Below are 67,020 nucleotides of genomic sequence, written 5' to 3' on the forward strand. Positions count from 1 at the left end.
TACTGTGCTTCTACACATGGCAGCAGGTAAAATTTCTTTCCAAGAAACGCTGACATCCATTCACTTTCCACTGAAATGAATGCAATCAAAACCTTTAACCTGATGAACCCAGCAAATTTCACCATCAGGAAATTTGCCCATGGGGATCAAGCATCTTAAAACCTTTCAAAACTCAATGGGATGATGCTATTTTGCAGCAGTCATCTTGCTGGTGTGTACTGAAGGACTTAGACAAGTATATGCACCTACAGAGAAGAGTCTCTTTTCTTGATATGATTCCCTATTCTATAAACACCACAAGATATGCAGCATAGCTATGCCTCTCATTGGAGTGCATTCAGAGGGTCAGATTTTCATTTCCTCTAAGGTGCTGTGATGGAACCATGTTGTAAATAAGACTTCAGACCATATCTGACTAGAAATTTGTGGTGTATTAGAGAAAAAAAAAAAACAAAAGAGAAAAACAGAAAAAGGTAGAGAAAGCTACAAATGCAGCTCTATGTAGAAATGGGTAGAATGTATTAGGAAAGCAAGAAGAAAGTTTTGTTAGCTGTAGCTGAAGGATAAAGGAGTGCACACAGGTTGAAACCTGGCTAACAGAAGGGGATGATAGAAAAAATAGTTATATCAGACATACTGATGGCAAAAAATCTTTGACAATAATGCACTTTGCCATAAGAAATGATAAGGGATTTCTTATCAACCAAGTCAGGATGAGGAAAATCATAAAGGATTGATTAACCAGAAATGGCAAAAGTCAGAGTCTGGGGGCTTATGTACCTATCATTCTGTTTTTCAGATATGTACTTTCATTTCTCTGAGATAATGGACAATAATGTCAACAGGAAATGATTCATTCTGAAAATGAGGATGGCTTGATACATGTTTCATCAGTGATTTTTATCCAAATTAATCATATATATTAATGATGGCAAATAATTCATCCTGAGGGAATTCTAGTTACTTAGCTATAACCCAAAATTTAAAAGTCATTTCACTTTCGGTAATTTTTTTTCCACTTATCTTATTAATATGTTTTCTATCATTATTCCCTCTGCTTATAACTTTAATTTTTAAGGACATTTCTTTTTCTATTCCACTTTTTATACAAGAAAGGAATATTTCAATATCGGATGCATAAATGTTTGACAAAAAGGCTGTGGCTAACCAAGTTCAAATAAGAGTTTCTTATAAGTGTTCTTGCTTATCAGTTTACCATTCTACTTATCTCCTATAATGTTAATCACCTCTTTTTATCCTTTTTGGTTTTTTATACAAAAACATAAAGGCAGGAAATGTCCTTACTATGTATGTTTCTTAGCAACTTTGTTTCATCAGCTATAAAATCCCTGCTTAAAGAAAATCAATGGGATAAATTCAGTAGCAGCAGGACTCCACTTATGCTACTTTGGTTATACAGTTGTAGAAATTCAAGTATATAAAACCTCCTTCCCCTGTCCAGTACGATCCCTTCCAATATCCTTCAGGGATGCAGGGGAAAGAAAATAATGAGACCTGTGTCTATATTTGAAATACTCTGCTACAGGTCATATCTAAAATACGGTTATATAAATAAAATATAGTTATTACATATTACCGTGGTCTCTAGGTCAATGTTGTGTTTGAATACACATATCAGCTTACCAGTAGCCAAGGCAACCCACTTCCCAGTGCTTCCCAAATAGTCCCTACATGCCTGTTGCCTACTACAGCTGCTGCTCCTGATCTTTACAATGGGTTGCTGGGCATCTTGTTTCATTTCAGTCTGACAGCAGAACCAGTTCCCAGCATCAATTCAGTTAGGTGTTCACCCATTTGCTCTGCTGAAAACAACAACTGAGAGAAAAACCATAGAATGTATAGGATGTATAGAGATGGTTTATAGAGAAAATTAATTCCTGGACCAAAACTGAACCTTGTGGTTCTGCCCTTCTTACCTATAAAGTGAATCAGCAATGCTAAATCCTCTAAATACTTACTGTGGCAAACATGCATAACCTGGTAGCTCTGTGGTTGCAAATAGGGTTCGTTTGGGAAACATCTTTGACAGTCATTATGGAAAGCTAAGCTTAGGCACTGAGTCTGCTATAATTCTTCAATCCCTTAAAAGACAGCATTACTACAGTTTTGACAAGAGAAGGACACAAGAAAAATAGGTGACATTTCCCCTCAATACATCCTGATGGACTCCTAAAATGCAGCCAATTCTGCTTCTTCACACAACTTGGCTTGCTGTTAAACAGCAGAATGACAAGAAAATGATGAATTCCGCTGTTGGTAAATCAGCAAGAGATTAGGGTGGCTCACCTTTAGCCTAGTGACATGACTGCTCCTGGCTCTTAGTGTCGGGTATTAGACATTTTATTGATGAGAGGGACCCAAGCACTGTTTGAAGGTAACAAAAAGTATTAACTTTTCTTGCAATAAACCTCATGTTCTGCTCACCTCCAAGTTTGCACTACATTTGTGTCTCTGCTGCATGGTCTGCTTTTGTTTCTGGACGAAATTTTATTTTTCATTTACCCCAAGGAAATGCATCTGTGTAATTCATAAAAAATGAGCATATTTTTACTCAGCAGCAAAGGAAATGCACAAAATGGATAAATACAGTAAAACTGGTAGGTATAACCTCATGGTAGCTCTAGCTGTGATAGAATTCAGTATTAGTTGGCAAGAGAGGAGTAATATTATCTCTGAGGTGACTAATGAGCCTTGATGCATTGTTGAAAAAGTTCTGTGAGAATCTTTGTGACAAATGGAGCTCAGGTTTAGCCTGCTGGTCTCCTGGACTTAGCTCAGGGGTGCTAATGTTACATGGTTTCCTCAAGAACTGAGCCAAAAGCTCTGTCTTTATCTCTTTCTGTTTCCTGCTCGTGTTCAGAGATGCCATTGCAACACACACCCATGCAAGAAAGGCCACTCTCCCCTGAAGCCAGAAGCTTGATACAATGCATGAAATCTGTCTTAGTTAAGTAGTGAGTATAATTAGATTTCATTGTATCACGTGACAGTAATTTGAACAAGGAGAAAAATATGTACTTCTTTTATCAACACCTCCAGTCTTGTAGTCAGTGGAAAGTATCAATCAATTCCTAAATTGAAGGACATGTTTATTTGAATGTAGAGCTTTAGAAATGATAATGCATGAAATTGATTCTAGGATCATGATTTGCTCTCTCACCCAGAGAGATCATCAGAGAACATTTTTTCCACACTGCTTTGATTTTTCTTCACAGAACAAAGAGTAGCAAAGGAGTGAAGAGACCACGGTTACTTTCATAGCCACTGTTCCGAATTATTTTTTCAGACATTAGCAAAATCTTCACACTCTTTAGGTCAGTCATTTGAACACAACCTAACCTGGAGCCAACTCTTCTTTTTCAGTGAAAACTGTTCTGAGAAAATCACAGGAAGGATATGCTAATTGTGACACTATCAGATTGATTTAAAATTTTGTATGTCAGCAGGTTCAACACTTCCCTAATTTATGATGCTAAGGCTGCTTTGTTATTTTTAACAATAATCCTTTACTGTGAAAATAATTTTTCTCATTTCAATAGCACTTACAACATTATACAGATCTGTGCATTATTCCTGCACAGAGCATTCATAAAGAAAAGAGCAGGGATGCTTGAAGGGAATGACTTCTTTAGGCAAGTGGGGCCAGACACTTCACTTAAGAGATGTGCAATATGATACCTAATGCACTTACCTATGCTCCAGCTCCAAATGAATCAGATACTTCCATTCATTGCAAAGGCTTGATGAGTATGCATCATCCTCCAACTATACCTCACTGATTGGGAAAATTTTCTTGCAAACTGGGTTATTAGTACGCTCTGTCTCTAGTTATCATTAAATATCTTGGTCCAACATCATAATTTTAAAGCTATATCACAAAAAATTAATTTTTCTCTCTTAATATTTCCAGTGATCCCAATGAGTTTTCTGGCCAGTTATAGCTGTCACCATTGCAACACATTTGGTTATGTCTGCACCTCTTCCCAACAACAAAGCAAGTGCCAGTGGCTTGTGAAAGGAGAGAGAGATGAGAGGACAAAACAGGGCTCCTTAGGGCAATGTATAGAGAAGGGGATCTTTCTCTCCCCACTGCTGGATTTCTCTTCTCTGTTCTGCTGCAGTACAGGACTCCTACCTTTAACATGCTGTTCTCACACCCTGCTGGCACATTTGATCATCAGAGGAATGCACTTTGTGAGCCACCCCTCTCTTTACTCTCTTTCTGTGAAAGACGAGAAAGAAGGGAACTGGGCAAGATCATGCTGCTATTGTAGGACAAGAAGAGACACAAGCCTGGCCACAATGCTGGAGGACATCACCAAAGGGATGGTGCTCTTTCTGCTCCTGCTATTGTAAATGGGATGAGAAAGAGGACAACAGCTTTTGGTTTGGGCAAGATTCCACTCCTCCAGGACTAGCCAGTATCTCCTGCTACACTTGAGCATCTCCTTTCATAACAACATATCTCAACAGACTGCACAGAGAGATGGTGAGGATAATGACTGTGCTATAAAAGCCCATCCTCTGTGATCCTTAGCCACCTTTACAAGGAGTGAACCCATCTTTCATATAGTGCACACTTGAGTGTGATATTGTGATACAGAACTGTTGTTCTGCCGGGTTATTTCTCAAGGGCCCCTTTCTTCTTCAGGAAGAAGGATACCTTTCCCATTACTGGAATTTTGAGTCTCAAAACAGGCCAAAATTAGGGAACCTAGTGCCTAGCAGTAGAAGAGCTCTTTTCAAAGAATAAAAGAAATATTTTCTATGTTTCTGCAGCCAGCTTTATTTCTGATACCAGAGAAAGGCTTTGTAAAGAGGCCACATTGCCTGGCAACAAATATATAAATAATACTTTACGAGACACTGTGAAAGTGAATCTTTTGTGGAAGCTGTGCTGAGAGAGTCTTGAAAACAATCAAGGAGGTGAAATGACAAGTAATTAAGGAACAAAGTATGAAAGCCACAATGTCTGCCAAAAAGCAACAAACAAACAAAGAGCTAGAACATTTCTAATCAGTGTTTGGATTAGAGCATAAGATACGGGAATTCATTCAAGGAGAAAGAATGTGACTTTCTCCAGATAAAACAGCTATTGCTGTAGGATGAGCATTTTTTCTTCTTATTTTTTCTTGACCAATTCTTGATAAAACATGAGAAAGGCACAAGAGCTGAATTACAAGAATGTCCCCTTATGTAACATTTTCTCCTTTTCTTTGTCTACTGAGTAGTCAAGGAGTTTGTGTATTATGCATTTTATTTCAAAACCTCCCCACATACAGTCACATAGAATTAGCAGTAATCAATCTAAATCAAGGCACCTCATTATCATCCTCAGGAGGTCACTGTTAAATAGTCTCTTGATTAGAGTCGACAATTCCAAACATAATATTAGGCCTCTGTAAAATATGTGTGCCAATTTGGTCTTCCTCATTTTACCAGAAAACATATGCTACTGGAAGGCTGTACATATCTCAACAACTTCTTTTTTTTTTTTTTTTTGTAAGTAGATATTTTGCTATAAGAGAGGTGATAGGTCAAGCAAACACAGGAAGACTTTCCTGTTCATGCTGACACATCCTATTGTGAGTAACAGGTAGTTCAGGTACACTCAGCCTTGTGCAGTCCATTTGCACATTGTAAACTAGAGAGAGAGAGAGAGAGACTCTTGCAAAGCCTTCTGAGTACTGAGACAAAGTAGAAACAGAAGTAATATTTCTGTGTGCTGCTTTTTTCTCCTTTAAGCACCAGTAAGAATTAACTGTGAACAGATGGGTAGTCATCAGCAGTCTCTGAGAATTTCAACTTGCATACATTGCCTTGCAGAAAGTAATTTGGACCGTTCTCAAGGAGGACACAAGGAATTCTGTATAAATGGCATGAAAAGGAATAGAAAGAATTTGGTCCAGAGGGCACCACCACATTCACCACTGCAGGGTAACAGATGTTGCTGCCACTCTGTGTTGGTATGGAGCCCTATAAAGACATCAGTGTGGATGCTCTCTGATGCCTTATGAGAGATAAGAGTTGGTAGCATGAGGACAGCCAAGCACTAAGGTGACTGAAGGACCTTCATATGCAATCTAGCTTACATCCCACCAATTCAGAGCAGAGACCGAGCTAACACATGACTGTCTGCACCTAACTATTTAAACCAGGGATCTTTTACCCCTAGGAGTGTTATCCATCTTGTGAGCCAGGTAAAACCTGAATTAGCTTTTGCTAAAAGGAGAAAGTGCTTTGTCCGATGATTACAGACCATGCACTGCAACTTGCTAGAAGGGGTTATTTGTGACAGAAAGAGACCTAAGCCAAAGGATAAAGAACCTCCTGGATAGAAACCTGTTTTTCTAGTAGATGAAAATGTAATGTGGCCTGTCATTGATTTGTCATAACAGAAAAAAAATCAATAGAGGAAAAAAGTTTCAAACAGGGAATTTAATTTAGATGGTGAAACAAAAACAACACTGAAAATATTTGTATCCAGCTGGAAATTGGAGGTGGCTTGAAATTGAATCAATGTAATGAAATGTAATTTAGATGGATAACATCCAATAGGTATAGCTTAACTCAACATTGTGCTTCAGATCCTCACTTTGTTATTTTGAATGTCCTGAAAATCTCCCTTCCCACCTGGTGGCTCTGACTCAAACCATTTCTCTCCTGCATACCTATTGTCATGTTCACAACAGGAAAAATTCATCAAATCAGCTTCCAAAGTGTAGCTAACGGACAGGTGGTGGAGGGACTATCAAGCAGTTTTCTGGCTATATGCTGAAAATGTTGGCCAACTGCTGCATGTTAACCCCAGCTGGCAGCTCAGCCACACCCAACACTTGCTCACTTCCCCAGGAGAATGAGAGAGAGATTCAGAAGTGTATTTCTACCTCAGAGTACCTGCTCTCCCAGTTTCTGCACGAAATAAACTTTAACTTTTTAAAAAAGGCACACAGAATGGCACAGTATCTCAGACTTTTTCAGTTTTTTGAATTGAATAAAAATAATGAGTAAGACACAATCCAAACCATACCCTGTTATTGACCCGTTTTTCAATACACAGAGGTTAAGTCTCTTCTCATGCCATTCAGACCAATTTTCCTTTACTGTTTATGTAACACATATTCTCCAAGGCAACTACTTGACAGATCCAAAGTGTATTCACAGTTTCAGAAGTAAACAGACACTGCTGGCAGATATGCCAGAAATAGGATTTATTTTATGTTCTCACAATTAACCACACAAACAACATCAAAGAATTATTCCCAGCCGGATTATTAATACTGCTGCTATTATTATTGTTGTTGATGATTCAGAGAAAGAATCAAAACGTGGATAATAAGTAGCCTGTGTAAGTACAATACTTAAAACCTTTGAGTGTTTTAACGGTCTCATTTACACTTGCATGTGTCCAACACTTCTGAAACCAAATTAAACAGATAATAGGTGCATGCAAGGAAATTTGTAAGGTCATTGTGCTTGTTTACTGCAGTTATCTTTGAAGTAAATTAAATTTGCTGTGTCTGTCTCATAGGTCAAGTTTTCAGGCCAATGCATAGCAGAATTTCAACTGTGTGAATCTGAACTTACAGAGTGTTGTATCAGTCACCATTTTCTTCAAATGGCAGAAGTACAAATGGTTATTTTATTACAAATAACCATACCTGTTGCTCCTTTTATTTACAAGAACCGAGGACTAAGTGCTAACAGGCTGCAAAACTTTGCACACAAAAATTGCAGTGGAATCAATGGCAGTTAAATAGGACCAAGTATCCTAATATTTTGCTATCTTCTGTGTGTGCAAATAGCCCTAAAAAGAGCAAAGATCCTAAACAATTATGGAAGAGAAGAACTAATAAATAAATATAGGGTTACAGGCCAGGCAACAAAAATATATTAGTAAGGAAAACTTCATTAATAAAGGTAAATGAGAAAAGATATTTTATTCTGAAAATATTTGTGAATGAGGGCTTCCTTTCCTTCTTGATCAATGAAGCCTTATTTACTTCTGTAGAGGGATAATTCATTTTCTCTGTAAAAACAATGTCTTAGACAATCAATAGTTCTATCTGCTGCTTGAGTGAGCTAGAACTGAATGGATGGAGAGTCATCTGCTACCTACCAATTTAAATAACTTGAACAGATTAGAGTAAAAATAACCAGATAGTGCATGTTTACTTTGTCCCATAAGAGGTTAAATCATGGTGTTTGTCTTCATTGCACAGGGTGATACCATGCTATTGCTCCAACTCTGCAGCTGGAGAGAGCATAGTGACTTGTGGAATCCTCCATTGAGCCTTCCAAGAAGTTTGCTAACCGGTTTAAATAATATTCTGCACTGATTACATTGATTCCAGACTACTCTTCCACATATAGTGCTCATGAGAAACTACAATGGGAAGTGTCCATATTGCCAAAGTTGCCATCCATAAGGTCCATCACTCTCACAAGGTTAAAGTCAACATACAACATGGGACAATCTTGTCTTGTCAGTTTATCGTTTCAGATATCTTCCATCCCCAATTTTTCCTCATTTGATCTACTTTGTTCTAAACACTGGAAGATCAAAAGGGTCATAAAGTTTTGGCTGCATGCTGACCTACAGCCTCATTTTTGGTTTGGTTTGGTTTTTTTCCATTGGACATTTCCAGGCTACTTCTGTGTTCTCTCATAACCAGTTCACATGAGTGTTCTGAATTAAATATTTAGGCAAGTAATAAAAAGGTTTCCACAGAGAAGCATCCAATATTTAGCAGAAGATCGCTGAACTGCAAGATAGCATTTAGATCACAATTTAATCCTAATGATGTGACTGCAAAGATTCACAGCTGGAGAAATTTTTGAAAAAAATATTCAGCTGCTATTTTAACTGATATTTAGATTGCATCTTCCAGAAAGAGCAAAATATATATGTGAAGGAAAGGTCAAAATTTTCTCTTTCTCTGGGACTTTAGTATTCTATTTTTCTACTGAAATTATAAAACCCAATACACATGTCAACAACGTCAAGAAAAGCTTAAAATATTTGTAATTTTCTGTCTAATTCCTGTTGACTAGATAGAATTTAAAGCTTCAAAAGATGAGGTTGGTTTGTGTGCAAAAGTTTAAGCCATGTAAGGTTCAATGTATGGAAAGCAAGGGAAATAGATATGAGCAAGAAATAGATATGAGTAAGGCAGATGGGAATTTTTTCTACAATACAGGCACATATCCCCATTCTTTTTGTCTTGAGTTTGATCAATATGTAAACATCTATTAAACAAAAATATGGTCACTGTATTTCTTTTCAAGGGGAGCATTCTGGTTTATTATTACACTCAAGACCTTCCTTTCCTGTCTTGCACCTTCCCCTACAGTGTTTCAATGTTTGCAAAACTTTGGACACATTCTCAAGGCAGAATAAATGAAGGTATGAAGGGGGGAGCTTACAAAGGCATCAAGCCCCTCTCTCTCCAGGCATCAACTATGTTCTCTGATGTCACTCTTGCTCCATCTCTTGGTCCCATAAACCAGATATGGGCACCCAGAAAGAGACTGACTCCTTTTTGCTGTTCATCTTGTCCAACATTTCGAGGTTTTCTTGGTACAGCTCCTCAGATAATCACACTGATCACTTTAGTTTTCTTTCTCATTATTTATCATTCTATCATACCACCCATGTTCATTCCAGCAGCTTGGGAGTTTCCTTAACCTTGATTTGGTCTACATTGCAAGCTGAAATCTTGTTGATTCTTGATGAAGTTGAAATCATCTTAATTTCAAACATATCTTTTCCCCTTCAGACTGAAAGGGTCAGTCTCACTATCTTCTACCTCTATTGTAATATCCATATTTACATCCACACCTAAGCCCATTTCAATAGTCTATTTGTTGCAAAACATAGTTATAAAATTAAGTTTCTGTATATATATATAACTCCTTTCTTTCTCTTCCCCATTCATTGTCTATCTGCCTCTCCATAACAAAGGTTATTGAGGAATTAACTAGGTATATTGGCTTGGGTATGTCTGCAAACTGAAAAGCCTGGATGCCTATTTTGGATTGTTTTTCAGAATATATGAAAATATGTGATGTTCCTGAAGGAATCCTGTACTCAGAAAATAAGACCAACCTGGTTCCATTCTGTACCCTGAGAAATACTAATAGACACCAAGAATGGCATTTTATAAGGATATTAAAGCCTGCTTTCAACCAGAATGCTGTTTTGATAATTCTGTGGTGTTGAAAATGTCAAAATTATTTGAAGAGTAAATGAAGGAAAAAAAGTGGAATGAAAGAGACAAAAATCAGTGTAATCACTGCAGTTTGCTCAAAAGAGAAATCCGGATCCATTGCAAGGAAAGACCAGATATTATTTATATATATATATATATGTCCACACTTTGTCATTAAACACTGGCATCATGCACTATAGCAAGGAACATGTGGATCTATGAGTTCCATAAATATTTAAAACATGTAAGCATGATAATCCATGAATAAAATATATTTTCTAAGAGTTTGAGTTCACTGCAAAGTGTCGTTAAAAGAGACTCCTGAAGGATATTTGCTAATCTTTCAGTGGACCAGCCTGTAGCATATGGCTATATAATCTATCATGCATTTCTCAAAAACTACTCTGGTGACTCCTTTTAGTAGCCATGATGCAATGTGAGACACTTTAGGTAACCTGAAAAAGGTCCTAAAAGGTAAGCTCAGTCCTCCACAAGGTGGAGTTTATATCTGAATTACAGCAGGTGTAATGCAGTACCTACTAGAACAAGTCCAGCTATTAGTTCTTTCTTTTCCTTTTTCTTGATATTGGTATTTTACCCAAGAGGAAAATGAAAATCTTAAATTACTCTTAACTGGCTTCTCTCCAAACGTCTCCTTTACCCTGAATTTCCCTCAATTTTAAACCACTCTTGGGATCCCTCTTTAGAATAAGATTATGTTTAAATTAATCTCAGCCCTCCTAAATCAGTACTATCAACATTGTTAAGTCCCTTTAGCAAGTATGACGCAGAAGAATACAAACACTGCAAATAGAAGTTCAGTATTTCCCAATTGTTTATCATACTGTTATAACAATTAAATGTTGCTGATCGGTTATGACACTGCAGCTGCTTAAGAAGAGAGTTAGATGTAAAGGAAAGATAATGTAGCATTTTTTAGTATATGTGGCTATGAGTGGCATGTCTCTAAAATATTTTCACACTGAAGAAGTAATGAAGAAGGCATGAAAACGTAGAGTAAGTGCAAAAGCTCCCAAGATCAAAAAGATAAAAAAGAACTGACTTTCAAAGGCAAAGTGCCTTTGAAAAATCAAAGTTTAAATGTTTTCAAAAGTATTTAAAGTTTAGTGAAATGGTACAGGAAGAGAATCTGAATAACACCATATCTCCAATGCATGGTTTCTCCTTCAGCATGATAGTTACCTTTCTGTGATTCAGTGCTTTGGTCTCATTTAAGTAAACTTGTGCTTCTAATTCGTGACATAGAAGAGACAACACTGGGAGGCAGAGAGCTGTCACCTGCTTGCAAACTGCATCTTAATCCTACTATCCATGGACTGGAGCTCAGTTTTCACTCTTGTGATTGTTCAACAAACACAGATTTTGTAGCCATATCTTTTCTTTTTTTTCTTTTGGTTAGTGTTAATTCAGGTCGCATTAAGAAAATTCCGTGACTGGTGTCAAACTAAGGACGTACTGCAGACCTAGAGCATGATAGAGGCTTATTTTATTCTGAAGAAAATGTGACATTTCTTCAGCTACAACTCTTGCCAAGCTATTTACTCAGCAGATTTAAATACTGCCCTTCTGATAAAAAAATAATAGGCTAACCTTCTTAAATTACACAGAAATTCTGCTGTGCCTGTTCAGATCAAACTTCCAGTGATAGCTGTTGATTTTGTTTTATGATTACAGGAGTGCTCCTAAAAATGGTTATCAGCAAGGTTAAAAAACTTTGGATCAAATTTGCAGTTATACAGACTTCTACCAGAGAAAGCAAAACTTATTTTAAGGTGCCTAGACAACTTAGTTTCAAAAGTCTAGATCTTTAATTCTAAAAAGAACTAACACTTAAGGATGAGTGACTTTGTGACCCAGGTCTACTGTATGAAAAGAATGTATGTCATGAAATCATATTTCCACTTAAATGATAAAATGTTCTCTCAGGGAAGGACATGATTTGTTAAGGAACATACAATGCCTGTGAAATTTTGGAAAATCAGAGTGACAGTCGAATGAATCACCACTTTTTGGATTGTTGTACTTCCTCAATTATTAGGGGATTGTAGGAGAGACCCTCCAATTCACTTTACCTTGTTAGTGTGCACACTTTACCTTGTTAGTGTGCATACCTTAAGCCTTGGAAAGTATCTCACAAGCAAGTCAGGATTGTGAGAAAAAATGATTTAGTGTCTCTTTTCAGTGAATGATAAATGCTGAATACTTTCCAGAAATGAGGGTATCGATAATACCTTTTCAGTATGTCTGCCTTTCGTCTCCCTCATTTCTCAGCATAGGCTTTTATATACAGGAGAAGCTAATGTTTCATCCTTCTGACTGTCCATGGTGCACTGAATACTCCTGTGATTCCTACAGATCCTGTGACTTTATCAGGAGTGAAGAATGTGTACAGCAAAATGCAGAGTGAAGGTTTTGAGAGGAATAGTCTCCTGTAGTAAATCAAAAAATAGAAATGTTTTATAATTCATCAAACAGAAAACAAAAGTGGGTACAGTACTGTTATGTCAAATCCTACTCACTTAAAGAGTCAAGCTAATACTTAAATTCATGCATTTCTTTTATACATGCTTCATGATTTTGAAAGACTTCCATTAAAACTTGGGAACACCTTTCATTTTCCGAAAAGACTCTGAATGAAATAGGGCGAGTCTCATGCATTAAAAGTAATTTCATAAAAGTTGTGCTATGCATTGTTTTGTATACATTTGCTGACAAAATTTCTTACCGTCAATAGCAGTAAGATAAGGGCACAACAATGATGTAGTAATATGGCTATGGTTTTCATCTTTTAAGTTCTGTTTTGAGAGATCCTTTCTACTCTGTGTCATACTGGACTGAAAGCATCATTGACAGAGCTGAGTAAGACTGTTTCTGTTTCATATATTTTTAATTGAGAAACCCCATGTTTTTCCCAAGTTTGTTTAGTTGCCAAGTTCAGATTGTATCGTTGAACACATATTGTGAAATCAGAAGCATGTTTTTTCACATCTGCCCCAACCTAAATTTCTACTATTTTTGTAAATTTTGCCAGAGGAATTCCCCCACACACCCTACCATTTTCTTATTCACTCTACCAGTATCTACCATTTCAGAAAAAGGAATGGTGAAGGAGGGAAGCATAAATTAATTCTCAATTAATTCTCCTTCATGCCTATTCTATGTTTTTTGCACTTAGTGTGTTTGTATGCAATGGAGATACATATTACAGACAGGTGAAACCAAGGAATGGACACGAATAGACATCCTCTGGTCTTATACAAAGGCACATAATGTGTATCACAGTCTCCCTGAAACAGTCCTGTGTTATACTGCCCTTCACTTGGGCAGATTTCTTCAGGCCATTGTGCAACAGAACAGATAGGAGCTGCTTCTGAAAGTACAGGGTGTTACATACTCTAGAGAAACCTCAAAAGGTAGTCAAAGAGGTTGCAAAGCCTTAAAAATTCTATTCTGACTAACTCATGTTTTCAATACTTCTCCGGATCAAGTTATTCTGTCAGCTCCTTGAAGAGTATGGACAAGCACATTGCATTACATTTCTGCTGTCATTGATTCCTCTACATTCATGTTGTGATAGAAAATGTTAATATCTCATAAAATATTTTATTTTCTTTGAGTAGGGGACACTGTCAGCATGAAAAGCTGAGAAATATCCATCTAGATATTTAGTGTGGTTTCCTTATTTGTAAGCACATAAATCTATTAATTATTTTTTTTAAAGTTTAGCTGTTTGTTAGAAAGATCCATAATACTCCAGAGCCCCATAATAGTTTAAAAAAATGGAGAGCTTAACCTCATATATAATTAAAACAGAAGGTCAGAATATTTAAAATATGTTGGTAAAATCCTTCAGAAGCTACTAATTGTATTTAAAAATTGTTTCTTAAACTGGTTTCCCTTCGGTCCCATGAAAGATAAGTTGAATCTTTATCTTTTTTGTGTGTTTTCAAATACACATGAAGGTCGCTGAAAGCAGGCAAAGGAAAAAGTGCAGTGAAGTCCACAAATACATCAATATGTTTTTTTATTCAGTTCCATTAGCATATTCACTTGAAGGTAACACCACGTTTTCAAAAAGTTCTCATAAATCCTAAGCTAACAACACTGTGGTTTATACCTTCAATGATGTTTTATGAAATGGCAGAGAGATGTGCATAACTTTCTCAAGTGTGCATGTAACTTTCTGAATGCAAAGTCTCCTAGATTTTAATGATGTCTGTGGTCTTAAAACACTTGGCCTTTTCTGAAGATGTGAGCATGTATTCTTAATATTGCTAAAGATAACGTCCTTAAGATAGTTATCCTTAAACCACACCACCGGGTAGCAAGACTTTATATTTCACAAGAACACTTAACTGAAAATAGGTTCACCACATACATCTCCAGTCACCTCACACAGTTCCAACTCCCAGTACATCATGCAGGAGATATAATTTCAACATCCTATGTAAATTAATGTAAATGAGGATAAGTACCAGTGTAACAAACAGCCATCGTTTAGCTCCTAATCCTAGAACATCAGGCTGAATTTTGAAATTTTGTTCTTTGTCTTGAACATTTTGTTTTGAGATGCTGTACAACATCCATCACTGACATTCCTATGAATAGACTGGATAAACATCTGTCAGAAATACTTTAGCTGCATTTGATCTTGCCTTGGGGCAAGCAATTGGGTTAGACATCTTTACCAGGCCCCTTCCAGCCATGTGTTTATAACTCTTTACATCTATCTTTCAAGCTTATTGAATACTAATCAGCAAATTTCTGATATGTGGGGCTTTGGCAGAATGAACAAAACTGTTACAGGTCTGGTTCTAACAAGCAGTTCTCCAATACTGAGTCTTAAAAGGCTGTTTGAAACCTACGCCTGTAAGGATGGTTAAAAAAAAGAGCGGGAGATAGCTTGCTCTCTTTAAAATATCACTGTCTACACTTTCTCTCACAGCCTCCATACTAGACCAGGATGTGCAAAACAAACATTTTGTAATTGCCACTGAGAAGTCCTGAGACAGTACCTCTCAAGGAGTAAGGTTCTCCTGTCAATAAACATGACACCGTGGCTTTCCAAATATATATTCTATTTAAAGATTTTAAGGAAGGCTAAATGACTAGAGTCACTTTTCCTAAAGTCCAAACATCTGTGAGTTATCTTGAATGTACTTTCCCTTGGGCACATTATTAACTTGATATTCCTTTAAAAGTTGCTCTTAACAGCAACTACAAGACCTGCAGTATAGGATGTCTGATTCCTTCTCATACCAAGATTGCTCCCTACCAAATCAGACACAGCAGCCACTGAGATTTTTCTCTGTAGGTGACTACACAGCTTTTAGATAGGTATGGTCTGTACACTGAGAATACTACAGCCATACTTGTAGGGATGACAGCCTAACCCTGTGAAGTAAAGGGAAGCTTTGACAATCATTTCTGAGTTAATCAGTGGCTGTGTTTTCAGTTGCTCTCTTTTTTTTTTTTTTTTTAATAATAAGCTTAAACTTAGATGATTTGCAAAGAAAATTTTCTATATTTTCCATATTTACAAGTAGGGAACTGAAACAAAACTAAATTATATAGGCAAGCAACCAAATCAAAAATAAATTTAGGTCCACATCAGTAATCTATATATTATGTTCAGTTCTTATTGTAGTATGAACTCAGACGGATAAAAAACAAAAGAAACAGTGTATTAAGACTAAAGAATGCTTTTTCCTGACTTGCAGGCAGCAAGCCAGCAGTCAGGAAAAATATGTTAAGCACACTGTGTTAACTCAGATGTACTGTCTTCCTCTAGTTGACTGCATCATCATAGGCTGGGTAAACTTGTTTAACAAGCAGATAGACACATCAAGTCTGATTTTAGTGGGTTTAGGTCAGATACATGAGGACAGCATTCACGAAGGAATTTTTTTCACATTAATTTCTGAGGCAAATATTCAGCAGTTGAGATGGGCAAAGAAAACTAGGTGAAAATATGACTTCTCCAATGTGAACAGAAAATACGGGAAACAAAAACTGAAATAGTTGTTTGGAGCAGAAACAGGAATCCAAATTTCCCTTACTAAAGTTTAGAGTGTAAACTATTGGGCCAGAGAGAGAGCACATCACTGTACTCCCTCTTCCCCCTCTTCAGTCCAATGAATATTTAACAATTCCAAGCAAGGGAGAGAGGTTTTGATGTGGACCAATAAGAAGGCCCTCTCTCAGGACACCTTGGTCATTGCCAATCTGAGACAGGTGTAGATTTGGATGAGATCCAGGTCTATTTTTTCCCACAGCCTGCTAGTCTTTGAACTACAGGGTAAAAAAATGAGGAGCCAAAAGCATATGTTCCTTTGGCATCTTGGGCAGAGCTTGGCTCTAATGTAAGAGCAATGCCTGAGAACTTCTAAGGGATGAAGTCCTTGCGATGAGGCAATCAGAAGAGCATCCCTCCTTTAATTCCAGTGAGGTTTTGTTGTGCTCAGTCCTGGGATGCTTCTGGTCAGACTGCAAGCAGGACTTCAGCATTGGCAGCTTTGATACTCCAGGCTAAGGCAGCAGATAAACAGGATTTGGAGAATCTAATTTTTGATGGTAGACATCCTAAAGCTTAACTACCTACCTCCCTCGCTTGAGCCCACATCCCCTCAGTTCACTTATCTGTGAAATGAGGATTATTTTTTTCTTTTGTAAAAAAATGATTTTAATGTGTTTACTTATCAATTTATTCTCAGCCTTGGAAAAACTGGAAGAATTTTACTCAGAATTCTTGTTCTTGCCTTTTTATGCCTTCTCCCACTTCTATTTTTGTTTCTTTCAAGACAAATTGGTGTCATTTCACTTGTTCCTTTCCTGCCAAAGACAAATTACATCATTTTCTTTTTATTTCTTTACCTCTTTTAGCCCAGAGAGATTCCCTAGCTTCTTAAGCAAATAATATTATTTGACTTTTTCCTTTACCTCCATACAGTTTGCAAGTGAAGTATTGAGATACTTTCCAGAAGAGAATAAGTTGTTATCTTTTCTTTCAAAAATTAACCCTTAATCCAGATCTGTCTTAAAGTCACTGTAAAGTTTCAGAATAACTTTAATATACATGGAGTTAGGACTTAAAGGACTAACCCTCATCGTAATTTACACCAGAATAACATCAGTGTTAACACTACTGACATATTGTAAAATTTTATAGATAAAAATCTGGTTTCACTTATATCAGAAGACTTTTATCCTCTCTGCAGTAAAATGGATGCTTCTCCATCTTTTTTTCTTTTTTATTTTCACAGGATCACAGAATGTGCTGAGTTGGAAGGGACCCACAAGGATCATCGAGTCCAACCCTTAGCCCTGCACAGGACCATTTCCAAGAGTCACCCCACATGCCTGAGAGTATCATCCAAGTGCTTCTTGAACTCTGTCAGGCTTGGTGCTGTGACCAATTCCCCAGAGAGCCTGTTCCAGTGCCCAACCTGGGGGCAAGAACCTCTGGGGAAAGAACCTTTTCCTAGTATTTAACCGAAACCTCCCAACACAGCTTCAGGCCATTCCCTCGGGTCCTGTCACTGGTCACCGCAGAGAAGAGATCAGTGCTTACCCCTCCTCTTCCCCTCACCTGCAAGTTGTAACTACAATGAGGTCTCCCCTCAGTCTCCTCTTCTCGAGGCTGAACAGTCCAAGTGACCTCAGCCCCTCCCCATACAGCTTCCCCTCAAGACCCTTCACCATCTTCGTTGCCCTCCTTTGAACATTCTCTAATAGCTTAAAATCTTTCTTATATTGTGGTGACCAAAACTGCATACAACCCCCCTTTATGTTTCTTCTTCCTATTTAGTTTACATTTTGTATTCTATATAAAAATCTTTATCTGTATACAATTTATTATGCTTTGGTTCTTCATTTGTATACTACATTGATTTTTTTCTTTTCTTAATTTCTTTGCAAGCTAAAAATTGGAAAAATTATTTATTTGTAACCTTGTTTCAGCTTGGTTTGAGATTATCCCCTGCCTCCTCCCCTAATCCTGTGGAGGCTGCAAAGTGCTACTTCACAGCCCACTAAGACCCCTCAGTTTCACACAGAGAGGGCACTATTGTGAGGAGTTTCCATTTGGTTTGGCTGCTACTTTACACCATTGCTTAAAAATATGTTTGTGTTGGGCAATTCTAGCTAGTAAGAGAAGAGAACTACTATAATCAAATAATACAATATATATGTCTGTAATAAAGTGGTTTTCACTATTATTGAAAGACCTAAAAGAGTCTGATTATTAGTTCTTACAGGTAATGTTCTGGCTGATCCTTTTGTTCAAGAGTTGGTACATCTGTGCCCTGATGCTTTTCAAGACAGAAATCACCAACTCTACTTGATTCAAAGAAGAGACTCATGATTCTGGGAATTAGGGCAGTAAACACTGTCCTGATTACAATGGGTAAGAAAAACAAATGGTCAGCTTTGACTAGGGAGAAAATTAGACAGACTTTGAATTCCAGAATGTAATTAGACTCATTAAGGATTGATTAAAAACAAATTGTACATGACATATATTTAAAGTACTCCTGTAAATGAAGTGGTTCAAAGATAAAACCGTGAATTTATTTCACCTGGATGTCTTCAAAGCTTCATGTACTTCATACTACAAAAGGATACACTTCAGCTCCCTTTTTGTTTAGTGGTTTTCTTAAAAATAAAATAATTGCAAGCCAGAGTAAAAGGAATCAGACTAATTTATTCAGATATATCTTCTGTGCTGAATTGAATTAACTGTAATTGGTATATTCTTAGTAGACATCAGCTCAGAATTTTGGACAATTTAACTTGTCTGGGTGCCAGAAGGAGCTAGGTGAGCTCTCCTCTAATTAGAAACTACTGAAATCTTTCACACACAATAAATTATATAATCTAAAATAAGTGCATATTCATTTCCGTAGCTATTTTTAATAAAAATGGCAAATAAAAGCACATATACTAATGTAATGTATGCATAATTGATAGAATAATGTTGCATGAGATTTTATAAATTGATATGCCAATAACTTCAATTGTTTAATCCAGATGGTGATCTGGTCTTGGATGGTATCTGGAATCAGAGGCAATGAGCTTTTAATCTTAGTCTGTGTTTAAACAGCTCCTAAGCATTGCATTTAAAATAAATTGCACAATTGTTACAGAAGAACAATGTTTTCCACTCCAATGCTGAATCGGTTAACCCATAGTGCCCAGAAAATAAAAATTTTTCTACACAAGATTTCTGAAGGCATGTCTGTCACTCCTTTCTTTACAAAGTTGGATACCACGTTTTCCTGTTGAGCACGTAAGTGGTGATGAACTCTGAAGTTAGAGCCTCTAGGTCTTCTCTGTGAAGGAGTTTCCACAGGTTTTCTGTGCATGGCTGTACATCAGGACACAGCTACACCTTCTGAAACAGAATCATCTCAGTGCTTCGGGGACATTTCAAAATCATGTATAGACAGGGCTTGTATAGGATGTGTTTATAACAGAATACTTCTTTCAAGAGATGTCTCAGCTTCAAATTCAAGACAAATACTGAATATCAACCCATGTACTGCACATTTACAAGAGATGTCATAGTGAAAAACATATTGTCTATCTGAGAGAAAGAGACAACCCTCTTACTGAGTCTTGGTGGAAAACAAGATCTCTAGAAGTGCTCTGGAAGCACTGATTGTCCAGAAGGAAATTAGGAAATCCACGAGACCTCCAGCACCGGTAACTAAAAGAAAGCCTCAAGCAATAACGTCTCACATGTTTGAGGGATGGTTTGTTGGTTACACACTGCTTTCCCCTGTGCTGCAGTTCTTCCTCTTCTGCTAGAAAGAAAATCAGACAGAAAAAGAATACAACGTTTACCTAGAAAATTAGGCCACTCAGATGTAATTGCTCGCTTGAGTTCAAACTGAATAGCTTTCCAGACTCCAGCTCGCTCTCCGTTGATCAAAATAGGATCTCAAATATCGGCCTCAAATGTATGCTCAAATGTCAACACTTTGATTTACTTATTTTAATCTGTGAACTGAATCCCACTTAGACAGTGGCAATAGGAGGCAGAATGAGGATCCAGGGAACTACAGGCCTGTGAGTCTGACCATGGTTCCAGGGAATGTCATGGGGCAGATCACCTTGAGTGACATCACATTTCATGTACAGGACAACCAGGGGATCAGGACCAGCCAGTGTGGGCTTATGAAAGGTAGATCCTGCTTGACCAACTAGATCTCCTTCTATGACAAGGTGACCAACTTGGTGGGCGAAGGAAATGCTGTGAATGGTGTCTACCTGGTGTTTAATGAAGTTTTTGACATCACTTCCCATAGCATTCTCCTGGAGAAACTGGCAGCCCGTGACTTGGGCAGATGCACTGTTTGTTGGGTAAAAAACTGGCTTATGACTGGACCCAGAGAGTGGTGGTGAATGGAGCTACATCCAGCTGATGGATGGTCGTTAGTGAAGTTCCCAGTTCAGAAGATCAGTGTTGAGGTCAGTCCTGTTTAATATCTTTATTAATGACATAGTTGAGGAGATCGAGTGCTCTCTCAGTCAGTTTGTAGGTGACAACAACTGGGGCAGGATTGTTGATCTACTGGAGGGCAGGAAGGCTCTGGAGACAGATATGGACAGGCTGGACTGATGGACCAAGGCCAACTGTGTGAAATTCAGCAAGGCCAAGTGCCAGGTCCTGTCCTTGGGTCACAACAACTGCATACAGCACTACAGGCTGGGGGAAGAGTGGCTGGAGATTTAGAGTTCTGCAAATCTCAATTTAAGCGTGCACAGCTGTTGTTAATTTTGCACATGTTAAATATTTTTTTATTGGGTCTATAGGATTTTGATACCTCTGTCTTTTAAAATCTATGCAAACAAAATATGTTTGTGCTTTATGGTGATTTTGCTATATTCTTGTCTAGCAATGGTTTAGAAAGACAGAAACTGAAACAGCAATAACTCAACAGAATGCTTGATTACCTCTATTGAATAGAATTTATGAGAAATAACAATAAAAAACTCATCATTTATAGTGATTATATTGTCTTTGGGAAAAATAGCTTCTGTCTCTGTCATTTCTAATGCTTAAAGTGTTATTATTCTTAACCTCTTACATTAATAAGCAAAGCAATCTAGATACTTCTCACAAGGATGTTATCTGCTTCAATAAAAAGGAACAAAAAACTATATAGGTATAGGAAACCATTGAAAAGAGGTAAAACACACCTGAGTTTTCCCATGGTTTTCACCTGAGTTGCAGAACTATCTCTAACAGTTGAATTTTCTTTGTACTAACCTCTAAGGAGCATGTGTTAGGGCTAGAGGGGGCTCAAAGGCTGGTTCACGTGAAAGTTGTAACACTTCGTAACAGTGGTAAGTCTGAGGAAAAAAAAAAAACAAACATGTTTCCATGAAAACCCTGAGAGGATGGTGTTCTGTGTTCCTCTTATTTATAAGCTTTTAACTGAAGTTCACCTGTTGCTTTGCCCTCATGGTGAAAGTAGAAATAAGAAGTCATTGAGATACGTTACACAGAAATCTAACACCTTCCAGGAATGCAGCTGCTTTGGTCCTTGAGTCAGGAACGTAGTTTCAAAGGCCAGTTACAGTGTTACTAAAGTAGCTTCTGCGCTTGGGGTTGAGGGCTGTCCTTGAAAAGATGATTTTGGCCTTCTTGATAATGATGCAGGGAAGAAATCCCTCACCATGTCTGCTCTCATGAGAGTCATTTAATGCCATGAGCCATGTCTAACAGGTAAAATAGATGCAGGACTTTGTGTGCAGGGGATATCATCTGATCAACCAGAGAATAAATTTACACTATGTCATTTATACACACCTAGTTGCATTCGGATATCCAGGCATCAAAGTTCACATAAGGACCATCTCCTGGTACCTCTGTCCCCCAGGGCAATCCTTAGATGGTCACAACTTTCTGTACTGGCTGGAGTTTAACTTAAACCCACTGACATTGAGGGAGAGGCTCTCTGTACCTGGATCACTGCAGACCTCATGCTGAGGACTCCCTCCAACTTCCAGCTGCTCTGTACTGCTGATGTTGCTTTAAGAGATAGGATATTATTTCTTGTTTGGTTTCAGTGTAACTCCATAGCAAGTATTAGTTTCAAGTAAGTTACCCTAGAAAAAATAAGCATTGATTAGGACTCACATTTTCTATTATTCTTTCTCCAGCCAGCCAAACCCTGCCTTTCTGATGTTTTAAAAATATTTTGGTTATGACTAAAGGTTTCTTTTTTCTTTCCTTTTTTTTTTTTTTCTTTCAGTTGTGTCTCTGAAAGACTGTAAACACTTTTATATGAGAATTGTAAAGCATTGAACATGCATCTGGTTTTAAGCTTGGGAACTATTATAGTCAATAGTTGCTTCTATAATTTGCCCTTTTTATGCTAATACTTCCTCACCTTGAAGGGCTTATTGCTTATACATCCTTTGTTTGTGCTTCCATGTCTCATTTACCGAGAGTGGCACAGCAGGTTCACAAAATTAAGAATTAAACAGACAATGGACTGGATTCTTCTCCCATCTCTTTTTCCTGTAAATTTTCACAGATACAAATGAAATCCTAAAGTCCATATTTTTTTTCTATATTGTTCTGAGATTTTTGAAACCTTCTTACTCACCTAATCTCAGAACAACCTCTGATTACCTATTCATTTCCTTTAGTGCTTAAATATACAAATATACATAATATATATGTGTGCATGTAGTATTTATTGATACAGAAATATATTTGTGTGTTATGTCATAGAAATATATACATAAATAAGATATAAAATAAGTGCATCCAATAAAGTGTGAGAATGCAGTGTATACAATATTCTTTAATAATAATGAACAATTAACTTTAAAATTTTAATAGGAAATAATTGGACAAAATTAAAAGGACCAGTTTTGGAGCCCCTCACTTCACAAGGCTACTGGACAAGCCCAAAAATACTTGAGATGGGGGAAGTTCAAGAGGGTGAGACGGTGCATCAAAGGGGTGGGGGGCAGAAACACACAGCAGTTTTACAGCAGTGAGACCATCACAGGGTGCACACTTGTGTTTCCTTATCCTTAGGCTGATGACCCTACCAAAAGTTTCTGTTCTGTTCCCTTTTCTGTCCTATCCTGCAGCAGTGAAAGAAGGAACAGGTGCACAAGGGGCAGCACTGTTTGGAGAAACAAGAGAAAAGGCTGATCAGCAAAAACACATCCCATATTCTCTTAATAAAGTTCCTTAGCACGTAAGTTACGTTGGTAGTCCAGAGTTTCTTTCTTACGTATGTGGCAGCAGTCTGTGAGTAAACAGGTCTATGCCACAACTTCAGTTAAAATCCACTTCCTGTGCCCCTGGTGGGAAGCTTTGGCAGTAGAAATCCCTTTTCTGAAGCCAATAAAAGGTCAATTGCTGATCTGAACAGAAGCCAAGTTGTAACCTTACTTGCAAACCAAGATGTTTACAACTCACAGAAGGTAGCAAGAAAGAGCTTTGAAAGAAACAAGAACTACAGCTGAATAAAAGATTGAATTATTCTCCTCAGTAAATATTGATATTTTTTTCTGTAGTCAGAACCACAGTTTAAATACTATGATTCTTTTGTTTCTTTTTTTTTTTTTTTTTTAACATTCTAATAGTTATATTAAAATGTTATTTCTTTTACCAGGTTGAAAATTATCACTGAATCCTTTTTCCTTGTCAAAAGGTGGGATCATGAGTTTTCTTTAAAATGATTTTGTTCTGGAATATTTATGATTAAACCTGTACCTAATTATGACTTTATAGTCCTACTGAAATTAGTTAGGAGGCACTCAAATGAGTACAGACTAATCTCTACCATCATACTATTGTCTTGAGAACATCATATATAAATAAGCTTCTAGACTATTAAACCATTTGAACTTCCTATGTGATAATTTGGTTGCTATGCAGTTTATCCTCAACTGTTTTTAACCTTCTTAGAATTTTGTGTCCTTAAGTACTTTGTTTGCCTGACTCTTGCACAGCTTAGTTTTGCATTGAATGTCCTGACTTTCTCATAACAGTGATTTGTGGAACTGAACTTATTAACTATCTGGCATTGATCACTGGGCTGCTAATCTCAGGAGAGAGCCAACTGCTGTTCCCAGCTATAAATGCTGCACAGAAAACCTGGATCAAGGTCTTCATCTGATGGCAGCTGATATCTCTATTATATGTAATAAAGTTCTGATTAGCCAGGAGGTAACGCTTGATGAATATGTAGCAGGACAGTCAATGACAGAACATTATGACAACTCACAGGAAGAGTATTTAGAATATTATTTAAATGCAAAAGAAAAGCTTATTTTTCATTACTCAACAGATTTCTTTCTGTCTGTCCTATTAATGGCAAGTCTCTGTTCCGCTTTCTTGCAAGCTTTTTTCCACCTTGCCTTGGATACAAAAGGATTATGTAATGGGAATAATGGAGAATAAGAAAGTGAAAAGGTGCAGCACAAACTCAGCAAAATCCAATAAAATAGAGATAGAGAGCATGAAGTTTGGATCTGCTTAGAATTTATTGTTGGAATGACTGCATAGCAGAAAGGACACTACAACATTCATTTGTAGTTCAGGGTGTAATTCTGAGCCAGGAGAGTAGAAAGTTTACATTCCTGCTATGTTACCAAAGTACGGAGCGATAACACTGGAATCATGGGAGATTTAAAAGAAAAAAACCTGTGAATCATACATGTTAGCTGCCTTTTTCTTTTTTTTTTTTTCTTATCAGATACCAAAGTGTCCGTGATGTATAAGACAATAGAAACTCAGAAAAGATTTCTGGGTTGTGGAAAAGTGAAAAAAAAAAAAAAGAAAAAAAGAAAAAGAAAGTCTATGAATGGAGAGTGAATGGGGACATCCAAGCTTAAAATACCAGCAGGGCATAAAAATGGTTTGTTCTGCTGACACCTGCAGTAGCAGATCGATTTTCTAGCACCCATTTACCCACAATTCCTTAGGGCAACTGGACCTGAAAGAGAGGCAGTGCCTAAATCCTGATGACTCACAGATTGACAGACATGGGACAAGACAGAGAAGGGTATAATGAAGTGCATCCCAAACCAGCACACTCCTCAGTGGTTTCTTACTCCTTAGTAAGACCCCAGGTAGTGTGGGGAGAGGCTCAAAAACTAAACCTCTGTGTCACTGTGAGCAACTGGCCAGGTTGCCTGGGTACAGTGTCCCAGTGCCTGAGGGCTTGCAGGCTGCTCACACACATCCTGCCACTGGAGATACTGGTGCCTCAGTGTGAGAGACTGAAATCTTTTTTGCTTTAACCAAATCCATCATTCCTTTCTTCAAGATGTTGCATTGAGCTGCACTGTTAGTGTTGTCTTACAGCATTGTTTTCTACAGGACAGTTTGACAATCTTAATTTCAGGAGTCTATAAAAGATGAAAATCAGCATTTCTAGGCCTGGATTTATCCCCTCCTGACCCAGAGTTCTCAAAGAGTTCCCACGAATCATAGCCTCTAGAGCACTGGAAGAGGATCAGGTTAGGGAATACTTAGCAGATGGTACACCCCTTTACCCTTGATGGGATGAGCAGACAGTGGTTGAGCAGGAGATTTGGACAAGATGACCTGTAGAAGTCCCTTGCAACCTCAAACACACTGTGATTCAGTAATCTAATTGAAACATGGGAGGTGAAACAAAATGGTGACCCTCTGTCTGAAATGGGGAGGGACTTTCTGTTTGAGGTACTTTTGGGTAGATTGGATGGGGCAACAGATGAGACACAGAACAACATGGGAGGAAGGAAGTTTTGCAAAACTGCTGAGGTGAAGTCAACAGACAGCATGTCTGTTGAAGGGGCAGGATTTCCAGGGGCAGTGGGGCAGTGGATGACAGGAAGGAACAAAACTTTTCTAGGAATTGGGTTTGGGGCATCTGTATCTTCTGGTTTTGTATCAGAGATGTCTATAGGAATATAGTACTTCTTCGTTTGACTGTTAGGTAGTGAAATATTAACCATGCTAATTATGGCTATGGTACAGATTTTATAGAATATGAATCTCCCTGCTTTCACTCACTCTGATCCTAGATGAAAAGTTAAACACAGTGTTGTAAATTACCCACAGGGGATGACAGGATGGTGCAGATGAGGAAAATTAAGTGAACGTGGAGCAATGAATTGACATCAGGATCAGACTGGATCATTGCTCTTCTTGATTTCCTGGTGTCATCCCTTCTTAACCTAATCTTTTTATACTGGTACAGCATGAGAAAAGTCAGATAGGCAATTCCAATTTCTGTTTGGTCTGAAGATTGTCTTGGCAATCTGACACAATGGACGTGCCATGGAAAATATAAAAGAAAGAAGTATGAAACACAGAAGACCCTATAAGAGTAGGATGAGGAAAGAAAGGGGCTAATAAAGAATGGAAAATCAGTGCTACAAGTTAGTATGAAACGGATGTAGGTCTCCCAAAATAGGGATGGAAAAAATGGATGAAAGTAAACTGGTGAAGAAAACAAGCACACTGAGAAATAATCATCACGTGAGAGGTTACAAGAGTATGTCAGAGTGTTTTGCACAGCATGGTGAACAGCAAGGTAAGAAGTGGGTTGGAGAAGAGACATGTATTGCATAGGCAGCAAGTCCTTTCTGTCAGGCATTTCTGCATTATTTTATGTCTCCTCAAGTAGAATGCAGAGAGGGGAAGAAGATGTTTCAATCCTGACTGGGGCTCTTGCATGCCATCATCATAATAAGACTTAACAATCTTAATAACAGTCATTATAGTTGTTTTGTTCCATCAAACACTAAGATTTCTGGGCTTTAGGAGAGCCTGAAAATTCATAATGAAAATGCAAGCTCTGTGTGCTTTAGTTCAACTTTATTTGATTGAGAACTGACACCCTGTACAGGCTCTCACTGTTCCTAAATTATTATGGAAGAAATAAAATAAAAAAGTCTAACTTCTCTGCATGAACAGGAATGAAAGCTTAGCAGGTCTCAGGTGGTTTTGCAAGCATTCACTGTGCTACTGCTGCAGAATGTGTCCCTGCATTGTGATCACTGCTGACTGACCAGCAGCTAATTTAACAACCATTTTCTTTTTCCTAAAGGAAATCAGAAGACTATTCACATAGGTCAGAATTCTATGAATTCAGACTCTCTAAGTGTGTCTCATAATAAATAAAGAGTAATTTATTTTACTTGGAAAAGGGAATTTAGTAATTGCAAGGGACATGCCTGAGTGTCCCCTGACCAATAACAAATGGTACATGTGACATAAGGTGTCTGTGATGGGTGCCACAGTAAGAAATAACATTTCTTTTGTCTTTCACCTTAAATATTAAGACAAATCCCAGTGCCTTGAAAATATTTAAATTAAGGAAAAACAGACTGAGTTCCATGCAGCAAAGTAGTACCTCTTACAAACCCCTCAAGTAAATGGATATGTTTTTGCAAAACAACGGTGTCACTGAAAAGCTCTTGTCACTAAAAGGTTACAAAAAGCCCCTCAAAATTTTCAAACCACCAGTCCACAGATGCCAGGCAAGAGAAGTGGACTTCACAGCTTGCACAAAAGGAAAGAGGTCAAGACTTTGCCAGACCCAAGAATCTCAAAACTGTCTTTCTTAGACAATGTAAAAAGGCTGAAGCGTGTAGCTTTGTCAAGAATGCTTTTTTTTTTCCCTCAGAAAGGGCCAACTTTCCTTCTATTTCTGTTACTGACAGGCTCTGTGATGTGGGGGAACTCACTGAACTTTTTGGTACCACAGCCAACCTCACTGCAAAATAAAGGCCCTTAGAGCACTGTCTTCTTTAGGATTGTGAGGCTCAATTTGTTAAGGTGTGTACACAAACCTCAGCTTGACAGAGTAAAGGTTTGTTTATTAATTATAATCTATATTTGTTGACTAGTGATTTGTGTATTTAATTGGGAACAAAGTCAGCTCCCTAATATGAATGTAGGAAGGGTAGAGAAAATATTTTTTCCCACTCAGGTGGGATTCCAAGACACTTATTTTTAGGTCCAGAAGTACTTGACTGGGGCTAGGAGAGTGATACACAGCTGCCCAGCCTCATGCTACAATAAGATTTCCACAAAAAGGAGGTAGCCTTGTACTCCTCCTTAAGAGAGTTGAGACAAATATGGAGGGTCCTGAAGAACTCCACAAGCAGAAGGGTGACTGAGGGAAGTGTGATGAGATGCAGAGAGCTACTGGAAGGAGAGATACTTCCCTGAAGTAAAGAAACATTAAAATGCCCCAATAACCTAAAATATACTCTAAGTAAATACATACCTATGATATTTATATATAATAGGATATATATATATATATATCCTATTATATATATATATATGATCAGATGTACAACAACTTTGCAAAAGAGGACTTTTCATTGTGGTCAACTCATTGACCACAAGGAGATAATGTACCCTTGCAGAAATGGTGGGCAACAACACTGCCAGCAGTTCAAGGGGAGTGAGTGATCTTTCTCCTCTACTTAGGGTTGGTGCAACCACATCTGGAGTGCTGAGAGCAGTGCTGGGCTCATCAGCACAAGAGGGACATAATTATGCTGCTGTGAGTGCTGTCAAGGGCCACAAAAGTGATTAAGGGACTGAAACACCTCTTGTATAAGGAGAAGTTGAGATAGATGGGAACATTCAGCCTGGAAAAGAGAAACCTCAGGGGATGTAAATATCTGACTAAGGGGATTAAAGAAGGCAGAGCTGGACTTTTCTCACTGGTGCCCTGGGAAAGGACGGGGTAGAACAGGCACAAACTAGAACAGAGGAAATTGTTTTAAACATTATAGCTACTCTTTCTTTACTGTGAAGGTAGTTGTATGCTGGGGCGGGTTGCCGGAGATTTTGTGGAGTCTCCATTTTTGGAGATTTTCAAAACTCAACTATATAGTAAGGGAGAAGGACTAGAAAACTCCCAAACTAGAGGTACATTTACACCTCAGTAATTCTGTGGTTCTGTGATTCTGTAATCAAAGAAAGTCTTCTGCCACCATGAGACAAAATAACTAGGCTGATAGGTAAAGAAATGGGACGCTGAAGAAAATCAGCAATTTTTAAAAAACCAACATGTTCTTTCTGCACTTGATTTGCATTCAGTTGAACTAAGGCATTAAAGAGTTGTCAAAAGAAAATATTCCTTAGTAGTTCATTGCAGGAAAACATCAAGAACAAATTTACGCACATCTATCCAACATCCTGCTAATCTATGTTCATTAACCTTCAAAACAGTATTTAATGAGCTTGGCTTTTATCTAGACCTCTGGATTTCACTTTGAGAGAAAAAGTTTATTCTGCTTGGTGTATTTGTTGACTGTTTGGAATGAAAAAAATGCAAGAAGCCTCTGAAACATTTTGGTGAAGAGTTCAAACTCCTGTGAGTGTCTCAGATTCAAGTTTTAGGTTATATCACAAAAGAATACTTCATCTGAATCAAACCAGGCTTTGTTCTGTGTGTTATATGTTTTATACTCAGTATCATCCTTATACAAGATTTTGGCCAGGCACAGTACACTCCAGTTCCTGCCTAGCACTCCTGTGATTTCAGTGGGATGGTGAGTAAATGGAAGCAAACAAACTGAAGAGTACTCTCTGTAGTTATCCAGGTGTAAATAGTCATCCAAGTGTCCCCTGACTCAGAAGTACCGAGGAGGAGGTCCCGGGCTTCACGGAGCTCATGGCCATGAGAGTGGGAAACCATTTGGCAACCTGACTATAAACAACCAGGGGCACCTCTGACTTGTTCAGATTTGCAGTGGACAGACTTGTAGGAGATCAAAATGTCAGCAAAAGAGAAAGAGATAGAAGCAATTAATCAACAAGATGAAAGGTAAGGAAAGGCAGAGCGAGGGCTAAATGAAGTACATTTTCCCTTCATTTTTGGTTCTGTTTTGTTTTGCATTTTTGGAGACAGACTAATCTCATTATTTCTTGTAAAGACATCATCAGTGAATACAGCATTAGTAGCAGAACCATAGCTTGGAATCGAGACATACTGAGAGGCGGATTGGGTTGGGACCCCTTAGTTTGATTTCTGCTATTCTTACTGACAAATCTTCCTACTACAAGGTTTCTACTTCTTTCATTGCATGTTTTAATGGATAAACAAGGACATAGAGAGTAGATAATGCTCTCTGCCTGGAGTTTGAGCAATCTTAGAAGTCTCTAGAGGGAATTTAAATATTTGGTGTTTTCCAGTATGTCTGTTCATCTTAATAAATTGGTACTAGGCAACCAGCTCAAATACCGAATGCATGGTCGGCAACACTGTGTAATTTTGAAAGCATTCTCAAGTTCTCTTTTGTTGTCATTAAACTAACTTTCTCTAAAACGAAACTTGGAAATCATTTGGGAAGATTCCCTTTCTGGGCCCTGCCAGGAATCAGTTGTATGGATAAGATCACACGAACTTTGGTTTATTCTAGCCATTCTAGAGCTCTCATGTTCACCCTGTTGTACTCAAAACATGCCTGAGAGTATCCTATACATTCTTAATACATTATGTTATTAAAATTGTTTTTAGTAATTGCAGAGAAGTTTCTACACTATGTGGGGCAAATAATAATTCAAAGTTGAAATAAATAAAAAACCTAGGGCAGCTGTCATGTTTTAAATCTTTGTGCGTATCCCAGGAGTTCAGGAAGCAGCTTTTCTTTCTCTGCTGTGGTGATTCTGGCAGGCAGTGTCTTGCTTGCCCCATCCTTGACAGACTGATTCATGGGCTAGAGAAGATCTTAAGGTTGTGAACTGTGAAGAATATGAACAGAATATGAACATCAGTTTCATAGAGCTGTAGGCAGATCAGTGTCATGCCTACCACTAAAATCCTGGATGTGTACATAGGGCACTTTGAACCTTTTTTAGGGACTGTGCTTGCAGTCACACACCATGCATGCAGGAAATAAAAAGGGAAGATGTCACGCAGGATGTGACAATGAGGGCCTCTGGTGAGTAAGCATAAAGATCAGTAGAATGGGCATAAAGCCAAATATCACTCTAAATAGAGTACAGTATGGACACATCCACTCTGAACTGAGGGGAGGAGACGGGAACTTAGCAAGGGCAACTCCTTGGTCCACAACCATTCATTTCTCCTTGGGGCCAGGAGGAACATGCCAAGCATCAGGGAAGGATAATGCAGAGAAATTATCAACAGTAATTCTCAAGCCTCAGATGATGGAGCAGTGTCTCCTGTAAACCCTGTTATCAGAGGCACATTCAGTAGACCTATTAGATGAAAATGCGTCTCCAACAAATGACCCAGTACACTTGGATATGACTTTTTCCACATGGAACAGCTTGAGAAGGACTGAATCAAGCAGAAGGTAATGGTCACTTTTGGACCATGGGCAGGGCCCAGGGGTAAACAAACTGTTTCTCAAAGAACAGTGCCAGTTCATTGTATTAAGCATAAATGTGATCTTATGCAGCTTAAACTTAGAGCTCAAAAATGGATTTATGTCCCTTTAACCTTTGTTTGTATGTGACTGACATTTAAAATGAGAAGTTCTCCAGGACTATATTTGCATCCCTAGTTTATATTCTGCTTGTTTTTAAAGATGTGTTGATCATACGTGAAGCATCAAGATCCTGATATGCAGATGTTACAAAATAACTCTAATTACTATGATGAAATACTATAGTTTTGTATGTCAGTTAAACTAAACACTTCATGCTTGCTTTAGTAAACAGCGTACAATTTGTAGGATTTCTCAAATCTCGTTATTGAATAACTGATCGTTCAAATAACAAAGCAGCAGGGAATTACACAGTATAATGACCTTCTTCCAGTTAATGAGTATTGTTATTCGTTAAAAAATAGTGTTGGTTTCAGTTATTTCATGGCTCTGTTCTTTGGCCTTCTACATCAAATAAGAAATGTTCAATTAATTGAAAAGTAGGGACAATTCTGAAAACAAGATACAAGGCTAATGAATAAGAGGACATACTTTTACTTAGATACTAATGCAAGTTTTAACTACAAATAAGCCTAAATGCATTCATATGTTCAAACACAGGCACATAGCACACAAATATGTACTTTCACTGGGTTAGCATTTTTGGAGTTTTTTTTTCTTAAGGGTGTTGTGCATGTAAGGTTTCTATGTCCAACTATTTGAGATTTTCCAGTCATAACCCGTTGCCTCCTGTCCCTGAAACCAACTAAGTTTGACAGATGAGGTCAAATTAATAATTGTGGTATGTTTTGTGCAGAAGTCTGTACTGAAAAAATAGTAACACAAGGAAGTGTTTAAGAGATGGAACTGGATGTGGCACTTAGGGATATGGATTAAAGGTGACTATGGTGGTGCTGGATTGACAGTTGGTCTAGATGATCTTGAAGGTGTCTTCCAACCTTGATTATTCTGTGATTCTGCAATAAGTGACTTTCATTTTTGTTGTATCTTAAAGTAGTGGCTGGGAACTGCAGCGAAAGTGAGCATCTCTCCTCTTGAATAAAATAAAAAATGTACCATGTGAAAAAAAAAAAAGCCAATTTCCTGCACATTAAACTCCCTTTTCTGATGTGCAGCTCTTAGGAAACCTTGGCTCAGAGGAAGTGTACTGAAAGCTCTCTCTGTTTACACAATGCTAAGTCTTTGTGTTTTCCGTCTCAGTCCCACCGGCAGTTTCAATAGGCAAAGGCTCACAGTCAGGTACAGAAGTTAAAAAAGGTGAGACCTCAGGAGTGACCAATATGTTCAAAAAAACCACTGTAGCTGGGAAAAAAACCAGTTTCAGTTGTGGTCAGAAAGAGGTTGACAGAAATTTATCTGTGGTGTCAAAAGACAGGGAGCCAGAGTGGAGGGTAAAAAGAAGTGGGAAAAGAATTCAAATTCTCAAGGACAGGTAAGAGACAAGAGGATGGAAGACAACATCCTCTACAAAGACAGCATAAAAGATCATCTAAAGTACTTTTCATGCTGTTGAAATGGGTTTTTTTCCAGTTCTAGCAAAACAAACAAATGTAATTGGGTGTGACCAATTACATGTTACTTTAACAAATATGCTTCAATTCACTGTAGTTCTTCTCATCACCACATCTGCAAAGCCACTGAAGTTTGGGAATACTTGCTGCTTAAAATTCTACACTGGGTGCTAAATTAACGAAATGAAGATATTTTATAAATTCTTGCAGCTATTAGAGAAATTTAATTATTCAAAAATACTACTGAAACTGAGAGAATGTGCTGTACAAACACTGGGGCACCAGGGAAATTAAATCATTTTACTGAGTGTACATAACGTATCACTCTGCTGCTTCCAAATTGCCTCAGAGCAATCCGTGAAATGACTGATTTTGCAATGAACAATGGATTTAAGCAGACCTATTGGGTCCTCTACTGATGTCCCTTGCTGATACAGGTAAACATATCAATAGTATTTTCATATACATACCAAATTCTCACTTAAAATCAGTTAGATTCCACTGTAGGAAAGATATTTCAGAACATCTGTACTCTGAGTATTAGAATCTGCCAATAAAACTGTATTTGTAGTTACTTAGCTTATATTTTCTCCAGACCAATATTAATTAACATAAATTAGCCTTCTCCCTCTCTTGTATTTAGCCCATGCAGTTTTAGAAACTTACTCAGCTGACTAAATCAAAGGTTAATTAAATTAAATCTAATTAAAACTTAAAGGTTTTCTATTCCTTCAAATTGTTGAGCAGTCTTTTTTTGAGCAATGAATTAATCTGTTTTGATTCCTTCTTTATTTTGTTTGGAGAATCTGAACTCCAAAATACAATTTGCTGGTGCTTCATATGAGTGTCAAGACTTAACCCCTTGACAGGATACCTACTGTCAGATTGACTCAGAAATACCTTCTTTTTTCCATCCCCCATCACAGCAGAAGTTATAGAGAGACAGTAAATTCAAAATCACCATCTGATCCACCAATGCCTACAAATTTTTGAACACCTTTGTATTTTGTATCTGGTAACAATTCTGTTTTAATTATTAATTTCTCAGTGGAGGTTTTTTCATTTTACAGTATAAAATTTCATCCTATTTCTCTAATTACTGTCTTTAAGGCATCTAATCAACAAAATGAATGGACTCTGCAAAAATACTGACTTTTGAAGTCCATGAGGGCTTTAATAGGTGTGTGCAAATTAAGATCTAAGGGAAATCCATCTGATCTGTCAGCCTTTGCTGTGCAGTTCTGTGCAATGTGCTCTGGGGTGACCCTGCTCGAGCAGGGAGGTTGGACCAGATAATCCCACTGTGGTCCCTTCCAACCTGACCCATTCTGTGATTCTGTAATTCCCCCTGACTACTTCATATCTTTAGCAAATGCCATTAATATCCTTCTTTTCTTTTACAGTTACTCTAATTAAAGAAAAAAAATTCCTGGATTGTAATAAACCTTCCTTCTAGCACAGTACTTCCCATTTCAATGCAATATAAATATCCTCCCTTCAGCCTGTTCTTTGCTTGCTTTGCTATTCATGTAATAATCCTCATGATCTCTAGTTTCACTAACAATTTTCTGTGACCTTCTATTAGGTGTATGCCGAATTACCAGATCTGCTGTATTTCTCTTGATTATTAAAATATACACTGTTGAAACAGTGAGATATCAGACTAACCAGGAATTATGTGGCATTGCTGCTTTTCAGCTCATTTGCTTCCATATTTTTTCTTGTTTTTTCTTTGCAGTCTGTTGATTGCTGACCCCTGGTTTCAAAGCCTTAGCAAAGAAGGTGTCAAGAAAGATGTAGTCCCTGGGTTAATGAGAGGTTAATTCACAGTTACAGGGAATGTAAGTGTCCTCTTGGGATAAGAGACATAAGAAACCTCCCTTGATAAGGCATCTCCAAATAATAATTTTAATAATAATTTTAATACCTTTTACAGAGGTTTTTTTTACAGAAATTAATATAATACTGTACACTAGAAAGTAGATTCACACCATCCCTCAGATTTTAACATACTGTTTCTGGAGGCAGCTAAATTACACACTAAATACACATGTAGCTGTAGAATTCCTGAAAAGATTATTTTATACTGCAATGAGCAAGAACTCATGATGTGAGCAATAACACACCTATGGATGCTCAAAAACAAGATGCATGTTTTTTTGCCTGATGTCCACTTGCGTGACATAGTCATAAAAATTCCTGACTCATTATACATTGCATAACTTGTGTTTTTAAGTGTTTTGCTTAACTGCTTCTCATTCTTCATCATCAATCATATGAGAAGATTTAATAAAATCCAAAGGTCTTTTAAGGTCTCTAATTTTGTCGTGGTATGGGACTTTTCAAAGGAATCAAAGAAGCAAGGTCCAATGAATCACAGTGAGCCTTAGGTAGTGAGTCTTACCCACCTGCTTTGGAAATCCCATCCTTGACGAGATCAGTCCAGTTAAGAAGTCTTTTTGACAGATCAGTGGTAAGAACTGTATCACATATCCTTGGGGCTCACTGCTCCACAGGGAGAGTATGTGACTCCACTATTACCCTTTCCTGAGGGCACAATCAGCCTCTGTGCATTAAAGATACAGACCACAGGGTGCTGTGCTCAGTCTCAGAAGAGTCGGTTGACATTTTCTTTAAAATTCTTGGTGCACTGATCCTGGGCTTTTAAGGACTTAATATAAAAAGATCTGGCTTAATTTAAAGCTCAAAAATATCTCCTCGCCTTTCATTATACTATTTCAGGATGTACCAATTAGCAGTAATGGACAATCATGTTCTGAAATTCTTCAATAATTTGTTTTAGATAGTATATATCTGTACTTCCACAGTCTTACTTGCACATTTATAGAGCCTATTGTCTGTAAGTCCGCAATAATAAATTAACTTAATAAAAAAGGCAATAAGTAGCTGTCTTGTTTATGATGTGATTATCAGGAGGGATATATTTTATATAAATGGCATTGCTGGGAATATTTCTGTACTAATGGAAGATGTCTCATAACTTAATTTTCATTTCATAATTTAATTCTTCCCCATCCAACATCCTTAAAACTGCTATAGATAACTTTGTATGTTATGCAATACTTTCATACTGAAAAATATCAAAGAAACACATCACTTCTTTTTCTAAAGTGTTTTATTTGAGGAAAAAATAGAAGTTTGGAAAATTTAACTTTCTAACTAATTTTATTTTCTTTTCAATAACAGGGGTTTATTAATAAGTTCTTTCCTATGATATTTTAGTATGCTTAAGACATTTACAGATAAACTAAGTAGGTAATTTTTAAAACAGTAACACTTAGACACATTAACTGTATGCCAAAAAATAGACTGTTGAAACTTATACTTGAGGAAAAAACAATAACCAAAATTGTGCCAAGTGGCCTAAGACAATGTAGAAAATATTTTGTCCATTGTGGAAAAAATTTATTATTGACATTTATGTTTGTCTTGGCAGATTAAAAGTGTATACATGCATTTGGTAATATTTTGGTAATAAACTTTTTGGACTAACTAAGATCAAAATTCAGACTCAGAAAGCATGTATATTTGTTCTCCCCCCATGAAACCGTTGAGACTGAAAAATTATATACTAATAGGTAAAACACATGGCTAGTAAGGACAGAATAAAAACACAAAGTAGAAGATAAGAAATGAGGGATAAAGTAGTTCTGGTAGGAAAGTAATTTCAGACCTGGTTTTTGGTATGGTTTTTCTGGCTCCAGCGACAAAATGAAGGGCAGCCTCATAGAGTAAGAGCAGCCTTGAATCCTTCATGCATATCATCAAATAATTGCTTGTTAAATTCTCATCTGTAACTTCTAGACAATCTCTCTGCTTCTGGTGGTTTGCACCGGTTGTCACTGGAATACAGTTCAAAGGAAACCTAAGTGTAGAATGCTATCTGCGCACTAGTTTAGACTATAATGTTTTTATTAGTCATTATGATATCTGAGGAAGACAAGCCCCAGTTGCATTTTTAGATTTGGTATCCAGATAGATCTCTGGCCAGGCAGAGTTCTTCTGTAACCTGGAGATTTGATCCCAAAATATATGAAATTTCATTACACTAAAGTGCTTCTTTTTCAGAAATAACTGCATTTTAAACTCTTCATCACTATAAATTGTTCTTTATAAATTATATTATATGATATTTTATTCAGCATTCAGTCTCTTCAATGTTCTCCCACAGACTTTTTTCATAGATTATGACATAAATGAAGCACATTTACTGAGTAGACCTTAACATTATAAACTTGGATCCTGTTTCGTCTTTCTTTGGAATGTGGCAGGTGTAAGGTCAAGCCAGAGGGAGTCTACACTAGAATTTTAGCTCAGATCAACTGTGACTGCTTTTGAATTTCTTCTCCTGGTCATCCCTCTTTTCTGCACTTTAGTTGCCATCACAGAGTTTTGGAGTGCATGACCTGGCTTCTTTCCAGGTGAACCCACAATATCATGAGATGATCTCATTCTTTTCAGATGAAACTGAACTGGAAGATGGTCACCAAATGTTGGTGGGCCACAGGTTGAGAGTGCCATAAGTCAAGGCCTCAGGACCAGACTGGAGCCCTCCTTTTGGCACTTCTCCACCAAAATCATGTGTGGTGTGTTCACTGCACCCTCAGCACCGATGGTTTCATCTCTAAGATTTGCTTCTTTTGAATCATGGTGATTTGTAATGTGGATATAACCTCTTTTGAGAACGTAACCTTTATATTGAAGTTATTGTAGTTCATGTGCTGGACAGTTACAGACTGGCTTATAGTACAAAGGAGGACACTGTGATAACCACTTGTAATAGATTTCGTTATAGCAGTTCATTTTATCTTAAATGTTTCCATTTTCATCTCAGTCACTCTGAAGGATGTTACAGATTTGATTTATTTTATATATATACTTATGATTGGTTGTCTTCTCAGAATCTTGAAAAATACTTTTCTCTACTTCTTTCTCTAAAAAATCAGTTTTCTTTTTTCATCTGCTGGAAGTAGGGTGCACAATGCATTTCTTTTTATTTCCTCTTTTTATTGTACCAGTGTCGTCATTCATGGTTTTGTAAGTTGATCTTTACTTTCTCTTCTGCATCTGGGGTTAAAATTTACAAGATATTATGAGATCTTCAAGACTGAAATTAAGTCTAAGAGACTAAGCTCAGAATTCCTGCTTTGATATAACTTATTCTCATCTAAGAATAACAGTCATTTGGGAAAAATTACACACTGAACTGCTTCAGGTTTCATTTTTTTTTTCCTTGGAACATAAATCAGTGTGTTTCAATTGTCCTATTTTCAATATATTTGAGTAATGTTGAATATTTGAGATTGATAATGCGTATTATACACAGGATCAATGATAACTTGTCATGTAACATTAGGGTTGGTATAGACACATGACAAGTTTGTTGCTCTTTTGAAGCAAGAACTTTATTCAAAGGAAACAGTTCTCACTATAACAGTCAGAATAGAGGAAAAACACCAGCACTGCCCACAGCCAAGGCACAAGATTGAAAGGTGCAGTACCCATTTATTCTAAAAAGTGAACTCCAAACCAAAAATCTCATTCCAGACTCTCAGGCTGTCTCCTTTCCTATTGAGCTACCTAGTAACAATAAAGGAGAGAGAAATAAAAGATAAAGAGTGGATATGGGTTTAAAGTGCTGTTCCTATTAGCCTGAATTCTTACAGATGTTTTAGGATTGTGAAAGATGAATGCAATATTTCTTTTAATGTCAGGTGAAATACAGGTGGATTTTATATAAAAAGTAGAGATGTAGGAGAGAAGTAGCGAGCATGGCACCAAAAATCTCACACTACCTTACTACAGCAGAATAATTGTTTATTCCCTATGGTTACCATGTAATCACTGAAAAATGGGAATACCTGTATACATCCACAATCCTAACATTTGCAGAGGATTAATATAGCACTTTTGTGACAAATGTATCTTCAAACAAAATAATGTCCTGTCCTCAAAATGCATTGTAAGGCTTCAAATACTGGAGAAAGTGTTCTCCTAATAGTTCAAAACAAAGGAGCCAAACAATTATCCCTCAGGAGAAAATAAGTGTTGACACAGCCACCCTTTCAGGATAAGACCACACAACAGCCACTGCTCTGACTGATGTCTGCATAGATTTAAATGAGCAAGCATTGCACTGACGTGGGCATTGTCTGTAGTGTTTTCATAGCAGTGTGGAGTTCAGTGTAGTCAAGAAAAACTAAGTAAGTGGAGCTTCTGCATAATCCATACCGAGCTCTCTGCTACCACAGTTAGCTGCTATCTGTAAAAATCAACAAATCTAAAGCTATGTATATGTAGGTGATGAAAGATCAGAGCCTGTTACCAGAACAGAAGTATGCAAATTTTGCACTTCGTAATCGTGAGGAAAAATGCCTTGAAAACTGCAGATAGAAAAAGGAGATGTTCAGAGTTTTATTCTGTTTGCCACAATGCCAAAGCATTATTAATTGCAACAACTAACTAAAGTTTGTGAATATTTGCATTTATAAAGGGTTTTTAAAGTAATTATGGAAGTTAACATAAGCTTGAGCAACTGCTTTTTGTGAATAACAGACTCATTTAGTTATTTTTGTTGCACTTACGATCTCTGACCATATTTCTTCTACAGTCTTTTACAGAAAATAATTTCTACAATGCAATTTTCATCAAGGATTTAGCATAATGTTAAAATAATAACATTTTATTGTAATAACCCTTCATCAATCACTATTTATCTATGTTGTCATTGCCAGTCTGCTCCCTAAAATTTGAAGTTCATCTATGAATACAAACCTTAAAAAGCAGACTTGAATGATCTATCTAAGACTTTCCACTGAGTAGATAAAATTTACTCAGATATAAGGGAAAAGCAGGCATGTTATTTGTTATTCTAAAGATTAAGAGTTTTCTGTGAGTGGTGCATTAAAGGCAATGCTCTCAAGTACAAAAAAAAACCCAAACAAGCAACGCTTCTCACCCCTATAAAAAAAAAAACAACCCACAACAAAAAAACAACAAAAAGAAAAGAGAAGGAAAAATATAATAATGAAAAGAAAATCTTAACACCCGCCCCCCAAAAAAAACCAAAAAAGGAAACCCAACTCATAATGTCTTCTCAACCTTTCTTTCAAATTGGAATAACAGTGAATAGTACCAAAGTATCACAAAGTTTCTTATGAGTTCATATTTCAGCAGGTACTTTTAGTGTCATATTTGTGGGTTGTTATCCCTTTTCTCCTATCAGATGCCACTTGAGAATGTAGATAAATTGCTCAAACATGGCTCAAAGAGTTCTGTTTCTGCTGCTCCTCTGAGAACATTTGGTTGATTTTTGCTGTTCTACTTGGGTTTTGTTTGTCTGTTTAATACTAGTGAAAAAAAACCCCACAACAGGAAGCTGCAATGTTGATAGTGAAAAGTAAATTCTGCCTGCTGTGTTCCCTCAATACCTCAGGCAGAGCAGCCTCTTGCCTGCTGGTTCTGGCCAGAAGCAGAGCATGGAGTGGGACATTTTGGGGGAATACAGGGGTAATCAGTTAATTTTTTAATACAGCTGGTGAATTACCCTTTTTTTCACCTGTCAGTATTGCCAGTCATGAACAGGGGTCAGCTTTTAACTTCCTCTTAGCTGACATCGTGTTAATATGTGTTCTCATCTGAAGATGGCATTTTTCATCATGAAACAGTTTTCTATTTAACCATTTTTTCAGACTCACAAATATATCTCAAAGGAGATTTCCTTGAAAAACTTTTAAATTAAAAGGGCTCCTCTAACAGATTGCTTTGTAAAATGTTGGAATATGTTAAATTCAAAACTTTATGGTGTCTCAGTAATTTTACATTGTTTCTCATGAAAGGTTAAGATTATACATTGCTATTTTTACTGGTGAAATGGATGTTTAGTAACTGGAATACGATTTTACTAGTTTATTTTGACTTTGAAATCATGATGGGAAAATAATAAACACCATCTTTTTAAAAAGAAAGATGATGCAAAATTAAAATTTTGATAACCTCATATGGGTGCTCAGTGATAAATGTCTTTGGAAAGCCCTTTTTCAGGGAGGACAAAAGTATTTGAAATTATAAGTTTGATGGATTTAATCGAAACGTGATCTCATCAAAATATAACCTCTTTTATATTGTCATTTGTAAATTCAGTATCCTTGGTGCTTATACCCATCAGAATATACTTTAATTAGGTCTCGACTGAGTGGCTATAGAAAGTCTGCCTACCGACTCTGTCTTGATTCATTTATGGATAAGAAAGAAGGTGTCTTTTCAGTCAAAAATAGAAACCTTCCCTCTTGCATAAACAAGATTGGACTCTTAGAGGAATGTAGAAGCATTAGCTAAGTAGGTTTTTTATTTAATTTAATTTTTAAATGTCCTTGTATCTCTGAATGATCTTTGAAATACAACGGGGAAAATAGTAGTAAATGATCAAGGAATCTCTTGCTGTGGTGTTTCTAATTTGGGTGCAGCCAAGGTGAACTGCACATCACATGAAAACTCTCATGTACTGTAGTCTGATGATAATGCTGAAAACTGAAGTGTTGAACAGAGTGTTTTGGACAATTTAATCTGAACAAAACCTCCAAAGATTTTATGGGTTCCTCAAAGCAGTTTACATCATATGGGTTTAAAAATAAAAAGCCAAAACAACATGTTTTGAGGGTTATCAATAAATTCATGCTGTCAAGGATTTATAGTTTTTCCTGTATGGCCACAATTTTATCACAGAAAATGTATAGTGCCATTTGTAATAGATGGGACTTTATTAGATGAAAAATTGACCCTTTCAGAGGAAGCTAGTGTCCTTCACTGGTTTTATAATACAAACATAAGTCTTGGAAATAATATTTGGACCAACAGTGCATGATAGGAAAAGGGGCAGTGAGAGCCCTGGAGAGATACAAGCTACTGGAAGTAAATGCAAGTGGAAAATTAAAACATTTTTGAGAATGTTTCCATGAAAAGTGTTTTCTTTCTCAGTAAAGATTTCAGCTATCCCTTGGTCAAATTATTAAAAGTAGGATAATTTCTTCGCTATAATGTTCACATTTCTGACCTATTAAAAAAAATCTAAGATATTTTCCATTTCTAATTGGTAGGTAGAAGGCATACAATTGGTTTCTTTTCAACAAAATGTCTGGAAAAGTCCAAAAGGTTAGGGAAATAACAAGAAAGCTGAAAAAAAGCAATTTGAGGAAGTTATGATGTCTTGAGCTAGAAAGAAATAGATTTGTCTGAAATCTGAACAAACTTGCAGAGGGCTTTACATCAAACCTAGAAGTAAAGAAATCCTTGTGAGATCTGAGACAAGTGGAGAGAACTTTTGTACTTCTGTTTCCCTGGGGAAGTAGGAATGATATGGTCTAGCTGAGAACTAAGATACCTCAGTCAACAAAACAACAGTACCCAGATCCTGCCATTGAATACACAAGATAAACATGATGTCAGCATTTGCTTTTCTGCATAGATTCCAGAAATAAAACACCTCTGATATGAGGTCTTGGTATTTGGAAAGAAAGGATGTCTTCTAGCGCAGTGTTTGTATAGTGCAAGCTTACAATAACATTTTAAAAGGTTAAATATTTGCACTTGAACCCATAAGTGAAGAACAAGGAATAAAAAGGGTGTTTTATGTGCCTGAATACTATGCATGGCATATTGGAATGAGACTCTACAGACAAGGTTTATATTACTTACTTTCAGTGGCATATGTCACTCTACAAAATGGAAAAGTGATAACAAAAAGGAAATATCCCTTATAATATGAAATATGGCTAGAACATTAAACAGTAAATGCTCCTATTAAACTCTGTAGAAACTATATCATAAGAACGTTATAAACTAACAGAATGTAACCTACCTTTGGACAAGAAGCTTAAATCTAAAGCTAAACACAGGAAAATCTCAGCCTCAGTCTCATACTTCCTCAAGCTTGCAATCAAGAGTAATCAAATATATACGCCTTAAAAATAGCAGCAAGGCTTGTTCCCTTGATTCATACTCCCCGGTTCAAATAATACCTTCCCTCAGGTAGTTCAGGGGACAACAACCAAGGTAGTCCAGTTTAATTGTCTTTGTGACTCTTTCACAAACACTAATGTAGATTCAGGGCTAACTAAAAAGCAGTGAACACAGGCTGCAGTCCTTTCCACAGGACATAATATATTCATAGGTTGTTGTTTGTTTTCACTCTGTTGTAGGAATGCACATATGAAACTTGTATTCCCTTGGCAAATCTGATTTAAACTGGCAAAAGAATTCCAAATTTATTGCAAACAACAGATACGTGTGCCTGCAGACACCAAGAATAGGAAATGAGACTGAAAAAGAACAAATGAAAAACTAAAATAAACTATAGTAAACTACAACTATAAAGCGTAACTTTACTATAAGCTGGAAATCTCTCTTTGGTTGGTGTTATTCATGACAAGGTTGTAGGATTGGGGTTTTTTTCTGATTCTTTAACGTGACTATGAAAACAATCTCCAGAAGAAGTGGTTTTGCTTTTTGCTCTTGTCAATCATTTTCTGACACCACCTTTTCTTCCTCCTCCTGAGGTGAATAAAAACTGTAACCCCTCTTATCAGTCAGAGGAGCCTCATCTCGTAACCTCCACAAATCTCGGATTGAGATTGACGAACAGCTCTTCAGCATTTTGCCTTTGATCTCTGCTAAATAGATTAGATTACAAGTAACACTTTGTGGTTTAACAGCTGTTCTTCCTCTGTAAGGTATATTAGCACTGCCTGCCTTATGCAGGACTTGTATTAAATGCATATCAAGATTTTTTCAATATTTAGAGATTTTATTTCTTGCTTATTTGTGGTCCAGAACTCTTGGTAACCCAGGTCTTAGTAATTAAATCTACTCTACAGCTGGCATTTTAACAGTAATACCACTGGCACTGGTTGTTTGCAGAGCAAATTTATACAGAAATGGGATATTTTCATTACAGTGTCTTGATTCAGTTTTGACCAGAGCTCATATTAATGTTTTCCCAAAACACTGGGAAACTGTTTTCTCATAAAACTGGGTGATAGACAGTAGATCCCTAATGTTGTACTTAGTTGTGCAGCATGTAAATAGCAAGCAAGGTTCACCAGGCCTTAGACGTTTGCATAGCAAAGGTTGTTATTACATGTATCTTTTCTGACTATGTGGGATAAATCTCAGCCACAACTAAGTATATTTGATGTTTTTCTTTATTATTTTTAACTTCTTCCCTGCATAGCCAAATTGCTGCTGCTTCTGGGGCTCTGTAGCACATTGGTATGGCTGTCAGGTGCTGCTTTTGGCATAATTCCTTCATAAGTCTTGTCCAACACTTCCATTTCGTGGTCAGCTGGCACAAGGAAATAACTTTTAGTTTTCCACGCTTTCATTACTGCACCTTGATGCTACGCATAAAATCCTGTTAGCTGCCTTCTTAACAAATGTTTTATTATTATTACTTAAATTCCTGCAGAAAACAGTCATTCTCAGAGTTAACTTGAGTTTTCTGTGCTAGTAAAGCACAATTTAGCCTTTGGGGTTTTTTTGCCTGGAAAGTGCATGAAGTATCTTACCTATAATAAAGCTTTTGCTTATTTCTTAAGTCTTCCTTAGCTGTCACAGGAGGACCACCAGGAAAAGAGACCCTGCAGGTCCAGAACTGGACTGTCCTTACAGTTCTTTACACAGCTACAAGCAGAACAGTACGAATTCAATGGACTGTTGTTTTTTTTTTTCTGATGACTGGCAGCAAATGTGCCACTGCCAACTCTAAAATCAAGACCATAGTCTTAAATCTGGTGTGCAGATTTGGGCTGAAATAGAGTTAATTTTCTTCACAGTAGTTAGTATGTGCTGCATTTTGGATTAGTGCTGAAAATGGTGTCGATAACACAGGGATGTTTTGGTTACTGCTGAGCAGAGTCTGCATAAAATCGAGTTCTTTTCTGCCTCTCACACCACTCAACCAGTGAGGAGGCTGGAGGTGCACAAGAAGTTGGAAGGGGACCCAACCAGGACAGCTGATCCTCACTGACCAAGGAGATATTCCATACCACATGGCATCATGCTCAGCATCTAAACCAGTGGGAAGAAGAAGTGGGGGATGTTTGGAGTGACCGTGTTTGTTTTCCCAAGTCACCACTGCCTGTGCTGGAACCCTGCTTTCCTGGGGATGGCTGAACACCTGCCACCAACGGGAAGTTATGAATTAATTCCTTGAATTAATTCCATGCTTTGCTTGCATGTATTGCTTTTGTTTATTATAAAAATGTCTTTACCTCAACCCACTGGTTTTCTTACTTTTACTCCTCCTATGCTCTCCCCCTTCCCACTGGAGGGGAGTGAGCGAGTGCCTGTGCGGGGCTGAGTTGCCAGTTGGGGTTAAAGTCTTGTCTGCTGCCAAAATCTTCATTTGTGGTTTCAACATTTTAACTGTGATATATGACCTGTACTTGTGAGTATTACTGAAAGCATATTTATGAAATGTAGTTATACCCTCTTCCTTCGGGTTTCCCAAGAACTGCTTAAAGCTTCTGTTTCACCCAGCTTTTCACAGTCTTACAAAAACAAATGCTGGAAAGATTCCACTGCCATCTTTGCAAATAGCAACCATCATTTTCCCCCTTTTTCTTCCTCCATTGTTCTCTGAAACTCAGAAAGGTTCCATGGTTTCTCTGCTTTTCAGAGTCGGACAGGCAGGTTGGGCATGTTCTCTTCAGGAGCCTTTCTGTCTCCTGCTGGCAGGAGCTTTCATGCTTCCTGCTGGCAGGTGTAGGACAAGATCAGTTCAGGAAACTTCATGTCCTTGCCTCTTTTCTGATGTAATTTTTCATTTGAGAACTAGATATGGGTACACTTCTGGTTAGAGCTTTACAATGATTTAATGCTATTTTCAAGTCCTAACACTTCCAGTTGCCCTAGGGAATACACCCAAATGGATTGAAATTCATTGAATCTTTCCCTGATTTTGCAGTTCATTCAGCTGAAATTCAGGGGCTTGGCTGCTTGCTGCTCTGCTGCACACATAACAGGGACTTAGCTCTACATTCACCACTTCTGTACCAAGTCCAGTTCTTTGTTTTCTCTCTGAAATACTTGGCATGGTCAATCTTCAGTTTAAAGTGATAGACTCAGCTCATGCCCACCACAGTGTGGAGGAGTGAGATAACTGGTTTTCCATTATCATCTAAGAGGTGTTTGCATGTTGTAGTTGTTGAGGAAACTGCTCTGCATGCTATCTTGTTTGATGTTTGCAAAAAAAAAAGCCATTTTTTTTTAATCTTAATATAAAATATTATTTTTTGCTTGCATCCTCAAAACTAGACATAGGTGGTCTCATGCTTATTTCCGTTTTCAGCATTTGGTGTTTGGTATCCTTACAGAAGGTGTCCACGACCAGAATTTACCATATAAGAATTTATTACAGCTATTAAAAAAAAAACGTATAAGTAGAGTCCATGGGCTCAAATTTACTCCTCTCAGCTTCTTTATAACCCTTAAAAGTATATATATTCCTTGCCTTCCCTTTGTGTGTATAGAAAATTGTAGCATAACCGTCTATTATACAAAACATATCCAGCTATCTACCTTGAATGTTGCCTAAGAAGTCTTCTGAGTAAGACATGATTTTGTTATCTCCAGAGAGGCATTTCAGTCAGTGCTTCGGCCAATATCTGAACTTTAGTGGGTCTGCATAGTCCTTGCTTTCTCTGCTTCTAGGCGCTGTTTCTTCAGGCTACACTTCCCTATACCCTCACGTTAACCTACAAACAGCATAATGCCATACCTTCATTTTCCATTGCACACAATCCTGCTTAGCCTTGCAAATCCTTCCCCCTCACTCCCCACTGGAGCCTCACAGACACCTTTCCAGGTGCTCCATCCCTTGCCACTGCAGTGCACTCCACTTTCACATAGCTGGACTCCTGAAGACATCTCAGACCACTTGACTGGAATCCGTGTGTTGTTCAGGCCTCAGTCACTGTCCTTTTCACCTGGGGCCTTATTCCCACACCTGGCCAGTTTCTTCCCAAGCCTTGGCACATTTTCTTTGTGAAATCAAATGACATGGCTGGCACTTTGACTTAGCAAAGTAACAATTCCTTCTCGTAGGCAATGTCTAACAGCTTTTCCCCAGCTGTATCACACCTTCAAATAGTGAACTTGAACATCAGAAAAGTTTTCAGAAAAACAACTAACAGAATATTTTGAAGGCTATGAAAACATCAGACAGAAGTATTTCCTGGTTGCATTCTGAGAGATTTCATTTTATTTGCGTGAAGTATTAGTAGAATTTTATTTGTTTAACAGAAAAACAAAACTCATAGGTACAGGGTTTTTTTACTTAGTGGCTAATTGCATCTTTCTGCTTTACTTCATGGGGGAAGTCTTTAAATCATTGAAAATGGTACATTTTAAACTATAAAACCATTCATTCTTTATGTGTCCATATCTTCCATAAAATATGTGCACAAGTATTGTTACAGTCTAAATATAAACTGAAAAGCATCCTGATTTTCATTAAATTGGTCACTTTTTTAAATTTTGCCGATTTAACTTTGGAATTTTTTCTTTTAAAAATGTCTTCCTTGTCATAAGTTTTATCTTTTTGAAGTTTTACCAGACACAGCAAAAAAAATAGCAACAATCCTTAAAGAAGGATTGACAGAACAAATTTGTATTTGTACAGAGTTCTAAGTAACAAATTCCACCATCTCTAACTGAAATGAAGCACTGCAAAAATCCAGATTATAAACTAAGATAAAATCCTGTGTCTCACATTATGGTTCCCTAGAACTCCTAAAATCGTAAGGAAGAAACAGGCAACTTCTTAAAATATTAATTGCTATATTTGTTTTTTCTCAGTCTAGGAGTGGACAGAGACTGTGATTTATTAAGACTTTGATAAAGTTGTTTCATGAATTCTGTCAAACAAATTTCAAGGTAGTCTGTCCCCGGAATTATTTTCACAGACTTCTCTTATCTGCAGTTCCAAATAATAATAGTAAAAAGGCTTCTTCTATTTCTATGGAGTGAAACATCTTTTATCTCCTGAAAATAGCTGAAACATCCAACAAGAAGGGGAGGAAAATAACTAACATGTTGAGCTGAGTGAAACTAAAACAATTGGAAAATAATTTATGCTAAATTAATTATTGGTTATATTGAACTTTTGTTTCTTTCATCTTTGGGGAAAAAAAAAATCAAAGCATTTCATATCTTTCCAAGGTACCTTTGGCACTGCCTGTTTCATTATCATGTGATCATTCTGTTTGCTTTAGCTGCCTCCTTTTCCTTCCCGGAACCCCAGGGAAGATTTATTTTTGGGGAGCTGTGAAGCATAATATAAGTGTATCAGTCCCCCACCCGTGGTGCTCAAAGGAAGGGCTCAGTAGCAGGGAGCAGGCTCTGCTCCATCGTGCCTGCTCGTGGCTGTGCCACCGTGCTCAGGGTTGGTGGCAGTGGTGCCCCTGGTGCCCCCGCACCCAGAAGTGCTGCCGTGTTTCTTTTCACAAGGCGGCAAAGGCACCCTCTGCCAGCAGCTTTTCTGTGTCTGTTCTGCCTCAGAGAGGAGTGAGGTTTAATATTTGCTCTTGAATGTTTGATGACCTGTTGAAAATGAGCTGATGTTTTCCATTCTTTGGGTGTGAGGTGCATGTCGTGTAATTGGTATTGATCGGTCACCTTTGCGGAGATGTCATGACCACGGTAGTCGTGTGGGTATCTACTGCTATATCCTTAAGAGTTGCTCCCTTCGCCTTAGATCTTCACCAGGATTGCTAGGAAAAACCCTTCTGCTGTCCTTGAATCCCTTCTCCTTAGGTCAAAGACAATACTTGCACAAAGGCTACACAAGATTGTGTGCTGTTTCTACCTCTAAAGGAATTGAATTTTGGTTTCTAAAAAGGCAATGATACATTTCATAGGAGGGACTGTAGAACACATTTTATTTTTGACTGTGATTTCCAAATAAAGTTATTTTGAATCTCAAGGAATAATGCACAGACTTTTGCTAACCAAGTGACTTCTCATGCCCTGGTGAACTTGAGATTACTTTAGGGGAAAATTTCTTGCCTAGCCAATGTGTACAGTTTTCTGTGTGTTTAGGACAGTTTTCTCCCACTTTGAAGTCCCAATAGGCAAGTTGTGTCCACTGGCTCAGAACAAAAACAAATGATGCAATTCATTCCTAAACAGGATAGCAAGCAGAAGATTGATCTAAGCATTTGAATGGCTTAAAGTGTGGTACATAGGCCTATAGATACATACTTCTGCAGAAGTAAATATGTGATTAGTAGTATAGTTGACAATCAACTACCATTTGTTTGAGTAGCTCATTGTAACTGATGGCCCTCTGATTTATAGTATGTTATATAAATGAATTCTAGCAAAACAACTTTTAATTCTTTAACAGGACAGAAAAAAATATAGTTTCATCAATCAAACCATCCTCCTCCTTCAAACCAGGCAATAAAACATCAAGGCATCATGACCTCCGTGTACTTTAAACCATCAATGCCTGCACTCTCTTGCTGAATATTCCTGGTAGTACTCCCCACTTTCTCATCTTTAATTTGTTTTGCTTGCTTATATCCTTCCTGAAACCACTTTGCCATTGTATTTTTTAGTATGTTGTGTATGACTGGCCATTCTTGCAGATACTGTTAGAGTCTAGTCATGTCCCTATAAAGGAGAATATGGGGCAGACGCAGGAGAATTGCCACATTCACCTTATCTTAAGGAGTAGAAAGTGCCAAAAAAACTGAGGCCATGACAGTTAGGAGCACTTACAGTTGGAAGAATAATTCTGTGTTAAGTATTGCAGAGTTGTTGAGCCAGAAGACTAAAAAGATCAATCTGTTTCAGTATTGTCCTCCTTCTTAAAAGTCTTTCTTTTTCCTCCGGCATATTTGAAGGTATCATGGTTAAAAGTGCTCTGTCATAGACATGTAAGTGGAGACAGGCATTACCGAACCAATTTTACAAATGAATAACCTCAAACATGAAGTATCTAAAATTCACTGCAATCAAAGATGAGAAAATTATCTGGTTCTCATAATAACCAATTTAATGTCATACCCATTGAACCAGACTGCTTCTTTGAGACATCTGGTGAATCAGAGTGCTCAAGGTGCTCCTTTAATTATACAGTCATGTTTTCATATGAAATGCTTTGTTTGATAATTATACATAGGATGATGAGCCTGTTACGAAATCCATTTGGATGTTTCTTGCAACTTTGTGTCATTGAAACTTCATGTAATATTATGGGTACTTTAAGCAACCATGAAGTTATATGTTTTTCTTTTAGAGAATACAGCACAGCTCGAGGTTTTTTTCACATTTTAATACTTATGTATCAAAGTAATTTTCCTTTCTCACCAACGATAATTATTTTTAAAGGTATATTTTGAGAAGCTAACAAGCACTTACAATTGCCAGTCTCAAGCCTAAAAATGGTCATGAATTATGCTTGTAAGGATGGAAAATGAAATCTTTTACAAAGATAAAGATTACTTGCAGAAAAGCAGGGCACTTCTGTCTCTGTTTGTTATTACTCTTTGGTAATTTTCTTGTGCAAGAACCTAAAGACTAAGACTAGTAATATAAAGAAAAGAAAGAGACCAAGAGGAGTAATGGAAGAGACAGAGGGGGAAAGAAGCAGTTGAATTAATAAGGAGAAGACCCAAGCTACGGAATTGCCATGATTAGTGATTTGATATAATGTAGAAAGTCAAATCTCAGAGCATTCCTACAGGTTGGTTCTTCTCGAGAGGATAATCTTCATTACAAGAGTTCCCATCTCCAGGTTAACTCATGGGAAGACAGGGTAGTTTGTTTTCCCCCCATATATACAGATTAAGAAGCCCCTAAAACATTGGTATTATTAACATTAGTAATATTGTCATTATAATTTAACCAGAATTGGGCAAAAGCAGGTAATACATCCATCAGATGTTGATAAAATCTCCTCCAGTGAAACAAGACAGTATGGAAATGCATGCTTGAAAAATATATTTATATCATTGTTGAAAGTGATAGGCATGCATTTTATCTAAATCTGAGCTTTGCTGGAAGATGAAAGTTCTGTAGAACATGGACTCTGGAGATGGAAATCTCTAGGAAGTTCGCTTCTCTTTTCTTGACAGCTGATTGATACCGGTAGAATTAATTACATTTTAATGCAATTTATAGAGTCATACATGTCAAAGAAAGCTCAAAAATTAATTAAGAAACCATCTAAAATGCAAATTAGATAAATAATGAATTTATTAGCTGTTGTATTGTTGCCTCAAAACATTAAAAAAAAATTGTGTCGTGAGACCCTGCATGTTCCTGGTTTCAAAGACAAACTGACATTCTTTTCCTTCTCCATTTACTTTTTAGTTGAAGCAAGCTACTTATTGAAGTGTTCTGGTTGATGGAATTCTACCAGCCTATTTTATTATAACACATTTTTATTCACAATGAAAGAAAAGGTTATTGCACATGTCATATCTTTATTACACTTGAAAAGCTGTAAGGCATGTATCCTAAAATGAAACAGAAATGATATATCAAATTATCTTTCCATTATCCACAAAAAGAACTGTATGGTAAAACAGTACTGAGTGGACACTGACATTCCATGGTGACTAATTTTGTTTTTTTCCATTTACTTCCCAGGAGAAAGAATATTAAATACACAGTTCCACAGGAAAACCTGGAGACTGATGTAAGTGGTGTCCTCGTAAGTGGGAAAAACTGGCACACTGCTGTTGGACTTGCTTACCCAACTTGAACTGGAGAGGAACTCAACAAAAATAAGCGAATCCCTGTTACTCTGAAAAAAGCCTTTATCCACATATATACAATGTAGCTGCACACAATTTTGAGCGCAAAAAAATTTGAAATCCCTTTCTCAAAATATGGAAATATGATTTCAATTTTAAAAGAACTTCTAATTAGCAATATGGATGTGTTTATGCAACAGTATAAAAAAGATATGATTTGATCAGGATCTCTGAATACTACAAATATATTAACACGTGCTGCATACTAAACTCAGGAAAAATAACTTTTAGCTACCTGTGAAATTTCTTCACCTACTGGGCAGACTAAGCCTTTTTTTTTGGCTTTGATGTTAATTGGCAGGAAAGAGTGTGATTCGGATATTGCAGAGTAAATCTAATCTCCACACATATTCACCCTGCGACATGCAAAGAAAAAGTTGTGGAGGTACCAAGTAAACTCAAAAATTAAAAATTACCACTGGGCATTTTGTTCAGGGTACGGGGGCAGGATATTCTAGTCAGTTCCCTGTATTTTCAGAAGGATTTTTATTGGGCCTCAAAATTTTATTTCTGCATACAACAACAAAATGCAACTAATAATTGCATACTACAATATTTTAATATCAAATCAATTGAAATTAGTAAAAACTAGTTATTTGCTCTGAAAACAAATGATTCCTAAAAAAAAAAATTAACAGCAATGATAAGCATGCTGTCTAGTTCTAGGATTGACAGACACTCCGAAAAAAAGAAAATGAAGACTGGACTTCGACAACATTTCATCTGTGCAGTAGAACATTTTATTAGCTGATTTTTATGGCCCTTTTTGCAATAATGAGAATCAATAGCACAGTGTCCAGACTAGCAGGCATTAGCAGAACACTTATTTGAGTCATGGTTATTTGTATAATTCCATTGATTTAATTGTAGATTTTTTTATTAACAAAAAATAAAAAGTGGTACACTGAAGTCTCAAAAAGCCAGGGTCCACAAGCCAAGGCAAATCACACGTTAAGACATGATACATGATGACAGGAGACAGCCCTAGAACCATAAAATGCTGAAGGAAATAACATACAGAGTTTTATCCCTGCCCTTTTGCATTCACTGAAAGGCCATTCAAAGAAATTTTACGTGAAAGATCAAAATAGGATGAGATATCTCATGATTCCTTTTCCTCACAAAACACAAAGGGCAACATTTATAGCTATATCTCAAAAGTCTTCCTTTTTGAGAAGTGGTACATTTTGGAAGCTAGGATTATGTCTTAGGAACTTTTTACCCGGAATCAGCTTCAAGAAAACAAAGAGAAAGAGAAATTCGTGCCTTTGAGTCAGTCATTTGGTCAGGATCAATTTTCTGCGTTTTTCTATGTGCTGTGAAGTCTTAAAACACTTCTGAATGCTGCATCTATAGCATGTGAGGGACTGGAACTGTCAAACCTATTCAATCACACAGTTGTCGAATGGACCTTGGGCCCTGTTGTTCTTAGCTCTTGGATATTTACTTGCATTTGAAAGGACAAACTTGGCCTCTGTATGTGCAAGATTCTACGTGCTATAATTTATATATGTACATCAAAACACTTACATTTTTAAACCAGATACCAGTATAGAGCAAATACATGACCTTAAGTACCGGTAATTTCATCATCTTCCTGCTGGTTTCCACCACTTCTTTTTTTTTCAGACAGATGAATGTAACTGTATATAGTTATGTTCTCATTTCCAAAGGTCTCTAACTCCTGTTTCTATTTATGGACTAAGAGGATTTAATGGACTACAAGACCTTTCCGTGTGAGGAACCAAGCTGTGCTCCTGTAGAATGTCAACTCCTTCAATGAGCAGAGAAGCGAACGGAAGGCTGATTAACTGGAAATTGCCTCTTTTCAGGTAGTGGTAATACATTTTGAAACTTCTTACCTGACTGGTCTATTTTGGCTGATGCTCATGTCCTCCAGTTGGAATGTCACTGTATCTATACCCACAGATCGTGATATGTGTCTCCAGCTACTTTGTTTTCTGCTGCTTTAATCCACTGGGCATATAAAAATATACTCTACAACTAGTCCCCAGAAGATGTCAACTGATTGTAGCCAACTGAGTTGCAATGAGTTAAATCTTCACCTTTGTTGATCCTTCACCTTTGACTATGCACTTGCAGAGACTCAAAAAAGCCTCACAGCCACAAATCTGGAAGCTGAGCAAAGTACACAAATTTTATTCTAATGACTGTGAAATGGAAGACCAGTCAGCAATGTCACTGTAAGGTAAGATAATTTTACACTAGCTTTGTGATGACACAAATTGCTACCTGTAGTACTTGATGGAAAAGCATTTGGTTGGAACTGGTAAGTCTCTCATCTCTCCCTTTATTCTACTCGGGGGGTGGAAGCTGTGAATATTTTTCCAATTTCATTCAGAATGCACTGGATCTGCCATAATAAAAATATTTAGAATGCTGACAACATGAGAGTTTGCCTCCTCTCACCAACAGATACAATTAATCTTCACATGCAAGTAAACATTCATTTGTGGCAACATTTTGGAAAATGTGCATGATAGCCATGGTGCTAATGTATGGTAATCATCCTTAATCATTTGTTGATTTGGAAAAATCATTTGTTGATTTGGAAAAAGAATTGCTTCACCTAGATCTCTGATATTTTCTGCTGGCATATTTTGGTTTAGGTGTTTGAAGGCTTAGTGACTGAAGAAGTTTGTGTTCTGCCAAAGCCATATGGGATGGTTGCTTGGTAACGACACTTGTGGCATAAAAGGTATTGCATCAGGCATATGCCTGTTCCTACCTCTTTTTAGGAGACAGGGAAGAATTACAGAGAAGATATATTTTATTTAAGGAGCCTAGAAGATCTAGAAGAATTGTTACCTGAGAGATGAAGCTGAAAAGGGAATGCTTTGAAACCAATATATCATTGGAGACTGCCTTCAGTAAACCACTGCAGAATTAAATTAACTTCCACTGTGACTCTCTAGATAGCTACCATGGGAAAATAACCTGCTTCTAGCTGCTTACTGAGAGTCCAGCCCCAGCAAGGCTGCCACCTGCTATGGAGAGCAGTTTAGGGGTAAGGTCCTCCACATTTTGCCCTCAGGGGGACTTCCAATGCATTTAAACATTAACTAGCTGTAACACTCACCAGGCACTGCACCAGTCTCGTCTCTCAAGGGGAAGCACAGCACCCCACAGCAGCCTGAATGTTTGGTGACAGTTTGTCCCCAACTCCCATTGCTCCCATGACCCACACAGCTCTCTGTGCCAAGATGACAGTACCCAAACCCACAGGCTGACAGAAGCAGTATTAGTTGAACAGATAAGACCTTTATTATGCCTCTGTAAGGGTCGGATGGGACCTCTATTACTTCTTCCTCATCGTCTCAGCTGTTCCACCATTTTATTAGTAGGTTTATTTCTGTGTCAGTCCACTTGTTGAGGGAGTGATATTACATTCTTTAGTAACTAATAAAGGTTAAATAATGAATAAGTGATGGCAATGCTTAGATAGACTGAAGGTGTATTTTATCTGCTGATCTAATGACATCATAGGCTATTCTCATGGCTGTCAAACTGCAGTTTGGAAGCAGTGAGCATCTGTGAAGGATCTGAGGGTCTTTCTTAAAGAAAGACCTTTACAGGATCTCCAGTTCTGCTTGTTTTGAGGATGGACAGAAGTCTGCTGGTCCCAAAGGTTAAAGATTACTTGAGCTTGGAAAAAAATGTGATGTACTACAGAACCACTTAACAACCGAGGTTGGAAGGGACCTTCAGAAATTGTCTAGTCCAATCCCAGCACTCAGAGGAGTGTCAGCTAGAGTATGTTGTCCAGCATGCTGTCCAGCCTTTATTTCAGAGGAACTCTAGTCCATAGCTTTTACTCTTTTCAAGCATCTCTTCAATCCTCAGAAGCTCACCCTGACTTATACCATAAAGTCAGATGTGGCCAGGATAAAAGAAAGAGACAGGGTCTTCTAGTCAAACTACCTGTTCATTACAGTCAGAGATGTTTGTCTATTAATTGTGGCATCAAGTCCAATAACCTCTGGATTAGATCAAATCTTTCAAGTTGATATTTTAATCTCACCTTTAAAACTCCAAGTGACAGAGAAGCCAAAATAACGCCTGGACAAATTATTCTGATGATTAATTACCCCTTCTATTAAAAAAACCCACAGAATTTTAATTTTTTTCAAGAATATGATATGCATGTTTGCTAGATTAAAAAGACTTCTATTGTCAGGATTTTTCCTGCAGATAAATATTTATGAACCATGATATTCATACTTTTATATGCTCTTGGCTAAGATATATCCAGTAGCAGTCATAGCATAGTAGTCCATGCAATTTTAATAATTATTGCATCACTTTTTTGCTGTGCTACTACTTAAATAGATTTGATGTGATCCATCATTCTATAAAGAATTGAAAGAAAAGTAAACAGTGCTGGTTAGCTACTCTGAAGTGGGGAAAAAAAAATCTAAATCTTGCAGAGAAGTTTGTCATCAAATCTCCTGTGGCCAGAATCACATTTTCTACATTTTGTTGTCATTAAATGGAAACTTAACCTTGGGCACAAAATGATTTCAAATAAACAGTTGCTGAACACTAGAGAGACAGGAAGTTGTGTAGTGCTTGTGTGTTCAACTTTAGCAAAGTTGTTTTCTTTTTTCATTGCCAACCCAGTTTAATCCAGCATAACTCATATTTTTTAATTGCACAACCTGAAGGGTAAAATATGTCTGGGGATAGCTATATTCTGTCCAGGGAAAGGACTCATGCAAGTAGAGCCCAGAATCCATCATATCCTAGCACCTACCACTCCCTTTTTTCCTGACTCCCTCCCCATGACAAAATTCTTCAATCATGTCAATAGAATCCTGGAAAAAATAGAGCCTGGAAATATCTTAAAGTTATGACAGCAGACAGCCTGACATGGTCTGCTCTTTCCTTCTGAATTAGCTAACTGTGGTTCTATCAGTCCCAGCTGCAGACTGCAGATTTATGGCACCAGCATGAAGCCTGTTTTTAGAGAGCTGGAGGCTTTATAGATCAACAGTAGCAATTTATTCCTTCTGGAAACAACACCAGGTGTAGAACACTGGCTAGCTGAATTCTTCATAAATTAGTCTTCCTAATAATGCTGAAATTCTGATAATCTCTCAAATTCCTTTCTTATTTGAATACAAGACCTACACCCTTCTAGCTAAGAGCAGATGCCAAAAGTCTTCACAGAGTTTTGCTTCACTAAGCATCCGCAAGCAAATAGGGATCTCACAGTAATCCAAAACTGGGAAACTCAGTATCAGACAGTGAGCATGTCTGACAGTGGTCATCCTGTCTTCATGCCTGAGTACTAAGTTGTACCAGCTGTGCCACACATCACTGCAGCACGCTGCTGCAGCCAGTTCTTGCGAGAGAAAACTCTTCAGCACCTACCAGTGTTGTTGCTGGAGACGGGTAACTGTGATGAACCTGAGACACCAGGCTAGCACCCACCTTGTCATGAAGGACCCTCAAAAATAGCTTTCTGAATAAATAAGTCTAGTAACATTCCAAAACTCACTGAAGACTCTGAAATTTCACCTGTTTGGCTCGGTGTTTATAATTAAGAAAATGAGTCAAGCTTTCTCAGGGCCAGTCTCCAGTGAGCACCCCCCGATGAGCTGCGCTGTGGGCTGCCTGCAGCCATAGCCTGGCTCTCTGGAGCTGCATCAGCCGCATGCAGTGTCATAGGTACACAAACACTTACCTTTGGAAAATCAACACCAGCTAATTACTATTTATATTATTCAATTACGGGTGAATAAGTGTAAATTTCTCTACACCTCTTTGCAAATCCCTGCCTTATAATCAAAATATCAGCGCTGTTTTTAAGAGCTTCTCTCTCCAGTCCCTGTACTGAGCCTAGTAGATTACCAGTTACACTTCTCAGCCAGTCACATGTTCCCTGCACAGCTGTCTTCTCTGTGGTATGTGGTGGAGGTGGTTTAAACAAAAACCACAGGAGAGGAGCACTGTAACCAGTCTGGAATAATATGCCGTTGGCTGGAAGGCCTGAGGCACTTGGCAGTGCCTGGGCTGAAAAGCAGACATAAATGCCAACTAACATAGATAAGGTTTGCTTTCAGTCAGAATAGAGGCACATGGCAGGAAAATGTCTATGAAAGATGGCCTCCTAAAAGAACAACTTGTTTGTTCATCCCAGAGATGGATGTTGTTTGCTCTCTCCTGCTTTTTCCCACACATGTGGACTGAACTTTTGCCTGGCCTCAAACCCATTTCTAAGTATCGGTATTTGGTGCCATCCCTAATGAACTTTTTCCTTCTTCATTCACTGTGATTCTTGCTAAACTGATGGTGGTATATTTGAGAGAAGAGAGAGACTTCTCCACCAGGAGACCCAGTAGAGAAGAGAGATTTGGCTGTTTTAAAGAAAAAATTATAGCTACAATTCTTCTTGCCACCAACCCTCTACTTTTCCTCTCAGTGTCCCAACTATCCACAGACAACTTCTAGGCACATGCTTCCCTGACACTGGAGAACTGTCACACTCAAGATGTGTCTGCTTTATACAGTTAGACTCTGTATTGCTGACTAGTAGCAGAAAAGTGTGGGAATAGGCGTCAGTGAATGACCTTGTTTAGATTCTCTTCAGAAAGAAAAGCAAAGGATTTCCCTGGAATAGTTGGAAGAAAGGAAGCAGCAAACTGATAAAAAAAGTCATTTACTAGTAATAAGGAGAAAGAACCAGAAGTGTTCAATGTCGATGTGTGCGTAAAAAATAAAATACAAAGATGCTCCAATTTCCTAATTCTCATGGGAAATTCAGGTGAAAAATTCATCAATTTATTATTATCGGTTTGCTTTATATTATTATAAAAACCCCTTCTTTTGCTTTATTTCTGCAGAATATAAACAACAGAAACTGTGTCATGACCCCTGTAAAATCATCCTCAAATTGGAACCGTGTAGGCAACAGTACTGTGTGCTGTACTAAAATAAATATGCATTTTTCTTACTTCAGAATATTTCAGCAAATATCCTTGCATAAGATCTAAAGCCAATTTGCTCTCCTTAGCTCTGTCTTTGTTCACGGAGAGTTCAGGAGAGTTTTATTTCAGAATTACCAAGTTCTATCAGAGCTACAATGTCATAAACTTTATATTAAATGTAGTCAGTTGTCAGCACCATCAATTTACATCTTTGGTGATGTTGTATCATTAATACAAAAAGAAAAACCTCTAATGGACTGATGTTGATGCTGAGAGTGAGGTCAGTTTTTTATCTTGATGGCTGAATGCATATCTTATATAAGATTTTTAATTTCTGAATCCTGGTTAAAAAAACCTCCAGAGATTAAAAGTTGTTTCCTGTTCAGATGTTTACTTTTACTCAGACAAATAAATAGGTAGATGTGTTCATATATAAAGTTTAATTAAGTGCCTGTATGCGTATATAAAATACACATATGTTTTTATCTACATATATAAACATTTTAATCATTATTTTATATGTATATTATCTATCACTCACTTCTATATGTGTTTCTTCAATATTTTGTCTTGTAATGTTTACAAAATGATCTGACCTTGCTTCAAGAATAAAGTTTTTGCTTTAGCAGAGCTCAACTGACAGTAACAGAGCTACTGACAACCAAAAGCAAATGAGTCCATGCTGGTTGCTGAGGCAGTGGCCCAGGACTACTATAGGTCAAGGTTGTTACAGAATCATACCAGCACCAGGACAGTTTTGTAGGTGTATCTGCACCAGCTGGCTGGTGGGAGGAGTTTCTGGCTTCAAATCTTCTTGCTGTGTCCTGTATGAAATCAAGTTGTCCACAAACCCACACTTGACTCTTATAATTACTTTCTCTTTCCAGCAGAAACAGTAGAAAAAAACCCACAAACATATTAACCAAGACTGGTTTATATCTTGTTTCAGTTTTAGTTGGATAAACAAGCCAAGACAGTAAACTACATTGCCAAGAGACAGAATTTTCCATCCAGCAAAATGGTACAGAAAAATCCAGCAAAGTTCTCCTGAAAGAAGCCTTGCCCCAGGCAGCTGAGAGCTCCACGAAATACTGTGAAAACTGACTGGCATTTTCACAGGTTCTTTACAGGATAATAAAGTAGAGATTCCCTTTTACTCCTTTCATCCTCCTGTTCATGTTATTTCTTTTTAAGGTCAGGCTGACAAGCAAATTAGTTCTTTACCTTATTCCCTTCTTTTTCTTCCCTGACCTGCTCCCTTTTTTTTTTTTTTTTTTTTAATATTTGGGGTTTAAAATGTTTCCAGGTATGAAACAGAAGAGCCGAGCAATCCCAGGGGCTGCTTTGCTGGTACTGGGCAGATCCCTGAAATGGACAGATCCTAACTTAGGCTATTCAGGAAAGATGCATAAAAGAACAGGTAAAAAAGAAATCATTTCCTCCACTGAGCCTTTTGTCTGTGTTTGTGTATGGCTTTTGACATACAGACAGTTCAGAAACCATAACTGTTTTCCTAAGCCTATGGAGGAAATGTATTATAGATCCCTGGAATGATTCTAAGTCCACTGTCTGACTCTTATTCTAATCACAAACCAGTCCTTCCCTTCTTAGTACCTTTCTTTTTAAAAAGATCTTCAGTGATCAGAACACAGGCACAGCCACCCAGGCACATTGTTCTTCCTCATGACAGATAAATTTTGTTAAAATATAGACATACGAATTTTAATTTCACCTTTGCTTAAAGACTACTATAACAAGAGACTGGGTTAGACTTCTTCCCCAAAAAGAGCCTCAGGCCAAACCCCAGGACTCAGATACCATGGAGACCTGCGAGACAGCAACAAAGAACAAATTCTGGAAAGTAACCTACTAAAGTCAGAAGATTGTGCTGTTTTCTTGTTGGTCTCTATCTGCATTTATTAGTAATTTTTTTAGAGAGTGACTTCAAGGATCAAATTGTCCATCGAGTTCAGATTCCTTTGATGTTTTGAAACTTGTATATGAAGCTAAAGTTACCAGTCTCTCTGACATAAAAAGGTTTCAATGTAAAGCTAGATAATTTTTCCCACATCTAATTTCCTTGCATGGTTTGGCGTTTGGGTTTTTTTCTTCCTTTTTTTTCCCCCCCATCCTAATCTGTTTATTTCAAGAACATTCTTGACGGTGTAAGACTTGTCCTCAGGGTAGTTTTGAGTTCTGTCTAACCCAATAGCCTGTCTTTTCAACAGCAGATGCCTCACCAGAAGGGACAAAAAAGCTATTAAACTATTCTTCCTAAGATATTTTAGAATCTGGTCCAATCTGTAACCAAAAGTTCACACTCTTGTTAAAACTTTCTTTTCCTCTGTAGCTTGCAAATGTTTTGAATCTCCCTTTAACTTTTCATTCCTGTTACAAAAAATCAGCATCTGAAGTAAGAAATTCCTACCAGTTTTCCTTCCCTTCTGCTGTTCCCATTTTTCGTATTTATAGCTTTTTGTTTATATATAGACCAGTCTAGAACTATTTGTCCTGGTCGGAAATTTATGTGTCACCTGAACACAAGTTATTTAAACAAGTTTTTAATAGTAACATTGCGAATTTTCTTTCATCTGTGGAGAAATTCATTCGTTATCATATTGCCAGAGTTCAAAGCAGGTAGGAACCAACCATAAGCCAGCAACAAGGACACACCATGAACAATTAGTTCTCTCTGATGTTCAGCATATCAAGATTTCCAGCCTTCATATCCCATTAAGTGAAACTGAAAAAAAATACTAAGCTTTGAAGAATGCAAAGAAATGAGTCCTAAGCGTTACTTTAAATGTCCTAAAATGCAGATTTACATTTTAAATACTAAGTGGAACCATATTTATAATGAAAAGGAAAAGGGAAAAAAAATAATACAGCATCATTCCACACTCCTGCTGGGAAAATTGTGCAATGTATATGCATGATTTAGGGTATCAGTCCCCCGTCCAACTTCTGGACACAGCTGGAAACAGCTGTCAGTGCCAAGCCAGAAGGAGGTTGATAGGCAGTCTGGCATCAAAAGGGACCTTGTTAGTTGCCATTAGTCAGAGTCATCCCCTAACGGTTTTTAAGCTAATTTAGACTATGAGGAAAGAATAACATTAAATTAATTATTACGTTCCCTCTCAGCAAGCAAAAGCAATATTCCCTGTAGTTGTAGCTGAAAACCACAGAACAGAGCTGAAAATAGTCAGCTCAAACAGTTATGAAGTTAGAAAATGCATTTTCTTTCCCTGATACAGGGAGATGAAACTAATGATAATACAAACACTTTTATGTAGAGAAAAACAAAGTTAGGAGCAGTAGTTCTCTAAGAGAATATTCTAAATTCATAAAATTGCTCTTTAGCTTTCTACACAATAAATTGCTAAAGAGCAATTTTAAGGAAGTTCCACAAGAAGAAATTAGCATCGTTATTCCTTCTTAAATAAATAGCACAGGCGCTACAGCCTTTATTTAGTTATGGAGTCTTTAAGCAATATTGTCCTCCATTAAGGTGCAAGTGAAAAATAGTTCCCTTTTAGGAAATTGCATTCATTTAAAGTGACTTTTGAAGGTTTTTTTTTTCTAAAACAAAAAGGCCCATTCATAAACATCACCAAAATTAATAGATGTAGATTCCACAGTGCCATAGAACCTGGCTAACAACCGAAGATTCATATTAATCTCAAAAATTGGTTTCTACATAAAATCATGGCGCTGTCTAGAAGAAATAAATGGAAACTAGTATACAAGACTTGCTATTACTGAATGGATTCATATGTATTTATACATATGTGTGTGCTGCAGACATCTAAGTTTACCATTCCATAGACAACCATGCAACATTCCTTCTTTGCCTGTAACTCAGCTGAGGTGGAAATTCAACGAATTTTAACCTCCAAAATCCTGAATCAATTATTGGTAAATCACACCAGGGATTATGCCTAACTGCTCCGCTTACATAAGGATAGAAGGTATGTCTGATAGCACCTCTGTGTCATTTACAAGGACTGAAGTAACAAAGATTTTAAGTAAGTTTTTCAATCAAGAATTTAAGTAGTGGAAGAACAATGCATGGGCACTCTTGCACACAACACACTCCCTTAACACGCCTGGCTTAAACTCCTATTTTTCCAAGCAATTATACTAAGGACTTCACTGTAAAGGATTAAACTGCTACTCTGTCTTTCTCACTCTCATTTTTTCTCTCTTGAGAACATATAATGCTGAAAAGGCATTATTTCCCATAGAAATGTAGAATCCCACAAATGGGTTAGCATTCTTCCACCAGCATATGTAAGAGAGTGAGGATCTGAATAAATGAATCCTTAATATTCAAGATCAGGTTGGATGGGGCTCTGAGCAACCTGATCTAGTTAAAGATGTCCCTGCTCATTGCAGGGGGCTTGGATTAGGCGGCCCTTAAAGGTTTCCTGCAGCCTAAATCATTCCATGATTGCATGATTCTATAATACTAATTCCACTCTCTAATTACTTTAAGCAGGAGTGTCATAGCAATTTCTGGGGAAAAAAAATCAATTATGAGTTAAAAGGATGTGTATTTGAAGCTATTACAAATCATGATGAACATGTCAGTCTACAAATGAATCTATGATGCTCTGGTTCTGTCTTTCAAAATGCTATTTTCAACACCATTCTGCACACCAGCAATTAGTAATTTGTCTGTATCTTTATCTTGCCTCACCTTTTGATCCTAGAGACCATTAATTGGAGCAATTCTTTCCATTACCATTTCAAATGGTTTTGTACAAGAAAAGTGACAGTTGAATTTTCTTTAACACAGCCAGGACTAAAAATCATTTATGGCTTTATGAGATAAATACAGTGATATTAATCTCCACCAAGAAATGAAATGCACATCAATACATCCTGCAAGATCTTCCTTCAGAATGGCTTTCTGGTCTGTGAATGCTTTGAATGAACCCATATTGTCCTGCTCAACTGATTTATATGCACTTTGTGGGTTTTGAGACAGTTGTAGCTTCAGCCCTTTATTGGTAAAACTTTTCTCTTAAGGACGCAGAGATAATACAGGAGTAGATCTGTTCTTTATCTCAATGCTCCAATAGCTCAATGGGCAGTCTATTGATTTGTGCGATTAGGGCATGTCCTGTAGTCCCTGAAATTGTCCTCTTTGTATGATCTAAAGACAAATCAGAGTTAATGTGCAGTAGACATGCCTGAAAGATAAATTTGTCCCGTTATCCTGACATTCATCACCACTTGCTATGCCCTGTGCACCTTAGATTGTTTCCAGATTCCATTAAGATCAGCAAAACTTGTAATTAATGATTGATTCCATTTGTTTTCTGGCACTGTACCTGTAGGGTTGCTGTCAAAGGAGTGTTGCTGGATTACACTTTTACTTATTTATTTACTTTTTTCAATCTCAGTGGTTTAATGAGCCTGCATCACCTCCAGAAAACTGAAGGCAGGACAGTAGGAAAAACGTCTGCTTAGAGGGACACAGCCACTGGCATTTTGCAGCCCAGCCTGCTTGTAATGCTCTGGAACCTGTGTATGCACACACTCATGGAAAGAGCAGAACATCTGACCATAAAATTATGACAATTTTAGGAACATTTCTTTTTTTTTAGGTTAATTAAATTTTTACAGAGTTTAAAAGCACAGGAGTATTTAAACTATTCTAGAAATCAGAGGTAGCTGCTTTTCCTACACATACATAGCATGCACTCAATATGACAACATTCCAGTTTCTCATAGACTGGGAAGGTAATATATGCCTTTAGAGAACATGTGAGACTAGGAGCAGCTGTCTATATTCTGTTCTCTCTCAGATTCAGTTTTCCAGATAAGTCAGCATTTACAGTGAATGTACTCAATGCCAAGGCCAGACCTTCAACAGCTCTAGAGGGATGTTCCTTTACCTCAATTGCTGATATATATCTCTAAATAATCTTTCAAAACCTTGTCCTTTCACAATTCTGTAACTGGAATTTTTCTTTCCAGGAATCTCTGAAGTGTGAATAAAAACTGAGATAATTTTGCAAAACAGGTCTTCCTCAACAGTACTTGTAGGAAAGGTCTTAAGAGTTTTAGAACCCTCCTTAAGTGAGTGCTTTTATTTAACATGCCCGTTGTGAAAGTGCGTATTCACCCTGAATAATTCTATAAAAGTAAATGTTTTAAGGAATTTAAATATTGGTTAATTTTATATTGAAGCTAAGTGTAATACATTGTTTCTACTGCAAGCAAAATGAGTTGAAAAAGTACAATTTAAATAATAGTGTTATAGAATTCATAGTATCTTTATGTTTGATAAAATCCTAACATATATATCTATAGTTTCATTCATACACGACACTTTGGCATTCACAATTGAAGAAACTGGTGAAAAATGTCAATTTGAAAAACATTTGAAAATTATAACTAATTTATCTGCAGCGCACATACTGACCTTAAGTGTCTTTTTCTCAAAGAACAGTTTCTGCATATCAACCAAATAAATAGTAGCTGAATATTTTGTTTCCTTTAAGGCAACAAAAATACACAGGGTCACTGTGAGAATATGTAGGTTGATGCAATGTCCCAGCCCATTGATGAAGCTAAGGAAAGAACAGTCAGCTTAGCCTGATATAAACTCCTGAAGCACCCACATCCTCAGGAAGGAGCTGCAGGTCTACTTACCTGAGCAAATGTAAAGTATTTTCAAAGTGTGTTAGAGAGTTAAGTGCCCTAGAGATTCCCTCATCTTTTCTGAGTGGTAGAATGGAGTATCACTCCCACTTTTCCCTCTCCATTTTTGTAGTGGCTTTTAGGAATAGCATTATGGGAGATGCTACAAAAGATATCAAATAAATGAAGAAGTGGAGGTGGGTAGCAGTTGTACTAAATGGGACTTTATTCTATGCTCATGACCTTGACCTCTTCAGATCACAACAATTTGTGTATATAGAATGCTGAATTCTTAGCCTGTTTTATGGGAGGAAAATTCTCCAATGGAGTAATAAGATAAAACATCATTACTTCAAACTCATAATTTCCATATGTCTGCATGAAAATTATCTGCCAAGGGAATAATAAGGCCCTTCTTTGTGCTTCAAGCAGTATAAAGTGTTGTTAGGAATTCAAGGGAGAAAGCTGAACAAGCTGACCTTATTTAAACTTCAGTCTGCCTAAATTCTGAAAAGCACTTACATCTATAAAATGGCATTCAGTGGATAAAAGGAGAGAAGATTGGAGGAGTGAAGTTTTCCTGTCTTTCCCTCTAAAATGCCGGTTACTCCTCAGATTGCACACCATTTGCTGAGCCCGGTGAGTCACAACCCTGGAATACTCCAATGCTCACCATACGATTGCAAAGACTTGGTTTGTAACAGACTACCTAAAGTAATCTAGCCAAAACAGGTTTAATTTAATTCTATCATTGGCAAAATTTAAAACTGGTCCTGGCAAACCTGCACACAAGCAAATCCCCAAATATCGTGCCAGGACTGAACACAGAACACAACAGATCAAAGGTCCAACTCAGCAGTTTTCAGAGCATTTCCCCTTCATGGTACCACTCTGGTTGTGTCAACCAAACCTCCCACCAAAGTCCTGAATGTCATGGTTTGTTCCTTTTGTTTAGAAATTCGATTTGATGTTTCTGTGCTCGTCATGGAGAAATCAGGAGGGAAAAGAAAAATGCTGACAGCTCTTTCACTTATAACTGTTGTGTTTTCTGTGAAGTTCTGCTGCTCAGCATGTTAGTGCAAGTGTGTATGAACTCTTCCATACCAGTAACAGAAGGGGAGAAAATAGTGAATTCTTAAGAGACGAGAGTTAAACCTGTAGACACACATGATCTTGGTACAAAGATATGCATTGAATCAAATTGCCTGAGCCTTAACTCATTCATGGCCTTAAATATTCAACAGGGAACTACGCCGGAAAAAATCACCACACTCACTAATAACCAGTAATATCGGAAAGAGATGCTGGGACCACCATTCATACCTAATCAGGACATGCCCTAAGTTTTTATTATTTCCTTGGCTACTGTATGGTTCTCATTTCTATGGAGTTACTTTATGGAATAGTCATT

At 37.4% G+C, this 67,020-nt stretch overlaps 1 long non-coding RNA gene across 2 annotated transcripts; it reads left to right on the plus strand.

Annotated features, from left to right (window-relative positions):
- Positions 1–23,682: 23,682 nt before the first annotated feature.
- Positions 23,683–60,081, plus strand: LOC116787031. 2 transcript variants are annotated; one of them, XR_004357134.1, is made up of 7 exons: positions 23,683–23,772; positions 23,897–23,935; positions 37,649–37,837; positions 51,842–51,890; positions 53,638–54,217; positions 58,622–58,795; positions 59,908–60,081. It is a non-coding gene; the product is annotated as an uncharacterized LOC116787031 (long non-coding RNA). The 2 variants fall into 2 exon arrangements; XR_004357135.1 differs by having other exon boundaries at positions 53,682–54,217.
- The last annotated feature ends 6,939 nt before the right edge of the window (positions 60,082–67,020 follow it).

This window comes from Chiroxiphia lanceolata, chromosome 5 (assembly GCF_009829145.1).
Source record: "Chiroxiphia lanceolata isolate bChiLan1 chromosome 5, bChiLan1.pri, whole genome shotgun sequence".
Taxonomy (NCBI): Eukaryota; Metazoa; Chordata; class Aves; order Passeriformes; family Pipridae; genus Chiroxiphia; species Chiroxiphia lanceolata.